A 72,089-nucleotide genomic window follows, 5' to 3' on the forward strand; every position below is an offset into this window, starting at 1 on the left:
CAAACAATGGGTGTTAAAATTCTTTTTTTTTTCTTTTTTTATTAATTTTAATTATCCAAACAAAGGGTATATATATAATTTTCTTTCCTTTAAAAAATTTTCTTTTCCTTTCCTTTTTTTTTCTTTTCCTTTCTTTTATAAATATTTATCTAAATATTACCTTAATGTTAATAAAGGGCTTCAATAGACCATAATTAATTTAAGTTTCTGTATCCATAAATATTCATTGTGAGTTTTTTTGGTGTAAAAGTTTATAGGTTTTTTTTTTCTTTTTTTATGTAAGTTATACATGAATATTTGTGGTGGAGATATTTGTAGTAGAGTTCGGCAAATTCACTCATATTTGATGAGTTACTCATTTTCTATCTCAAAAGGATAAGAATATAAGTAGAATTTTATATCCAATTAAAATAATCAGATAATCAGGTTCAGAGAAGAGGATGGCGAGGTAATACCCCGTCTCGCGGGTTGCCAAATATCGACATATATAAATTATATATTTTTCATTTTTCCTTTTTTTATAATTAAAATATTATATAACTTACAAAAAAATATTTTACATACCACTTTCTCATATGAAATTGGTTTTGTAGATTTTATTGAATTGTTTAGTGTAGGTTTGTGATATATGATTTTATAGGTTATTTTAATATTTTTTTAAAAATTATAGTTGAGTTTTCAAATAAAATTCAGGTTACCTGTTATCTATGAGATATAAAGATGGATATATAAAAATATTACTTAATGGGTACGAAAAAAATATAAATATCATAATTGGTTATGGGGATGGAAAGTGTCAAATTCGCCTCAATAATGACTAGTTAACACTTTTAAATAGAAAGAAACTAAGTTTATAGAGAGAAAATTGAATAAATAAAAAAAATTATATTTTTTTCCTTATATATTAGCACCGAAATGGTGCATATGGAATAAAAAATAAAAAGGGAAAGAAGGAAAATCCATGGGCTAGACTTAATCTGTATAGGTTCGATCATACCTGTTTTAATGTTGGACATTTGACTATTTCTTTTTTTTTTTTTTTTTGTACATAAAATACGTATAACTCATGGGAAAGAGAACGAAAGTTTGGAATTGAAACCAAGATCTTTATATTTTTTTTAAGAGCTTTTTAGCCATTAAATAAAAAAGTAGAGGTTTTTGTTTTTTCGACAATTCTCCTTAATATTATTTGGAGATAAACTCCGAAAGATAACAAAAATTATCCTTAATGTTAATAAAGGGCTTCAACATAACAATTTAAATAAACTTAAATAAATGTCATAAAACTCTAGATACTTATTAATAAAAATTTAAATGATGGTTTTATTTGATAATTACATTATTATCATTAAAAAAATTGATAAAAGGAAAATTAATATATTTTTTATATCATCAATAACAAATATAGACAAATTATATAATAAAATATAAATATTTAAAAAATACATTTATATTATGTTATTTGTAAATAATTAATTTTATATATCTAATCCTCATAATTAAAAATATAATTATATTAAAATTAATATAAATTAAAACTTAGAAAAGTAAATATTATTTAATAAACAAATATTATTTGATATAATTAAATTTAAAATTATTTTTTTATTATTAATTAAACCAACAAATATTAGGAAAAAAAAGTGACCGGTGAAGCGGGGTCAGCATTAGCAGTGGCAACTGCATCCATTCTACAACATCCCTTTTCACATTTTCCATAAGCTGTATTTCTAACGCCCTGTATATGAATTTTGATTTTCTATATTAATCCACATTATCGACCCATATTTATAAAAAAAATCCCTAAAATGATATATAGTTTATCAAAGGAGTAATTAAAAAAAAAAAAAAAAAAACAACTCTGGATAAGACCAACCCTACCCAAAGAAAAAGCTCTCACCAAGTTGGAAGCATTCTGCTTTAATTTTAATCCCCTTTATTGTTGTAACCAAAAAAAAAAAAAAAACCCTCCTTTGTCGTGATTCTCCGCAACCACTTGAGTACGGATTTTGAAAGGAAAACTCATCCATAAGATTAAAACCCTTAATTTGAGTTTTAAGTCCAATTAAAAATAAATTGCATCAATGACTTTCTTATATAATTGGTTTTTTAAATAAAATTACAAGTAAAAAAATTATGCAATCATAATCAAATATTAAATTTATATTCATTAAATTACATTAAATTAATTAAAAAACCGATACATAATCGGATAAATTTAAAATTTATATGATAAAATTTAAATTTAATATCTCAAAATTTTATAATTTATTCCTTGTCGCTGAAACAAGATTTTATTGACCGTTATATTTATGGTTTTGGAGTTGTGATGATTTAAAAAGTATAAATTCTCATCAAGAGAGAGAAAGAGAGAGAGAGAGAGAAAAAAAGGATTACTTGCAATTTAAATGCGTTCCCATTTATTTTGTTGACCGTCTTTCCCATTTTCTCCATTTTCACTTGAAAAATACATAAAAATTTCGCGGCAATGATTTCTCGGACACTTGCCATCAAATTTCTGAACTTTTATGATTTTCATCGTTGAAGATTTTACAGACTGTGTATTTTGTTTTCTGTTAATAATTCTATGTGTTTGATAACTGACATTCGTCTCTACTGTAAATTTCCTCTTATGATTGGTCATTGATTTTCTTCCACATTTTCCTCGTTTTTTTGACATGTACCTAAAATTAGCTGGCTGGAAACAACAAAATTTGGCGAAACCGACTGAACGTGGCTTCCTTCTATAGCCAAAATTTCCAATTCCTGACCGACAAATAAATATTAATAAATCTTTTGTATTTGGAAAACATCTTTAATTATGTTTCCAAGGATAATTTTAGAAATAGAGTGTCGGGTTATTTATTCAAAGTTAAAATCTCTAATTTAAGTAAAAACCCAAAACATATTGCATGTTAAACTCAGAAACACAAAAAAAAAAATAAAAAAAATCACTAGTTTAAAAAAATGTCCGAGCATTTTCGTGCTTTTTCTTGTATTTAATTTTATGTTTGAATTAATATAAATTTATAATGTAAAAAAAAATATTATAATCAGATTCACCGCATCTTGTACTCCATCAATGAACTTGACCGATCTCTTTAGCTTTGTGACTCCACCCCAAGTACTCCTCTATTATTAGAAGAATGCGCTGGAGATAGCGCAATCTTTTTGCAGACATAATTGTTGGAAACTTTAGGTTGCGGTCGACGTCCGCTAGGCTAAACGTGTGGATATTTCAATGGTCCATCACTCTCTATTATCAGCATGAAATGAAAATATAAAAATTAAATTGCTAAACATAAAACATAGACATAATTATTAGGACTTTCTGCATTTCCATTCCATTCCTTTTTGAGTAACAGTGAAGCAAGCCTAGTTATAGTTAGCAAATGCTTTCCAATAATTTCATTACCGAAGAGTGAAGAACCCCCACACCCCCTCTCTAAGATATTCTTGCTTCATTCTCAGCTGGTGTCTTGTAAATTGTAATTCTATTTTTTCTTTTTGTGTTTTAATTTACAATTTTTTTAAAAATTTTAAGTACAAAAAAAGATATAATTATAATTAATATTACGATCATATATAATATATCTTTAAATAATCAACTAACAAATTAAAACATATTTATATAACCAAATCCACAAGCAAACTTCTAAGATATTAAGCTCAAATGTTGCTATGTTATAGTTTAATATTGAAATTTATTATGTAACTACTTTCAATTTTATTAATATTTAATAAAAAAAATAATTAATTATTAAAAATAAAATAAAATAATTAAATTATTTTATAAAATATTTTATTAATACAATTGATAAATTTTCATTTTTTATTTTTATAATTAATCAATGAAATTAAAATATATCAATAAATTTTAATAGAATTAAAGTATAATAAATTTGTAACTTTATTCCGTTAATTCATACAATAATATTTTAAAAATTTCAGCCCTTGAAATTTATTCTATTATCTTTAAATTGCTATATCTTTTGTATAAAAAATTAAAAGTATAGTAACAAAATTAATTATTGGTTCATGGTATAGTAATAAATTTAATCTTAATCCTAGATAATCTAAAACATCAAATTGTTGAAATGCATCATTATAAGATAGCAATCCTCGATTGAACTGACCAAAATGATGAAAATAAGCAAGTTGTTACCATCATTATCATTGGTTTGAAGTTGATGATCATAATGCATCCATGAGGCAACTGCAGCAACATATATCCAACCTTTTTTTCATTTTGACATTCATTTTGACAAAGGCATACGTAAGAATCCTATACAAATTTTTGAAAAAAAAAGAAAAAAAGAAAAGGATTATAGATTTAGGAAGAGGTCGACAACAATGATTACGACATTGATAGTCAAATGTTTGAAGTTGTTATTTGTAAGCCCCTCTAATTACGTTAAATACTTTTTTTTTCTACGACATTAATTCTTCCCAAATCTTTTAATTCTTTCTATATTCTATAGTCTACAATTTTTGGATTTTTTATCTTTTAAAAAATATTGATAATAAATTGATTGGAATATATTTCTTATTCAACAGCATGGAAATTGACTTTGACTGCGTTAATTGAACAAAAAAGAGAAACATTTTATAGCAAAAATTTTCAAAAGCTAAAAAGTATTATTAAATGGAACATTTTTCCAATATTCTTTTTGAAATTTTGAGGGATTCTAGGCAGAAAACAAAAGACAAAAAAAATTAGATGTCGTTTGGTATTATTATGTGTTTTATATTTTATATTTTTATATTTTATTTTTAATTTATTGAATTTAAAAATATGTTTCGATACAATATTTTTGTTTTAGAAATATCAAAACAAAAACATATAAAAGAAAAGTGATTAAAGTTTTTAGGCTCGTTTGTTACTAATAATATAATAATATTTATTAATATAATATATTAATTACTAATATAATTTTATTTATTTATTAATAAAATATTTTTATAATAAAAATATTATTTTATTAATATAATAATTGTAGTGCCACTATAACGGTTTAATTATAATTTTTGTAAACAATATTTGTGTGATAATAATATCAAATTATTTACAAAAAAAATAAAAATACTAATTTTTTGTTTTTAACAATTTTCAAAACTTTCTAAAACTTTATTTTTAATTTTCAAAAGTAAAGAATAAAAAGAACTTATCAAGCATGTTTTTTTTCAATTTAAAAAAACTAAAAATAAAAATAAAAAACAAAAAATGATAATGTTACCAAACGACCCCTTAATAATTCAAAATCTAAATTTAGTATGATGTGTTATGCCCCAATTCACCAACTCAGAAAACCAGCCAATTACTTTAAAAATAAAATCTGCCAAATTAACCTTTGGACCATTTCCACTTAATACTATTAGTAAATGCAATTTGCAATTATAACCCCCATTTTTTTTTTTTTTGTAGCTTGCATTCTTTTTCTTACTATATAGTTTGCGGCAACATAATTTCTTAAATGAGAATAAAAAAATTTTTAAAAATTGTGGAGAAAACAACGAAAAAGAAAAAGAGTCTCGATTTCACACACACGGGCTGCACCGACTCGGAGTCACTTGACCGGCCAAACCGTAAATTGCGCCCCTGTGCGGGGCAAAAGGAATGCCACCATGGCACATTCAAATTTCCACACGTGATGGACAGTATGAACCGACACGCCATCCATGAAAATTTCAAAACAAAGAGAATTGAAAATGCTTTTCATGACCCGTTTCTCCGTCTAAATTATACGTAGACTCTTTTAAAAACAGCCTTAATTATTTGTAACGAAAAAAAGTATAAAAAGAAAAACACAAAATTCAGCAAAAGAAAACTCCACTGAACTCTCCGTCTATTTTAACGGAGAAATTAAACAAATAAATAATACTACTTAACAGCGTTAAAAAAAAATTATTAGCCCCAATTTTTTTTTGTTGCCGCCGATCCAAAAACTACCGAGAAATCAGCAAGCAAACGGGGACGACACTCGTTTCGAAAAGGGACTAAACTTTCTCTCTCATAGTGCCACAAGAGGGTCTGGGAAGAACAAATCGCCGATGTCTTCAAAGTAATCGTCCACTTGATAAATTGAAGGTGATAAGGAGCAGCCAAAATCTTGGGGCGTATCGATTAACATGTCACTAAAATCCTCATTGAACAAGCTGCTGTCCGGCAAAATTGTCGCAGTATCATCAAAAATCGACATTCCTGGAACTGGGATATTGAAAAACTCGTCACGGAAAGGGAAATCGAGTGGCAAATAATCTCCCAAATCATCGGGCAAGTTTGTTGCAGTTTCCACTTGACATTCACTAGGAACCGGCGGCGGCTTACTCTCTTCTTCTTGGAGTTCCTGAACCGGTTTTTCCGGTTCGATTGCTTTTTCTTCACTTGATTGAGTTTGGAAGTTAAGAACTGAAGTTGGAGAAGAAAGATTGTGAGATGATTCGTCCCCTGATTCGTACCATCCAGGAACTGAAGCCACGTTAATGTTTTCTGGCTTTTCATTATTTTCTTTAGCTGGGGGAGTAACGAAGTTGGTCAAAGCGTCAGGCCCTCGAAGTTTGATTGCTGCATTATCATAAACCATGGCTGCTTCTTCAGCAGTGTCATAAGTACCCAACCACAGCCGTACACGTCGAGTAGGATCTCTAATCTCGGCCGCCCATTTTCCCCACGGTCTTTGCCGTACTCCTCTAAACTTCCTACCGTTTCCGTTGGATGAAGAAAGCTTGAGCGGTCTACGACAAGGCGCTGTGACGTCAGAGGCAGGGACTTTCCTTTTGCGGTTGCTGTTGGAAGTAATGGTGGTGGCAGTGTTTTTGCAAGCGGCTTCGATGTTGATCTCGTTGACGTAGCGTTTCACTCTCTGGCGACCAAAGAAGTCAGCTTCCTCGTCGCTGGAAGAGTCTGTTGCGTCAGGGTCCGTAACAGATACACGAACGATTCTCGGACCATCAGGGTTGTTGCTGTTGTGAGTAGGGTCACAATCGGAAGATGGTTTTTTGGTTTTTAAGGATGGTTTTCTGAATTTTTTGGTGACTTTTTTGTGTTCGGTGTATTTGATCGGACATAGGACACTTTGGTCCATTTTTGGCTTAGATGATTTCCCTTTTCTTTTGGAGGCTACGTTGTTTGGATGGTCTCAGATTCTGTCCGTTGGCATGGATAGAAGATAGAAGAGAACAAGGGTCGACGCAGGTAGAAGAATAAAGTGGGGAAAAGGCAAGGAACCGTGAAAGGAAAGCTTAAACCTTGGAAAGAGATAACAAAGACAAGGCTGAATCAGAAATCTGCCAATAGGTATCAAAAGGTTTCAAAAACACTATCAAAAACTTGAACAACCTTGAAAGATTATGTTTTCAGATATAGATTGGAAAAAGGGAAGAAGAGAGGGAAACAGAGAGAGAGACCCTTCAACAAAGAGAACCCTGGCAGAGGCTGAGAAGGGAAAAAGATCTCACAGACCCTAAAGATTTGGTAGAAAGCAACAGATATAAAAGGAGATACTGAACCCAGCAGAAAAGGGAAGTAAACAACTATGGCCTGTACAAAAAAGCTCCAGTAATTCCTTTTTTTTTGCCAACCCAGTACCAGGAAGTTTCTATACTGGTCACTATTCCCTGACGATTCCAGATGGAAAATCTGGAAAAAAAAAAAAACCCACTACGATTAGACTTCACTTCACGACTGAGAATGAAAGCAATCTTATCTGCAAACACCGAAGAAAGAGAAGAAAAAGGCTGCTAGTGTTTCAAAGAAACTATACGGAGAACCAAAATATTTCAATAAGAGTAGGCAAAAGTGTAGTATAGTAGTAGAAGCAGAGTTTTGGTTGCCGTGGAGTCCCAAACACTGAATTTGCCGTTTTATAAGATCCCAACAGAAATCCTGGATATTATTTTTTAAAAATAGTTTTTTTAGGTATATGTCTTTTATAATGATGTGCAATTTGGACGAGTCACGTACCTCTAATCACCAGCATCGGTTAGTCTCACACCGCAGATTCCGATTAGAAACAAGCCGCCACATCCCGATGATGGTGTATGATTTGGACACGTGTAGAATGGATCCCGTTTGGCCTTTTTTGGGAGGAGTTTGGCCTTATGGGAGAGCATATTCAACGTGTGACTCACTTTCGAACGACGCGAAGCATGTCACGTGAGGCTCATGTTACCCGGCCCTGTTATTCCATTTTAGTCGGTCAAATTGTTTGATTTAGGCAAAACTTCTCATCACCTTTGACCACTTGCCTTGCCTCGCTCCCCACAGATAATTACGCTTTCTTCCTCTAATGTGGGAGCTTAATTACTAATTAATTCTATGTAATTAAGTCAATAACTTGAGGGTACTCTGGTAATCTTCCTTGCTTCTTCGGACGTTACTCATGTTAGTTTAATTTCTTTACCATGTAAAGTTTCAACTTTCAATTTCAATTTTTTTATAATAGTAAAAATTTTAATTTTTACAGCCAGAACGAACGTGGCAGGCAACATAGAATTCGCCGCCATTTACATATGGATTTTGTACGTCTCTGGGTTTTTTCTGTTCTCTTTTCTGCTACTATCAAGACATGCATTTCCCACACGTCTTTACGGTGAGTGTCACACACGCTCTAAAATACATTCTCTTTATTTGTGAAAAGGAAAAAGGCGAATTGCAAATAGCCTTGTTGACAATTCAAGGAAGCGTTGACTGAAAAATAGTATTTTTATTAATAATTGGGCCAACATTGCAATAAATCGTTGGTTTCACATTTTGTCTTTTCTTTTTTTTCTAGGAAAAGCTTTCATATTCCCACACGTCTTTACGGTGGGTGTCACACACGCTCTAAAATACATTCTCTTTATTTGTGAAAAGGAAAAAGGCAAATTGCAAATAGCCTTGTTGACAATTCAAGGAGAGCGTTGACTAAAAAATAGTATTTTTATTAATAATTGGGCCAACATTGCAATAAATCGTTGGTTTCACATTTTTAGTCTTTTCTTTTTTTTCTAGGAAAAGCTTTCATATTCTTTTGCCGTAAAAGAAAGTGAGAAACAAGCTCCTCCTCCCGCGGCCGGCGGCGCGTTACTTTTGCATTAGTTCTGACCTAACGGTCGTGTACTTCCCCATTTGGGCTTGAGAGATAAAACTGAAAATGTCCTTTCCCATTTATTTTTTATTTGAAAATTACTGATTTGTGTTTATTAATTCTTATTAATGTGATATTTATAAATATTATAATAGATGTATTAAATCTTTCTAATTTGGGTAAGAAAGAAATATTAAATAATAAATATTTTAAAATATTATTTTAAAAAATTTTAATATATATTTATAAACATTTATTAATAACCCTTCAATTTTTTCACTATAACTCAAAAAATATCAAGTACGTTATTAAAGATGGATTTACACTATACTAAATATTTTCTAGCTTGAAACAAAGTTAAAAAAAAAAAAAAAAAAAAAGAGAGAGAATGTGAACTTTTATTTTTTAACAAAAGGTAAAATTGAAAATTTTAAACTTTGCCAACGAAATTAATAATTATCTCATCTAGTGTATCAAAAACAAATGATTAAAATACAAAAAGAGTTCTCACACTTTAACACTTTATTTGATTAACTCTCTATAATTTTATTTTATTAATATAAATTTTTATTATTTGATTTGTATTCAAATAAATCTTTATTTTAAATAAAAAATTAATTTATGTTACGGATATATTCAAATATAAATTAAGATATAAAAATTTATTTAAATATAAATTAAATTTTAAAAATTTATTTGGATGCAAAATAAAAGTTAAAAACTTATTTCAATGCAATAAAAATATAAAAAATTTATGGAAATAAAATATAAAGTTCAAAAACTTTTTAATCATTCTAACAAAAACAAATTCTTTAATATAAAAGATTACATGTAATACCAGGTACATAATAACTTGCATTTTTATTTTTTATGAAATTGCCTTTTGGAATTTGGGTATTGAAGTGGAGTGAGTTACTTTCCATAATAATTGCTTATTAAACTAATAAAAGTTGGCAAATTGCATGAGCTAGATTGCTAGAATATCTATAGACTTTAATTTCCCATTTTCTTTCTCCCCCTTCCTTTTCCAGAAAAGAAACAGGGTTTCTCATGATTTTTGGGGGTGGGAAGTATGTGTGGGAAACCTTGATAAGAAATCTATTGGCTAATGGCTTGCGTGATTGTTTTCCATCCTTGGAAAAACAGGAAAACTTTAGAACTGGACGTGAAACGTCGCAATTTTAGCCAGAATAATTATACATTACAGTTCTAAAGAATCTAAAATATTCCTTATCCATAAATTAGTTGTTGTAATTAAAAGCTTGATGTATCTCTAAAATCAATTTGCTGTATACAAAAGGATCTAATTTGAATATAAAACTATAAAAAATAAAAAATTTCACAAATGTAAGATAACAATGTCACTTTAACATTTCTGATGTTGCAAATATCCCTAGTAATGTTCCTATAATTTCGGCAATGTGTCACCTTTGATTTTAGATGAATCCAAAGTAAAAGCTCGAAGGATTGAGGAATTAAAATGAGTTAGATTACCAAATGCTAGAAAACATAAGTTTAGAATATTTTCTAACCTTAGACAAGGAAGACATGGATGTTTCACTATTGAATATACTTTTGACTTCAGAATTGTAACAGACTAGCTTCAAATTGAAGCAATAATCAAACATCCCACACCTATACATCGAACAAAAAAGCCGACTGTTTTGTTTTCTTTTATCCAATACTTTTCTCGCATGGCCTCCCCCCTTCTCATTTTCAACATTTAGTTCACGAAAAGAGAGAGAAAAAAAATTAATTGAGGAGAAATGTCCCTCATTGATTATTGGTTGTTAAGAACTCAACATCACTGTTAGACTAACGTATTTCTGAATTCTGAAAATTTGTCGATTTGCTTAGGCACTTTTTGGTTTATGTATCATCTCTTTGTGCTTAGATATATCTAATTTGAAGCATTATAAACAATTAATCATTGCCATGAATTCCTTTTTTTTTTTCTTCTCGCGATCGGTCAATAAAATGAAGATTCACGCGTATAGATGGAAAATTTCAGAAAATATATGGAGGTCATGATATGGGAAGGTGGTGATCATGGTTTTCTGTACAATGTTTTTGTCACATGAAACTCTTGGAACACGACATTAGGACTTTTTTATCGTGGTTTTCAAGAACTCCCACTGCCCCATGCGCCATTGGTAATTCTCAGCTTCCTTTTAATTTTGCATCATCGAAAGTTATAAACCTTAATTTGTTCACATGTCCTGACCATTTTCAAACTCAAATCATTAAGTCCAGCAATTAATTGAACGTACTAAAATGCGATCCTATCTGGTCCTACATCACATGATTTAGCATTTTGTCTTTTATTTTCCTATATACGTGTCCTCATCCGTGTACAGCATTGGTGGGATATACTAAAGTATAACGCCTTAATAATTTCAATCATTTAAGGGGAAAATTATAAAAAAAAAAATGTAGTGGAATGAAAATGATGCTCTCTTTCTTTTCATTTTGGGTTTTGAATATAAATAACAAACCTTGAGCAAGTCTAAGAAAAGTGGTTTTTCCCCTGAAAAGCCGTCCCCTCATAAAAATTATTATCACTGTGATCAAGGGACAGTCAGATACAGAGAGATAGATAGTTGGAGATGTTTAAAAATCCCAAGTTTTAGATGGAATTAATAATCATATGGATTGGCAAAGACAAAATTCAAAGGAAAAAATGGAGCTGTTTCCTTGGAGTCTGGCCCTCTGTTTCCCATCCTTCCATAGAGCCAAGTGAAATCCAATCATAAACAAAAGGAACAAAAAAAAAAAAAAAAGACACCTAAGGAAATACACCAAATTCGACAAATCACCGGTATCAGACCAAATTGGTGTTTGTTTGGGTTCTCTAACAGCGCAAATACCTACTTGGTTTTTTGTTACATCTGTTTGGTTTTTTTTGCTGGGAGACTTATGAGCGGGGGATAGTTAAGTCAACGAGCATCACGTCCAAGACTTAATTTTGTTTGATTCTTTTAATCAGAACTACACTCTAATCATCCGCTTATTATTCATGTTTTTAAGTTATTTAAGCATCAAGCACCAGATGCCTTTGGTTCCTGTGTTACCGGCTACTCATCCTCCTTCATGTTTTCATCAGCAACATTGGAGCAACTACACGTGTAACAGTAGTACACCTTTTTGCTGGTATCCTGCCTGAGCTTACTTACCTTTCTGTATACGTTTGGCTAATGCATATCCGAGTGTAATCCAACTAAATCAAGTTCAAATAACCATGCATTTAAGTACTACACATTAATTTTGTTAATGTATATTGTCTTTGTCATTAATTTTGCCTTTTTATTGAGTGAAATTTCACATGTGAATGTCATCTAGAACTTACCAATATGACGATTGAATGCCATTTAATACTAACTCTAACTAGTGTGACTGTTTTAAATGGTTGGCTGAGATATATGATGAGTTGGGATAAAAATCTCTAGTATTAAGCCCAATAACCAAATAAATACTACAAACTACTATATAAATTTCTTCTGGGGGTAATTAAGGTCATTGATTCTCCATCTTAATTTCTTTAATTAATTTTCTTTCCCTATTTCTTGGCCCTCCCTCCCCTCCTCCCTTAATTTCTTATTCTAGCGAGAAATTACATAAGATTGACTAAAATCAACTTTTAACTGATATAAATTCAGTGCGTTGAACAACGGAGGTAATGCACAAAATGTTAAGATTGCAAAAAATTTTGTTGATATGTTGTTTGACTGCAAGAGATTGCATTAATTGTAAGAGAACTCATATCTTAATTTTAAATGATTGATTGGGTACTAGTATATAAATAAATAAATATATATATATATATATATATATATATATATATATGAAATTACACAAGCCAGACAAATTGTCTTCAACATGTAGAATAAAAATGAATAAAAAATTTAGAATAATATTCTTCTCCCAATTCCTGTAAATTTTGGTCCACAGAACATGATACAAAATGGCAAAGCAAAGATTCTTACGTCCTTCTTTAAAACCACACATTTTTTGAAAAATAAAATATATTATGTTTGAAATATTAAAATTGAGTACGTAACCATTGATAAATAAGTGTCAAGAAATACCTAAACAAATAGTAGCAAATCTCAATAATGAAACAATTGAAAAATTAAATATTTTTTTTCAAGAACATGCATATAAAATATTGCAATTTAATTTAATTTAATGTCTAACTGATTAATTATCAGGAAAACCAAAATAGTACTTATTCACAAATAACAAAGATGAATAGAAGTAAAATGAATTTAACTTAATGTTGGGACCTCTGTTAATAAAAAGTAATTAGAGTAGGAAAATGTGGAAAACAAAGAGGAAAAAAACATGTTTTAATCACTATGTTTCTATAACTAATCCCACAACAAAACAATTAATTTAAATAATAGAGTAGAAGAGATATATTCTAAAAAGAAGGGCCACCTCCACCTTCATAAACATTGAAGCCTTACAACAATATAACCCTATATCGGTCTGAGTTTTAGGGTGTATGTGTTTTATTTTTTAGAACAAACAACTTTGCTCGGATTTTCGTGGAACCAAAATTTAAAGACTGATTAGAACTAGATATCAGATAGATTTAATTAGTCGAGTAGTACAACGAAACAATTCACATACTTCATTTTGAAGCAAGAGATGTTGGTCTCATCCCTCTTCTCTATTCTCTGTCTCTACTTAATCTGTATTTCTAATTTTATTTGTAATTTTTATGGCTCTGTTCTGTGTATATACATATATATATGTCCAGTCTGCGACATGATTAATGGGTGGATTTATCAAAGTTTTTAAATGAAGAGATAAGAAGAGTTTGTTTCCATGGCATGTTATCATGTTAATTCCAATCACATGCGTAAGCTAGGTTTCCCTTTTTTTTTTTTTTCCTTTGGGGTGAAGAAAAATCTACAGCTTTTAACATGCAAAAGCTTTTGGGGCATTAATGTTTATTCATAACAAGATTAATCAGCCAGTGATGAAAGTGCTCAACTTTATATCAAAATTAGACTAACTCGCGCGTTCGTGTGGATGCACGAGTTCAAGCTATTGATAATTAATCTAGCTACGTAATGGCCTATCAGCCAAAAATAAGTAAGTAAAAGGCACATGATATCCAATAAAAAGACAATAATATACAAGTAAATACCACATGGAGATTACCAAAGAGGAAACAATAGGCACAAAAGTTTTTGGCAATCTTTTTATGTCTTTGATTTTCATTTTTCGGGGTTAATTACATATTTGATATTTAATTAAAATATAATAAAATTTTCGATGTGATGTTTAAAATTTAAAAATCGTTATTAAATGTTTAAATTTACTTTCTTCCAATAATATTAGGATAGACAAAACTGTTGGGAAAAACAACAATACCTACGCGCAGCAACCACACACACAAAATAACAAGCTCAAATCAAGAATAAGAACACACAAATATATTTGGTTCGGCCCAACTCAAAATGGCCTACTCCAAACCTAATTCACTATCAAATAAATCTTTACAATTGTGAGACTTTTAGAATGAGAAAAGTCTTCTAAAACTCCTTACTCAAAACTTAACCCAAAACCAATTACACCCTTTTAATAGCCTACTCACTTAGCTATTCTCTTGGTGTCTAACTCTCTGGGGTTACAAACTAAAACCAAAACATCTTATTTATAAGGGTGAAACCCTTTATACCTTTACTAAACTCTCGATGTGGGATACAAGACAAACTCAAACTTACTTAACCACTTTCGATGTGGGATTCTGAGATTCAAGGCAAATCCCAACAAATCCTCCCTTGACTTGAATCTCCAAACACTTCAACAGTATCTGCAAAGCTAACATGCTTACCTTTCTTCTTTTCTTTCATCACAGGCATTCCAGCAACTGAGCCTCCATCAAACATGTACAAGTGATTGACCCTATTCCCTTGTAGGATCACACTATCATTCTTATACACTTTCAACCAATCATTACTACCATAAAATGTGTACCCCCGCGAAGCTAACTCACCTAAAGCAATCAAATTGTAGTGACAATTTGGTACATACCTTACATGACGAAGTGTCCTAATAACACCATTGTGAGATCTAAGGCGAACACTCCCAATGCCTTGAATCTGCACCTTTTCTTTGTTAGCAATCACAATATCTCCATACTTTTCATTCTCATCCAACTCCACAAAGCAACTCCTATCATTGCAAACATGAACTGTAGCAGCTGAATCTAAAACCCAACCTTTATCACTTTTCAAAGTCTGGGTCTCATCCACACAAGTTGTCAAAACAACATCATCATCATCAGACACGACAGCAGTAGTATCACTCTTTTCTTCACCTGATTTCTTCTTATCATTCGCCCTTTTGAAAGCAGCCATATCCCTTCTCAGCTTCCTGCAGCGCACTTGGATATGTCCCTTCTCACCACAATAATAACATTCTACATCACTGTAATCTCTGTCTCTTGACTTAGATCTCCATTTTGATCCATCAATCCTCTTTTGAGTCCTCCCTCGATCAAAACCCTCTACAGCTAGTGTACTCCCCCCAGGTGATGAGTTCTGAGCTCCCATAAACCTTTCATTCTCACGCAATAGAGCAGTCACATCATCCAACTTTAAAGTAGACCTACCTACCAACACAGTCTGAACTAAAGGCCTATAAGACTTGGGCAAAGATGCCAGCAAAATTAAAGCCTTCTCTTCATCTTTTAACTCATCAACAGAAATCGCTAGCAATTGAGAAACCAATCTATTAAACTCATTCAGGTGATTATGAAGACTCATACCTTCTTCCATCTTCAGAGAATACAGATCCATCTTCAAACATAATCTATTAGTCAATGACTTCGAAGCATAAATACCTTCAAGCTTATCCCACAAACTCTTCGGAGTACTCTCAGTCAACACATTGTACTTTACTTCTGGAGCTAACGCCAATCTAATAGTACTAACAGCCTTCTTCTGAATCCTATTCCAATTAGCATCAGACATTCCCTCAGGCTTACTACTCTCTAATGCCTGATCCAACCCTTGTTGTACTAACAGATTTTGAATCGTACTTTGCCATAACATAAAATTACTCTTTCCATCAAATAACGGAATCTCAAACTTAGGCATAGACATACCAGACATACCTTCTTCAGACATCTTCAAACACTGCTTCACGATCTCTTGGACCCACGAACCTCGAACCTCGCTCTGATACCACTTGTTGGGAAAAACAACAATACCTACGCGCAGCAACCACACACACAAAATAACAAGCTCAAATCAAGAATAAGAACACACAAATATATTTGGTTCGGCCCAACTCAAAATGGCCTACTCCAAACCTAATTCACTATCAAATAAATCTTTACAATTGTGAGACTTTTAGAATGAGAAAAGTCTTCTAAAACTCCTTACTCAAAACTTAACCCAAAACCAATTACACCCTTTTAATAGCCTACTCACTTAGCTATTCTCTTGGTGTCTAACTCTCTGGGGTTACAAACTAAAACCAAAACATCTTATTTATAAGGGTGAAACCCTTTATACCTTTACTAAACTCCCGATGTGGGATACAAGACAAACTCAAACTTACTTAACCACTTTCGATGTGGGATTCTGAGATTCAAGGCAAATCCCAACAAAAACTACTTGTTAATCAAATATCTGATATGTTTAAAAACAAGTAATAAAAAATGTCGTATGACACAATTTTATTGAATTTCTTAGCATGTCTTATTTGATTAATTATAATAATTTCATGTGCAAATTAATTGACTGAAAAAATATTTATATTATAAAATAAATAAATAAAAGCTTAAAAATAAGAAGCGAAGATAAAAAAAGATGAGGATCATCTAATTAAGTTGAGATTCACTCATAAATATGAGCTTACCCATAATTTATGATGATAGATACGATATACGAGTGAAGCTTCTTTGTGCACACTTCACTGAAACCCTTGATTTTTTCATTTTTCAAAACTCTTTTTTTTTTTTAATCCTTTTTGGCAATATTACATCTCAAGTGAGCTCACGTGTTTCTCGATTTTGATCAACTCAAAACAAAAAATATTAAAAAGTTTTAGAAAAAAAAATAATTCCAAAATAATATATTGTTCTCTTCTATAAGCGTGCGGGCATCATGTGCTCAAAGTGTTGAAAGAGTAACACATTGTGTAGCATCAGAAAGAAGGTTCACTACCGAACGTTTACCAAATTCAGTTTGACAAATTAATTATTATGGATCTTAGAGTATTTTCAAAGTTTGACAAATTATTCGAAATAAATTGGTTGATTTTAATCCACAAATTATTAAAAATGTTTTAAATTCATTAATTCTGTCAGCTACATGTATGCTGCTAAAATACCATAAAATTGACTATACATTAAGATCGCGTGAACGTATATCCACTTGACAAAAAGAGATGGATTTTTTTTTTAATTTTTGGATTGAAATTTATAATATTGTTATATGTATTTCATTCGTGAGTAATTAAAATTAATGTCTGATTATTGGACAAAATAATATTACTTTATACTTTTAATGTTGTATTTAACCAGTCTTATATTGACTTGTTTACGCATTAATAATCTTATAAGTAAATTACTACTACTATATCTTAATGGGAGAAAAATGAAAGAAAGCCTACGGGACGCAGGGCATGCATTTTTGTCTCGAGACTTGACGACAGTTGGAGACCGGCCTTGGCCCAGGGGGTCCTACTGACACTGCCCTGTTGAAAAACTGGTGACCGGCGCCGTTTACGCCTTCTCTACGACCAAAGAGAGGCACGTGTGCTTTCCACCCCTATGTGGAGATGATGTGGCCTTTGAATGAAACAATAAATTTATTAATATTGTGGAGATTATGGCGAGAGAGGTGGTTTGTTTTTGTATTGGTAATGGAGTTGCTTTAATACCATACACTTTTTGGCCAATGTTGGTTTGGAATCCGAAATTGCTCTGAAAATGAGAGAAATTAAGACCCAATTTTTTAATTTCCAGTTTCCTTTTTGTACCCCAAATTTAGGGTTTTTGTTTAATTTGGTGGACGAAGAACATGCATGTTTCATTGGTTTTTTCTCCTTTTAATTTTATTTTATTCCCACCATTTGATGTTATGAGGTGGGAGAATAAATGGGTTTGGTTAAATGATTGGTTTTATAATTTCAAAAAAAAGAAAAGGAAAGCCGTTAAAAAGGGAGAATATTGAATCCTCCATAGTTGACCACGCTCGAAAAAAATGGTAATTATCAAAGCGATGATCACTTTTTTTTTACCAAAAAACTATGTAGTAATTCATAATTTTTCATTCCCTACTACTTGGCATGACTGGATTGTTCGTGATTTTTATCAAACCAATATCCCGATCCCAATGGTCTGTCTAATAAATTTTTGATACCCTAAATCAAATCGAAGAAGTCTCTCTTAAGCACTCCAATTTCAGTTAGAATGTGGCAGAAATGAATTGATTGGCCATCTGTCAATAATTAGAGTTCAATTTCTTACAATCACAGGTAAAAAAAAGATAGGCCATCTTGTGGGGAAAACGTAATGGCTTCCATGAGAGCTTTTCATAATTTATGGAAAATCAATGTTTAAGGTTAATCATTTATATATAATTAACCAAACTACAACAGTGTACCTAAACTCTTAAAACAGGATTTCTGCAAGCCAACCAGAGAATAAACTATAGATATCAACAATGATTTAATCTATGATTGAGAAATTGATTAACTATATATCTTTCATGGTTCATGGGGCACCCTGCTGCTCAGCTTTTACGTACTTTCCAACCCAATTGGCAAACTTCATTGCTCGACACCTAAACGTTCTCCAAAAAAGAAACTAAAGTTATTCATAGTGGAACTGTGGGTGTGTTTGTTTGGGGAAGTCGCCAGTTTGTGATTCTCAATCTTGTGCCTTGTCTTCGGTGGAGACAACCTTGAGTTTCATTCAAACTGAGATTAGGTTCAGTTATTAAAATTAATTGGACCTGATTTTCGGGGACCATGCTCTCCTCCACTCCTGCCCACGACCCATTTGCTGGAACTATAACTAATTTTTTAATCTTGAGCTACAGAGTTTGGACTCATATTTTTGATGAATTGATGATTTCCATGGTTAAATAATATTAGACAAAAACCGACATGGGTCACTACGTTCTGATTTTTTAATAAAAAAATTTGTATTTTGAGGATAAAAAATTATTGCAGGGGTTGAAATTTAAATTTTAGATTTAATAGATGTTATCTTTAACTATACAAATCACTTTAGTTAAAGTAGATATAATATAAGTTCAATGAATGGGTTTTTTTCCCTTTAAAATAATTTTGAAGTCTGCATTCCTAGACATGGTTCTTCAGTTTCTTACTAGACTTTTATAGGGCTTCTTTCAATCTTTCTGGGTGTTGTGGCTGGTGAGTTGTGATATAGATATATTAAAATATTCACTGTACAGAATAATTTTATGAGCGAAATTACTCAATTGTGATTGCAAGGCATAAAAAAAGCTTCAAGTACATCTGAAACCATTTAATAAGTAGGAAACAGCACTAACAAGTTACAATTGGTATGGTTAAAACAGTTTCAATATTCATTTCATGAAAAAGAGGTTCTGGTAAATGTACTGAATATATCAGAAGAAAAGAGATCAGAAGATCAGAACAACCATATAATTAATCATTCTCTTCATTTATTTTTTCATATGATTTAAGTTGCAGCTTTCCTCTATTGTTTCACTACTATATATGAGCTCAACTTTCAGTAGTAATGAGAAATGCACCAGTAGTGGGCATTAATTAAACAAGTATGTGAATATGATGAGCAGAACTATAGAACTAGAATTGTTTTTCTCAATGCAAAAGCGGCACCCAAATTAAGTTGACTAAAAAAGGATTGGCATGGTGGAATGAATCATGTTCATGCTTGCCGCTGCCCCTGTTGGTGTTGGCTGTTGTTGCCGTTGAGAGGTTTTTCGAGGAAGATGAAGGAAAGCGACTCTTGTGGGGGTTCAATAGACAGGGCGTCATCAATGCTGCCGATATATTTGACTTCTTTGATTCATGAAACAATGGTTAATTACTAGTAATAGTAGCATATATATATGTTTAACTTACTGGTGAAAGTGGGAAGGATCACGAAAGAAGGATCTATGCTAATTTCTAAGTTGTTGGTGTTTGTGAAGTACGATATAATAAAAGAAACTTTTCCTAAACCCTAAAACCCTAAACAGTACGTTTTATTTCTATTTCGATTTATTTATGAGAAACTATTCCTACTTCTGGAGTATTTCTGGTCTATATGTACTTGTTGAACCCTAAACATCTTGTTTGGTGGCTGAATAAATCCTTATTACCACCAAAATACTGGCAAAGCAGGAGTTTGAAAAGATGTGGATCAGTCATCCCAGTAAAATACTTGTAACATACCAAATGATTCAAAATCAGATGTTCATAAACAATCCTGAAATCAGAAAGAAATTGGATGATCGATACAGGCATGATCATACTGAGCGGTAGTCTTCGATTGTAAAATCCATCTGTTTGGTTAGGTTTCGATGATTATGGAACATTGCAATCAAGAAATCTCGTATAAAGCAACAGATATTTTGGAGACAGGAGGTAGGAATTGCCCCTGGAAAGGCCTCGACTGAGCTTCAAGTCCAGTAACCAGCCCCAAATATAGATTTGCTGCTTTGCTATATGTGCACTACTAAACTAATATAAGTATTGAAAGCCTGAAATGAAGAAAATCTTATCAACTGTGAATGATTTGTATGTTGAACAAAGATAAACAACAAAACGAAAAACAAAGCTAATACATATGATATAAGTAAACATGATTACTTTCAAAAACTTGCGTATCACGAAAAGAAAAAAGGGACGCTGGAGTTCGCATCTCCTATCTCCAAACCATTTCTCTAGTTAATGGGCTTAAAAGATAGAAAAACCTGAATCACAAGCCCAAAGATTACAAGAGTAAACAAAGGTTTTTTTAGTAGACTTCAGTGGCCCTTTGCATCCTCCTCTCATGTGTTAATAGAAACAGAGGTTATTTTTATATATTTAAAATTTTCAAAAATTAAAAGCTCACTTCATTTGTATTAATATTTTTAACATGTAACATGTAAACCTAAAATTTAAATCTTAATATCTGAATTTTTTTTTTCAGATTACAACCTAATTTGTTAAAACCAAGAATTGAATAAACTAAAATTTTGTTTGGTAAAAAATGTATAAATCCATTAAATTATGAAATAAAAACTTAATATTTGAATTAACAAATTTAACATTTTTACCTATTTTCATCGTCCCAATCAAACTTTACCTATTTTCATCATTCCTGTCAAATAAATACTTATTCCTACCAAACTTCACCGATTTCCATCATTTCTTACAGCCCTCGTTCGCACTCTAAAAGTGGTTTAACATAATTTATTTATAAGTTATTACTATTCTTCCAACAACAACCAAAAAGAAAGGGGGGTAAAGGGGGTGAAGTTAAAGTTTAACTTGGGGTGAATAGTGAATATTTTCAATTTCAGGGAACAAGTTTCCATCTTCCAAAGTTACCTTTATCCATAGAACAACAGAAAGCAACATTTGCATTTCTTCTTAACTAAGTGCATGTTGTGGACCTCCTTGGTCCATTTTAGGCATTGAAGCAACAGAACAAACATTCATACATAGAACTGAAAAAACCAAAATAATAATAATAAAAAAAAAACATAGGGTCTTCCCCCGCACACACCAAAGCTCGTTTAGCCCATGGCATACTTCTGGGTCCAGCTCCTTGCAGTTGTCTCATACTTGTTCCTGTCTGTCTTGTACATGTGAGCAATCTCCGGCACCAATGGATCATCGGGATTTGGATCCGTCAGCAAAGAACATATCGATAGCAATACCTAAAAGATAAAAATCATTAAGTAAGTTTTAACCAATTAAAAAGATGTAACAGACAAGTTCCAAATGAAAAGGTTGATACTCCCAATTAAACCCAAAAGGCTTAATTACAGATTGAGTTTTCATTTTAGGTATTGGGGGTGGATTCTGCCACTTTTGCTTTGCCTGAGATAGTCATCAGGTTTGGACTCAGGGATTCAAGTTTTAGGTTGATAGGTTTGTGTTCAGGTTGTTGACTTCTCAATTTGATTTGTATTAGGTTTTGGCCATGATGGGGGTTGCTCAATCAGGTTGGATTCATTTTTGAAACCATTGAATATCCAAATATATGAGAGGAGTTTCAAACAGGAATATCAGATATTTAAAGGACAATCACCTTAGAAATCGTTAGTGCAGGACTCCATTGCTCCTTCAAGATGTCTAGGCAAATACTTCCATTGCTGTTAATATTGGGGTGGAATACCTTTGTTCTAAACGCCACCTGCAAAATCCATTATAATATGGAAAACATTAAAGAGAGACAGAAACAGAAGAGACGGAAGCAATACACACTCTATGCCAGTTCTATCTTTAATAATTATGTACTAAGCAACTTAAATTCTTACAAAACCATTAGTCAGAGCCAAATAAAAAAAATTCTACCAACCCGTAGCAACCTAATTTTTCATTTTAGAGGTTTTCTACCATTTCAAGCTTCTGAGTACATTTATATATATTAAAAGGACACCTAGTTTTCATGTAATTTTAATTTTTTAAGCTTTTAAGCCATGAGGTGGACCAGCATTTGGAAAGCAAGAAGCATTTCGAGTAACATGACAATTAAGGCTTCAATTATACTCAACAAAGCATCAGTAACTCTTCAAGAGCAAATATTATCAACTACATCCATATGCAATGGAGTATGAAACAAGTAATCCAAAAAAGAATATCTACTAAAAGCACAATCCTTAATTTCCTCAAGAATTGATCAAAAGCAGTTGAGAGAGAGATGAAGGTTTGGGAGGTCTTTCAAATAATGTAACTATGCCACTGGATTATAGAGGCAGTTGTTTGACACAGAATAAAAGCGAATGTCCAAAGACTTAAAACATTGAACCAAAAGGGAAATTTTGCATGCACACAAATGTCAGAGTAAACAACCTGCCCAAATGGTAAACAGAAATTACATATAAAAAGTACCTTGGGAGGTTTAAAGGGATAATCCGGAGGAAAATGAATGGTCACTAGGAAAACACCCCCAGCATAAGGACTGTCTGGAGGACCCATGATTGTTGCCTGCCAATGAAACATGTCTTCAGCGACAGGACCTGCAACATTGTCAGATAAACAATAGGCAATATGTAAGTAATAAAGTTCAATGATACTCCTCAAGCACTTGTACATACAACCAATTGCCGAAAACATGAGTGAACATAAGAAAACATGTAAGATATTATCTTGCAAAACATAAAAACCATCATGCAGATAAAAGATTCAGTATGCAATATGTAATGACAAGGAAAACATTGAGGTAATCACTATTATTACATTTCTTAGCTACTGCAAAAGGCACATATAACAAAACAAACAGCTAACAAAAGCTTTGGAATCCCTAGAACGGGTAGGCCTAACAACCAGACAACAGAACCAGTTTAGCACTACAGTTCATCAACTTGATAAAAACTCCAGAAATGAAGACACTTGCAATCAACTATGGTCATAAGCTACATAACAATAAGGGTTTCCTTCCTACTTTACCCTACCATACCTATCTTGGACATATCAGATACAGAAACAGCCTGGGGGTCAGCCGACATGACAATGTGAATATCAAAGAATTCATCTTCTTTCCTCTTATTATAAGGCGAAAAGGGGAAAGAAAACATCCGTCATGGGAAAATTTATCTTTTCCTTCCATTTCACTATTCTACCTTTGAAGTAGCAGACTTTGGAACGATAAATTCAGAACCAAACCAAAAGAGTTCAATCAATAAAGCCATCGCATGATGAAATGCTATTGTTATCACCAAAGTCTATGGTGTATTAAACGGTGTTAAACACCTTTGTCACCATCAACTGAAAACATATATACAGGCACAAGTGTCAAACATAACCTATAGTTTAGACATGTTATAGTCTATGACCAAATATGAAAAATGAGGACAACCTCCAGTTCAACAAACATTTGATTCATAAAAGCTTCATTTGAACATACTGAGATGCTAAAAGGTTATTATGTATGCTCTTAATTTTTATAATTATATTGGTGATTTACTTTCGATGCTATAATTATATCAGTCTTTAAAAGAATAAAATTTGCAAAACAAACATGATTATGCAGCAAAGACACCAACTCATGTTTCTTTTCCATATGTCGGCAGCAAACACAAAATTACAATAATTTCTAAATAATTACAAATTAATATTAATATTATTTTAACAATTTCCAAAAATCATTGACAAGTATATTAAGCATATCTTTTTAAATCCTTGATTTAAATCCGAAACATCTATACGAATAAATCTATCGTTTTACAGGAAGGTTAAAAAAAACACATCAAATTTGAAAAAAAATAAAAAACAGCGAAAAAGGTGATCTTATTTATATATATATATATATATATATATATATATATTGCAATACCTGCACTGCAAGATGTCGGGGGATCCTTTTGTAAATCCTTCAATTCCTTCAAGATCCGCTTCGATGCCATCGCGAAACCTACGATGCATATGCCATAGATCAAAAAATTAAAACAAAGCAAATAAAAATAGAAAAAATTTAAATAAAAGAACAATTAAAAGCGATAAGCCGAAGAGATCAAACCTGAAAAGATGTATTTTGAATTTTTCTTTTTTTTGGTTTTGAAAGATCTTTGGGTGCGTAGGAGAGGAAAGACTAGATCGAAGAAAGATAGAAGAACAGAGAAAGAAACAAAAAATGAGGGGCTATTTATGACGGGGCGTGGTGGCGGTATTTTATAAGCGTGTGGACCGACTTCTGCTGAGCGTCTCTGATTGGGTTAATGTCATTCCGTGGTGGGTCCCAAGCTTTAGCGTTCTCTGTACGAAAATCACCCGATTTTCGGCGAAAGTGGCCGCCAGGAAAGCTTATTATTAAGGCTGTTTATTATTCTGATTTTCTGGGTTTTTTTAAATTAATTTTTTATTAAGTGGACTACCTCGTAGTTTTAGTCTTCATAGTTCTTCGAGGAAACGAAATCGAAATCAAAATCGGACCTTCAATCTTCCGACGTCGTTTAAGGCGTGGGTAAGGTGGGGGTGGGGGTGGGCGTGGCTTTCGGGTTCTTGATTCAGTGTTTGTGATTGGGTCCGTTGAAAGAGCGGGATGGTCATAAAATCCCAACGCTCAAACGCGGCTGTTAATGAGTTGGCTTTCTCTGGCCGTCCCGTTTTGGGTCAAAACCCGTGGATTTGTGTGGAAAAGACCCTGGCGGCCGGGCCCAATGATGAATTAACAATTAAGTTGACATATGCCAGTGCAACACAATTTCATCATTAAATAATTTTTTGAGAAAATTTTATTATTTGATAATTAATAATAAATTAGTAAATGATTCCTAATATTTATAACTTAATTATAATAGATAATAGTCTTTAGGTATTATTTATTGGTGTGAAGCTTCGACATGAAGATATTTTTGAAATAATAAAAAACTATAAAAGAGAAGTTAAATGCAAAGGCCAAAAATATTTTTTACATTTGTATTTCAATGCACAAATCATAGGCTTGAATGAGGAAGGTCAAAAAGAAAGAAAAGTAGAAGGTTAAGACAAGATGGAACCTAAGATAATAATGCATAGATGTCTATATTTATAGATGAGAGGCAGGAGACTAATATAGACTAATAATAACGTGGCCAAACTGATGTGACACTAAACGTATCAGATCAACTTGATATGTCAAGTTGACACACATGTTTGAATTACCTCTAGCTATTTACTATAGGCTCCTAATGAGGGAAAATATCATTATACCTTTTGGACCACTAAATGCCTCTAATATTTTATCCCCCCATCAAACAGTTTGAATATCAGACTGTTGGGTGTGCAATTAGTCCATTCCATACAAGTCGATCAGGTGGAGAAAGATGACATCAGATTCGATCTCCTACAGTCGATGTTGGCGTAGAGGTCAGCATCAAGGGACAATTGGTCTTAAATTATGGTTCTACTTAGTGTGAGTCTGATCTTATGTGTATGCTTTAGATTGAATGCATAGCTGACTTGAAAGTTACCGAAGTGTCATTTATTCAGGGTGATCCGAGATCAAGATGGGAGTTTGTCTAGTTGATGTAAGACTTAGATGTTTTCTCTATAAGTTTGAATTTGAATCACTGTTTTGAATTTTAGTGGTGAATCGATCATTTATTCACCAGGTTAGTACGACATGACGAGTTGTTAGGTGTATCAGGTCTGACCTAGGGAGCCGTTCGATCTAGCTAATGTGACTGAGTTGAGCAGTTGAGGTTGCATTAAATGAGGAGAGAGATAGTTTGAATGACAAAGGTCAGAGTGAATAAGGCAAAAAGACATCTTCCACTATCTTTTTGACACGTATACAATTTGGCCTATCTATCTGATCTAAAACACACTATATAAAGGATTGTTGGGGCTTTCATTTTGCACCTTTCTGCTTTCATTACTCTTTATCCAATCTAAATTTTTTTACCTCAAAAGCTTTTTTTCTTTTTGGCCTCATTGTTCTTTTCCTTTCATTCATTCGCTCTATTTTTTTTAGTACATTCTCTTTATTATGTTTTCTAGTTTTAGTTCTAAGGAGGTCAAAAATTTAAGGGCAGAACTTAGGTGAGATCAGCTCAGATGAAATGACAATGACCTAGTCTCACCAATTATAAGAGGTCAGGATTATCTAAAGATGGCATATTGGCTCAACTCCATGTCCAAGGAAAGGTAACAACAAAATGATAAGAATGCTGGAGCAAAAGAAAAACGGATCATGAGCACAGAAAAGCTATGTGCTTAGATAACTTTAAATTAGAGAATCTACCTCTATCTTTTTTTTCTATCTTTCAATTCGATCCATCTTTTATGGTTGACCTTTTTTTATTTTTAGTTGTTCTTTTTTTTAGAGTCCAGTCTCATCAACTTTTATTTTTTATGCTCTTTCATCCATAAATGCTTCGATTATCACTTTTATTCTTTCTTGATCAATTCTTATTGACATCACCTCTTCTTTCGAAGGGTGTCTTCTTCCTTATTTTCCCTTAAGGTTGTGGTACTCTCAACTACTGCTCCATCTTGAAATCTTACTCATACTCAAAAGTTAGAATCTTCTGACAATGAAATCTTTGATGATAAGGAGAGTTTCCAAAAAGAATGGGTACTCTTGCTAGAGAAGGTGATAGTGATGAGGAGAATCTTTTGGAATAGGATGAGTTGACCAAGGTTGTTGTATATACTCTTTGTGACTTCAGTATGATCTCTAAGGATGTGATGAGGGAATTAAAGGGCAAAGCTATTCTTGAAGACTACCTTAATATGTGTTTAGCTTATCACATCCATGCTCTGGTGATGAACTTTCGGATTCCCAAATAGGGGTATAGTATATTAGTGCAAAACTCCTCAAATCGGGTCATCAATAAACTGAAGCCTCATCGACTTTAGGTGTATTGGGATTCATTTATGGCCATTATGAGGTTTTTTTTTTCATTCTCTATTTGTTTCAATTTTTAATTCTTATAATTTGGTAATCATTCAACTTACCCCTAACTCTATATGGTACTTAGTAATTTTATTATTCATTGTCAACACTTACATATTTTTCTCGATCTCCTTCTATTTAAGAAATTTTTTCTATTAAAAGGGACCCTAATAATAGAAAGTGGTAATACACAATAGTTTAGTCCAATAAAAAGCTGTTCATTAATTATTCGAGCTTTATAAAAAATTGAAAATTGCTCTTCCTCTACCTTCAAAAACAAAAACAAAATAAAGATAATGAGATCGAGATTGAGGCATAGGTCAGGGTCGAAGCTTGGGAGATAATAAATGAGCTCGACCAATTTGTAGATGTGTATGTTGCTTTTTCTGTCCTAGCCTATCAGATCAAGATAAAATAATAGAGTACACTCGTAAGGGGAGCTTATCATAGATGCCTATAAGCTGACCTTTCCTGAAACAATAAATAAGTTGAAGTACTGGGATAGGTGTAAAGTAACCTCGTAAGATCTTTTTTTTATTTGATTTTTTATCTAACTCTTAGCTTAATTTTGTAAAGATGTTTTTCAATAAAAATTTCAACTTTTCCATCTTTCAGCAAGAGCCAAGGCCAAAAAAGACCCAAAGTAAAAAATCTAGCTCATTGTCCTTTCTTGAGGGGGAAATAAAGTTATTAACCCTATAGGCCACGAGCTCCCTAGCTTAACATTCTTCAGCCCCTAAGAAACATAAAGTTATAGCACATTGAAATCTCTCTTTGGTAGCTTTTTTTTCTACAAAAAAATTGAAGACTGAGGCTTCTTCCTTTACCTTGAAAAATCTTGAGTCTAGGATACTAAGGCCTAGCTTAAAAAAGATCTATACGAGATTAGAGTACACTTCAACTAATGATCCGATGAAAAACCTCGATGTGGCCAAAAGGTTTTACAAGGTCATAGTCCTTTTCATTAATGAATATTGCTTAACTCTTGTTCAATTTTTTCATTGTTCTTTGTTTTTTGTTTTTTGTTTTTAACTAAGTCTGGGCTCATCTTATGCAATCCATCAAAAGCTCACACCTCAGCCCATTGAGAACAACAACTAGGCCTTTCACCACACTTATCTCATTATAGCTCACCTGTTCAAAACTAAGAATGATATAGCCATCTCAAGTGAAAAGCACCAAAAAAGCTTGGATGCTCTAGGCAATGTGAGGTTTAGCCTCAGTGTGTCCCACAAAAAAGAGGTTGAGTAAAAAAAAAGGATCGACAAGTTGAAAGCCAAGCTAAAGACTGTCCATATTGAGAAGACCTTAGCAGAGTCTATAAAGGAACAAGCTAAGTTGAAACTTAGTGATGTTCAGGCTAAAATAGCCAGGATAAGGTTCAAACTAAAAGCTAAGAAGAAAGAAAAAAAAATCGTCAAAGAGTTTAAAGCCTCTAACAAATTCTTCAAGCTTTTAGTGGAATTTTTTAGGGAGAATGTGCTCAGTGCCTTCGAGCTGGCTAAGGATGAGGTGCAATTCAAATTTATTAACCTCAATCTTAATCTCTCTAATATTAATATAAACAATATCAAATTGAAGCCTCATCAAAATCAGTCTAATGAAGATGAGAAAAAAGGCAAGGATAAAGATAAAGCAATGAACACCAAGCTCGAGGCTACTTTGGGCACTAAGGTTAAAGAAGGTACATTTAAAAAGGGTCAAGCTGATGTTGCTACTGCTGCTGAAAGTGTTGCGACCACCACTACTACTGTTAATGTTGTTGATGTTTAGGATTTTTTTATTAACTTTAGTGAACTTTTATGGATTTTTGTTGAAGTATGAGGTCGAGGTTTTATTGTGACCTTGGAAAAAATTACTCTATACAACTTCTATCAATGACAATTCTTTTGTACTAACCTGATCACTAATGGAAAATTCATTACATTTTGTTTAAGTTTTAGTTCAACTTTGTTCAATTTTGTTTAAGTTTGAGCTCGGATAGCTGCTTACGAGATGACTTTGAGACTTAAGTTTTGTGGAATTAGCTTAGATAATTTAGAATAACTCAGTAAATAGTTAATTTGATTAAAATAATTCAAAGTTTCAGCTTGGTTAGAATGAACTTAAATTCACCTAAGTCTAAGGTTAGATTCCATTAGTTCGGTTAAGGCCTGAATCTAAAGATTAAGATAAACATTATTATGTTTTGACCTTAAATTTCAAGTCAGATATATCAAGTCAAAAACATTATTTTTGGACTGGACAATGGACATGATCGTTGTCAAGTAAACATGATCATCATTACTTTATTGACTTTTGGGTTACAAGTGTAAGCTCTGTTAAATCCAAGCTATTGATAATATATTTTCAAATTGTTCACATTTCATGTCCTCAACAAGCTATTGTCGTTCATGTCATGTAATCTATGAGTCATGTCATGGATGACTTCCTTAACAACATATGCTAGCTTGCCACCTTGACCATTAACTTCTGAAGCTTCAACCTTTCTAAGTACCAAGTATAGGAATTTCTATCGTGATTTTCACATATTCTTTTCCAAATTCTCTCAAAACATAGTTTGCTTCTTCGTCATCCACACATCTCAGATAAGATAAGCTAAAAGATATTCTATATAATTTTTCATTGATTATTATGCACCGATGAGCCTTTCTTGTTAATGTTTTAGCTCAGACCTTTTCTTTGGGTAGCTCTTACGTAGTTAGGTATATCCTGATCAAGGTTATCCAAGTTTTTTTTTCTCGATCTATTGTATGAGCTTTTCCTCGATGCTTTTTTGTACCAATCTTTTACTATGACTTGGTCTGAATTCTCTATCAATATCCTTAAAGCCAACTTAGACAGGGAGTCTGCTAGTGAGTTTTTGAACCTCTATATCTTTTTTACCTTGATTTTTCAAAAATCGATGATTAGAGTTAGTGCTTTATCCAAGTATCTTTGAATTTTTTTTGGGCTTTAAACTCATTGTTTATCTGATCAACCACTAATTAAGAATCGCTATATACTATTATATATTGAACATTTAGCTTGACTATCAATTTTAAATCGACTATCATTACTTTATATTCTATCTCATTATTAGATGCTTTGAATCTAAACCCCAAGGTGTATTGATACTATAGTTTTTTTGAGCTAATTAGAATGAGACCAATTTTGTCACTGTAGCTTATGGTTAATCCATCGACAAAAAATTTTCTCTTTTTTTTTATTAGGGCTTTCTTGATCTCCTCGGCTTGTTCATTAGGATGGGCTGGCGTGAGCTCTACAATAAGGTCTACTAACAATTAGGACTTCAAAGCTGACTTGAAGAGTATATACAAGTCAAATTTGTTAAGTTCTATTGTCCACTTAATTAATCTTTTTTATAGTTCTGGCTTCTGTAAAACCTACCTCATAGGTTGATCAGTCAAAAGGCATCACTTTGTAACAATAAAAGCTCTTTTCAATTATAAAAGTTATATTTTTCTTATCTTTTTTTAACATTTTGATTTGGTTATAACTAGAGTAGGCATCTATAAAGTTGAAGAAGTCATGCTTGACACTATAATGCACTACTTGATCTATGTTAGGGAGAGAAAATCATTTTTTGGGCATGCTTTATTTAGGTCGTTAAAGTCAACACATATCATTTATTTTTTACTATGCTTTTTGACCATGACCACATTGACTATCCACTCAGGGTAATAAACCTCCTTGATGAAGCCCACTTGCAAATAATCTATTAACCTCTTCTTTGATAACCTTTTATTTTTTTAGGGTAAAGGTCTTCTTCTTTTTCAAATTGATTTCACATCAGAGTTAGTTGCAACCTATGGACCATTACCTCGGTATCGATTTCAGGTATATCAGACGATGTCCAAGTGAAAAGGTCAGCATTTTTTTTTTGAAAGTTGAATTAATTGTTCTTTGTACTCAAGTTTAGTTATGATATACATATGTTTTTCAAGGATGTTATCCTAGAACAGTATGGAAATGAGATTTTCTATTGGTTTAGGTCAATTTTCATTCGAGTTAGGTCTTTGGTTAATTATTTCTTTTTGTTCAATTAGATCAAAATTATTTCTTACAAAGACAGACCTAGACATAATGTTAGTATGTTATTGATAACTTAATTAGAATATATGCTAAACAATATATATGTATTTCTTATTTCAATATTTATTTTAGCTAACGTATTTGCTCGGTTCAAATGACATGTAAATACTTATGTTGGCTTAAAAGCTTGGTCACTTTCAAAATCTATTCAGGAGTTCAAAAATGAAATAAAAAGTATTTTCTATTGGAGCCTAAGAATTTAGAGCGACTTAATAGCATGTTTTTGTCAGGCCAATCTTACGTTGTAGGTTCTTGTTCCTATTTTTTTTTAATTTTTTTTGGCTTTTATTGCTTGTCCCTTTTTTTATGTTCTTGGTTTCGATCAAATTGTCAATTTGCTCCCTAATCCTCTCTTTCATTATTGTGATGTAACATTTTCATACCATGGACTGATTTTCCTCACCTCTTTAATCCCTTGAAGTGTTGAAAATTTTACTTTCAAATGATAAGCTGAGCCTATGAGCTTCATAACAAATTAGTTAAGTCAATCCAGTATCATATTGTAGATAGATAGGATGTTTACAATCATGAATTCTGTGACCGAGGTGATTGTTTTTTGTTTCATCCCCAAAGAAATTGATAATTTGATAGTCCCTTTTATTACTACCTGCTCATTCTCAAATCCCACTAAAGTTGTAGTGATCGGTTGCAAATGGTCTTCCTTAATTCTTATTTTCTTCATAATGCTATAATACATGACATCGATCGAGCTTTTGTTATCAAATAGGATTCTTTTGACCACTTAATTATACACTAAAACTGTAATTACTATAGCATCATCATTGGGGTGTTGGATTCCTTCCAAATCTTCTGAGCTAAACAAAATTGATTTGTCTTTCCAATCTTTTTCTTTCTTTGTTGAAAAGCTAACGACCATAATCATACCTAGGTTGGATTTTCTTTTGGTTGAAGTTTAGCTCCCTCCAATAATTATATTGATCACTCTAACAATCGACTTGTTATTATTAGTTCAACCTTTTTTCTATCTTAGCTCATCTCCTTGAACTTTTTCCTTTTTATTTTCTTCTAGCCTACGTTCTCTATTTTTTGTAAGCTTTCTTCGATCCTATCTATAATTCAATTCAATTTGTCTTTGTCTTCATTCATCCATAAACCTCTTCAACTAACCTTTTCTAATCAAAGCTTCAATCTCATTTTTCAAGTCGACACAGTCATCTATGTTGTAGCCTATGTCCCTATGAAAGACACATCTTTTGGTCAGATCTTTTCTCGTATTCTGCCTTAATGGCTAAGAACATCTGAGATCTTAATTTCTCTTAATTTATATTAGAATCATTTTTCAAAATGTATTCAGCATTGTATAGCTTTTTTCTCTACTAGGGCTCATGGCTCTATGTCGTCTCTCTCTTGGAAGAGAATCGTAGAAATCCTTATCTTTTTTATGATCGAGAAGGGAGAATGAGCCTCTCTCACCTTGGCTATTTCTCATTGTAACTTCAGCATTTATATATTTTTCAACTACAAGTAGGATGTCAAGTAAAGTTTTAAGTGGCTCTAATTACAAAGTTAACTTTAGGTGGTACTTTTTATCATTGAGCTCACTTATTAGGGTCGCTACAACGATCATTTGTTTCAGGTCTTTTACTTATAGAGTTTTTGCATTAAAATGTGTGACATAGTTTTTCAAAGATTCATTATGACTTTAGTGGATCGACATCCAGCTTAACATTATCTTTTTTGTTCTTCAACTACCCACAAATTGGGATAGGAAAGAGTCTTTAAATGTTGTAATTGACCTCAATTTTAAACTACTATACCAAGACTGAGCTACACCCTTAAGGGTAGTGTGAGGCCCTTACACATTAAAGCTTCGTTTGCACCTTATATCATCATATTAGTTCTATAGAGTTTCAAATGATCGAAAAGGTTAGAAATACCATCGTAAGTTTATGAGGTTGGCATTTTGAACCCCTTTAGAGGCATAGCTCAATCAATCTCTTCGATAAAGGGTGAGGTCTTTAAAAATTTAAGCTCATCCTCGAAAGCCATCGCCTTCACCTTTAGCTCTTTCTCTATGACTTGTGTAGACACCAATTTTGACTATTGTATTTTTTTATTAATATTAATATTATTATTAATTAATTTTTTTTAAAAGAAAAAAATCAAAAAACAAATCTTTTGGTTTCAACTCTGGTAGCTGAAATCAAGCTGTCAGAGTGACATTTTCTTTCTGACACTACCTAACTTGACAACCTGAAATCCAGTGACCAAAAGTTACCGAATAAACATAAATTTTTCATAAAAAAAGATCCCAGAAGATCTAGGATCTTGAATCCCAAAAGCTCTACAAATAGACTAAGTTCTGCAAAAATAAAAGGACACAGAGAACAAAAAAAATAGAACATACAATCAAAAGAAAAAAAATAGCAAACACAAAAAAAAAAATTTCCGAAAATAAAATTCTCAATCTATGAAGTTTGAGATTTTTTTTTTTTAAATATAGGCTTGGAAAAGTGTTTAGAAAGCAAAAATGATTATTGGGGAAATTTTTGGAAATTTTTTAAAAAATTTTTGGGTCACCGAAAACTGAAAAAGTTTGAATTTTTTTGCCACCGTTGAATTTTTTGGCACCAAAATCTGAAAAAATGTGAATTTTTTTGTGACCGTTGAATTTTTCGTCCACCGAAATCTGGGGATCTTTGAATTTTCCAGCGTCGTTGAAGTTTTCGGCCACTGGTGTATGGCGACGACTGACTAAAAACTGGGTTATCACGACCGTCGACGAGGGGTGCAGGGATTTTATAGAGAAAGGCTCTAGGGTAAAGAGAGAGAGGAAAAAGAAAAAAAATTGAAACATGCCTTTTATAAGCCCCCCAAAACGATGTCGTTTTGGACATTTAGACCGAACCCGACCTACACAGGATCAGCACCGACCCGACCTGTTTCGCAGGTTTTTCCTTTTCTTTTTTTTTTTCGTTTTGATTTTGATTTTGATTTTTTATGTTAATTATTATTATTATTATTATTATTATTATTATTATTATTATTATTATTATTATTATTATTGTTATTTTATATTATTACTGGTAATAATTTTTAAAATAAACAAATAAATAAATAGAATAAAAAATAAAACTGAAATAAAATAAAGACCTAAAAATATATAAATAAAAAAAAATTAATAATAATAACTATTTAAAGCAAATAAATTCTATTACAAGCAAAAATATTATTTAAATTTTATCAAAATGTTGGGATAATTTTAAAAAATAATTTTTGTTAAAAAATAATAAATAATAATAAATAAAATAAAAAATAAATTATTTAAATGAATCTTTTAAATGCAATTTTTAGAGAAAGCTAAAGAGTTTAATTTTCTTTAATTTTTACAAGTAAAAATAATTTTTCGAATTTCACCATAGAGTTGGGATAATCCAAAATTATTTTTACTAAAATAAAAATTGATTTAAACAATGTAAAACAATAATAAAAAATAATAAAGAATGAAATTAATAATAATTGATATGTTAAATTTTTTAAAATATATATATAAAAAATTGAAAGAGTTTAATTTTTTTTAAACAAGAGATTAATATTTAAATTTCACTGGTGAGTCAGAATAATCTAAATTTTCTCTTATAAAAAAATATTAAAGAATAAATAATACAAAATTTTAAAATAACAATAATATTTAGATTCCACCGAAGAGTCGAGATAATCTTAAAATTTGTTATAAATTTTGAGAACTCACCAAAGACGGGATGTTCCTAAAATCTTTTTTCAAATAAATATTTAAAATATCTTATGACGAAATTTCGAGAATTTTGTGAATAGTCAATTTTCTCAAAATATTTTCTAAATAGTGATTTTCTATAAATTCCACCAAAGCGTTAGAGAATTTATAGAATACGAAATAATAATAATATTATTAATTTCGAAACAAAGAAAAATATTTTAAAATAAATTTTAAGAAATTAAACTTAAATAAAAAAGTCCTTGTTATCAAAATTATAGGATTACGTATGTTTAAATGGTACCATTCTTCAAATGAACAACGTGAGGGTGCTAATACCTTCTTCACTCATAATCGTACTCCCGAACCTAGTCCTGATTTCGCAGACCTAAACTTCTTTTAGTAAGTTTTAATTAATTTTAAAATTTTTTTACTAAAAAATGATATTTTGGGTGGCCAATTACACCCTATAAAAAGATTTGTGGTGACTCTGAAAATTTTCACCAGGTCTAGCGATCGAATCCCCCCAGACGAAAAATTGTTATGACAGCTTGACGACTCCGTTGGGAAAATGTGAGAGTCAAGCCAAAAATTAAACATACGTCATCTAAATTTTGATTTTATGGTCTTTTCGATATTTAATTTTAATTTCTTATCTCCGAATATTAAAATTGTTTTTTTTTTGTTTCATTTGGTTTTGATATGTTATTATTTTATATTATTGCTAATTATATTTTTAATTTTATTTGTTACATTCTCTCACACACGTGCACATTTGCATTCGTGCATGAGCTCTATACCCGGGCTCCCAAATTTATCTCTTTTTAGGAAGGAGTAGAGTAGCTACGCTTTTGTGATGTTATAATGCATCCGCATGAGCTAGCGAAATACTTTCACTCAAGTTGAACCCTTTCCGTCGGTAACCCGTTATGGGTGAGGATCGACGACCTTACTAGTCCAAAGTGGACGACAATGAGGATAAATTTGGGGACCTTTTTAACCTATGTTAATTACCAAACCATGCATATAGTGAACCTTAAGAAACCAACCTTAGATAGGGCCATACCATTTTTTATTATACCATAAATTAGGACATATGAGGGAATATTTATTTTAATGCGATTACTAACCCTATTTTGTTTTGCTTTCCTTTTGTTTCATGATCATGCATTATCATAAATACTTGCATATGGGATGTGCTTATCAATATGCCAATATTAGTAAGAAGATTTTCAATATTGCTTCGAAAACACCATCATGATGTTCTCAACTTCGAAGCTCACCGTGTGTGAAGAGACCAATGTGGTGATAGCTTTATCATTATAAGCCCAAAGTAGATGGGAAATTATTTGAAAGAATCTGAACAAGAAATTTTACCTAAAGAAATCAAGTTGGGACTTCAGCAAAATGACATCTCTGAACTGGTCGAGATTTGGCGCTGTGTAATAATTTCTAAGAAAATGGCTTTCAAGGAAAAATATGGTCATATTGCTTCACTGCTTGAGGTGCCTACGAAAAATTAGTTGATAAGAGCTTTAGTTTAATTTTAGGATCTTGCATACAGATGTTTCAAATTCAATGAAATAGATATGACCCCGACGATCGAAGAGTATACTATATTATTATGGTTGCATCTTCACAATCTAGACAAAATCTATTAACGAGGTTAAAAACTTGGATCTTGAAAGAAACTCGCTTGTATGATGAAGGTCCCTACTCAAAATATGAACTCGTATATCCAAACAAAAGGCAAAAGTAATTACATCCCGTGAGAAATCTTACGTGATTACATCATCAAACACTTAGAGAATGAACGAGGCATGAGAATGATAGCTTTGGCAATTTATGGCTTGATCATATTTTCGAAGGTCTTAGGTCACATTGAAGTATCAATGGTTGACTTTCTCGAGTAGGTGGACAATAAAATCAATCATGTTCTTTCTATACTGACAGAAACCTTTAGATCATTGAATCATTATTGAAAAAGAGGATGATGCTTCATAGGGTGTGTACAATTACTCTACATTTGGGTAAAAAGTCATCTTCAACATCTTATGAGTAAATTTTATCCTACTTATAGTAATAAAAATAAGCCAATCGAAGAATGCTACAATGTTGAGTGGCCAGAATCAAAGACCAAGGAAGAGTGGGTATTGATTTTGCAAGATCTCACTAGTGCTCAGGTTATATAGAGAGCTCCATGGATGCCACGAGAAGTTATGTTATACAGGTGTAGTGACAAACCACGGGTTCCACTTTTAGGACTATGGGGAGGTATAGCTATTCTCCAACACTGGTTCATCAACAATTACGGTCAGAGCAATTTGTCCTAATAACTTATGGGCTTCAAAAATTGGAATTCTCTTTTGAAGAATCAAGATTTCTAGCAAAGATAAAAGAGATTATTATCAGAGAGTGAAAGTAGACTCAGAGAGTAGATCGTGGAGGATATACAGATAAAGCCACACCTAAATATCTTATATGGAGAAGTCAATGGGTTATAAGCAAAAACAGACCGTGCCACCAAAAAAACACCCATTGTGAAAAGATTCTTGATTATATGAAGATTATAAAGTTCAAATTTAAAGAAGAAAAAAAAATATTGGAGCTTGAAAAAAAGAGGATTTAGCATGAGATTAATGAATGAAAAGACAATACTGATAAGAGTGAAGTAAACTCTCGAAGGCTTGAAAGAGAATAAGAAAATATTTTTGAAAGCTGGCATAAGTCCATCGCCACAATGACTACAGAGCTTGAAAAATCCAGAAAAAATATAGAACATCTTCGATCTAATTTATTATCTAAGGAAAAAGAGCTTAGTCAATCTGTGAAAGAAAAGAATATACTATAAGGTCTCGTAGATGACTTGAAACAGCAAATACATTATTGACGTGAAGCCATTCAAGTTTTGAAAGAGGAACGAGATCAATTTAAACATAGAGCACAGTATTGGAATGAAGAATATCAGTTGAAAGAATTTCAAGCCATTTGCCTAGTAGAACAGATAAGAGAAGTTAGCTTCAAAGCAAGAGACATGGCCCAAGAGGCTAAACAAGTGAAAGAAAAAGTTTGCCCAAGACAGCATAACCAATGCTTGACCAATTTTTTTAGAAAATGCTTATGAGCAATACAAGCATATAAGGCGCTTCTTTTGAAAATTTTAATATTGTAATGAAAGAGGTATTTAGTAAGGATAACGTGAAGTTATGATATGGTGGTTCAAGTTCAGACTTAAAATCTTTTACAAATATTGGATATAAATAAGCACATCATTTACATTCATGCATTCATGCATCATATGTGTGTTTCATTTTAAAATAAAAAAATGCATCATGATTAAAAGAAAAAGACCTCAAAATAACAAATCTCAAAAAGTTTTCTTTAACTCAATTAGGTGCAAAGATAGTTAGGCCATAAAAAAAATATAGATCAGACCATTCGTCATCGTTACAACACTCGCTCACAAGTCAGAATCATGAAAAGCGAGCAAGTATCTAAAATAAAAAGGATAGAAAAAGTTCAATTTGATATGTAGAAACAAATGATTAGGTCTCAACAAGAGTTGATAGAATAAATGACTAGGACTCAAAAAGAGACTAAAAAAGAAATGGCTGTAATGATGGACATGATGAGGAAAATAACCAAAGAAAAAGAGGTTGTTGAAAAAGTAACTACTGAGAAAGAGCCTCAAGGCCAAAAAAAATACCAGTGATAGAAAAGATCCATTGTATCTACCAGGGTTTATCCCACCCTATGCTCAAACCTCTCATTAAATGTATCCTCAAATGACACAGCCTGAAAAATAACCACACGTTCAGTTTAATTTACTTCCCTTTACGGTTCAACCACGTAGTCAATGACATATCGGTTTAAATATTGAGGCAAGTCATATTGAACCTATTATGATCCCAAATTTAGATGACCCAAAAGAACAGGAGAAACTAAAAAAAGGTATGCCTAAACAATCTAAGGATATAAAGGCACAGCAAAAGTTAGATCTCTTAGAAGAAATGTTACAAGCTATTGAAAGAATAAATATTTTTGGCATAATTGATGCTACTAAACTCAGTTTGGTTCTAGATTTGATAATCTCACTAAAGTTTAAAGTACTAGAAATTAAAAAATATGATAGAACCAAATGTCCTCAAGCATATATCACTATGTTTTGTAGGAAAATAACTGGGCATACAAACAATGACAAGTTACTTATTCATTGTTTTCAGGATAGTCTTACTGGATCAGCTACCGTATAGTATATTCAACTAGACAGGAGTCGTATTCAGTCATGAAAAGATCTGGCCAAAGAATTTATTACTCAATATAAGCATGTCACAGACATGGCTCCAAATAGACTATCATTGCAAAATATAAAACAAAACTAATGAAAATTTTAAAGAATATGTCCAAAGATGGCAATATGTTGTTGTTCAGGTTCAACCTCCTCTCACCGAGAAAAAAATAACTATTCTGTTCATCAATACTCTTCGAGCACCATACTATGACAAACTCATTGGTTATGCCACGAAAAATTTTACTGATATGGTGATTACAGGTAAGATAATAGAAAATGCCATTAAAAATAGAAAGATTGATGGAGATGATATTTTTGGATCAAAAAAATGAAGACCATCCAAGAAGAAAGATGTAAAAGTTCAAGCTGTCACTATTGAAAAACCAAAATCAAGACCTTTTATCTCATACCACTCATATCCTGTATACTAACCTTCTTACCCAATCATTTTTAATATTTTTCAAAACCTAAACCAACCAATGCAAACCCAGATACCTATTTTTCAAGCTAATACTCATCCCTGAGCACCTTCACCATGATCTTTCCTTCAGGAAAATACCGTAGATTTTAATCGAAGAAAATCTCAAAATAATTGAAAGCAACAATGATTTGATCCAATTCCTATGACATACACAAAATTGTTCCCTTAATTTTTTTAAAAACATTTGGTGGCTCGATAGCCCATAGAGCTTTTGAAACCTCTATATCCGAAGTGGTATGATCCTAAAGCTTTCTACGACTATCATTATGGAATTCAAGGCCACTTCTTAGAAAATTATATGGCTTTCAAATGTAGGGTGCAAAGCTTGATTGATAACATAATTTTAAATTTCACAACTAAGGCCAGACTAAGTGTAGAGGCCAATCTGTTACCTAATCATGGTGAAAGATCAATAAATGCTTTAAATAGTAAGATAACTCAAAATATTAAAAAAAAAGTAAGCGAGATCATAACCTCTGTGGATGAAATATTTACTACCCTTGTGAAAGCAAATATGATTCATCTAATACTTAAAAACTCATATGATGAAAATTTTTTATATAATTCAGATCACACTTGTGAATTTCATATAGGGATGGTTGGTCATTCGCTTCAAATTTGTAAAGCATTTCAACAGGAGTTGTAGAAAATGATGGATTCTTTCTTGGTTGAATTTTATGAAGAACATGAAGAAAGTTCAATGAATGTTGTGACAGAAGACTCGTCCAAAAATAGGCCTTATCGAATGAATTTTGAGCCTATTACCATCTTCTATAAAGAGAAACCAAGTGTTAAGGTTAATAAGCCAATTCATATGAATTTGGAGCCTACCACGATCTTTTATAATGAAAAATTGAGTGCTAAACTAGTTTGTACAACTATGCCAAAAGTGACATTTGAGGTCTCTAGCCTATTCTCGTACAAATCAGATAAGGCAGTCCATTAAAAATATGACTGTAATATCATATCACAAGGTGTGGATAATGGTTCTCTTCAATATGGCTCATGTGATGTAAGTACAGCAAATATAACTGGTATTGAGGGTATAACTTGAAGTGGGCAATGCTATGCCCTAAAAGCACTTGAGAGAGCACGAAAAGAAAAAGCAAAAAAAGGGGAAAAAAGCTTAGAAAAAAAAAGATAAAGCACCCAACGATTAAGAGACTCACCCAGCCTTAGTCTTAAATCGAGAATGTAAAAATTTGGTTACAAAAAAATAGGCTTGTGAGTTTTTAAAACTTATTAAGTACGATAAATATAGTGTGGTGGAGCAATTAAATCGCTTACTAGCTCAGATTTTTATGCTCTCGTTATTGTCAAATTTTGAATCTTATAGAAATGCTTTGCTCAAAGTACTCAATGAGGCTTATGTAGCTCATAATATATCTATAGAGAAACGTAATCGTATAATGGGAAATATCACAGTGAAAAATTATATATCATTTAGTGATGATGAAATTTCACCTAGTGGTAGAGGTGATGCTAAGGCCTTACATATCTTCACAAAATACAAGGATCATACACATACAAAGTTGTTCATTAATAATGGATCTTCTTTGAATGTCATGCCGATGACTACACTATCTAGATTGTCAGTTGACATGTCTTACATGAAAATAAGTCATATGATAGTGAGGGCTTTTGATGGGACTCATCGTGAAGTGATAGGTGATATTGAGCTACCAATCCAAATTGGGCCATGTACTTTTGATATAATCTTTCAAATCATGGATATCTCTCATTCCTATAGTTGTCTTTTGGGAAAACCATAGATTCACATGACAAAAATTGTTTCCTCAATTCTGCATCAAAAGGTAAAATTTATAATTGATGAAAAGATGATTATTGTTGCTGGTGAAGAAAACTTATTGGTGACTAAACCCTCTACCGCATTATATGTTGAAGCAGCTGAGGAAGTCTCAGAATGTTTTTTTAGATTCTTTGAATTTGTTAATGCAACTTATGTGAGTGAATGAGTAAAAGTGCTATTTCATGTCTATCCAAAGCTTTCAAGATGGTACTTAAAGAAGTGGTAGGGAAAGGATATCAAGTGTGGGTTGACTTAGAAAGGATATAACGACCATGGATGATGCCTAAAAAAGATGATAGTTTTAGGTTGAGGTACAAGCCAACTCGAAAAAAAAGAATGAAGTTCGTAAAAGAAAAAAGAGAAAAAAGATTGGCTTATTTTTTAGGATAAAAAGTAAAAATTGAAAGCCTATCTTTTTTTCTCCTTTACGAGACTTTCATCTCAGTCGGTTATATCTATCTAGATGTAGCAGGCAACGTAGAAAAAGAGTTTACACCATCATTGGAAGATATCTTCATTAAATTTTTTATACAAATGGTAGGTGAAGAAAAGAAGAACGAAGATCCAAGCTGTCTATGGGTTTATCTTGCTCTTCTTGGTATAGAACTAAAAAATTGGCATGTTGAGGAGCTACTATTATTTTTAAATTTTCTCCAAAGTAATGTATTAAACCTAATCTAAATGCTTTTGTTAAAAGCATTAAATGTCTTATGTGTGTTTGTTTCTTCATTTTCAATTGAATAAATGACAAGTGTAGTATATTTGTCCATTTCTTTTGCCTTTTTCATTTCAATTCCTTGCATTAATATACATCCTTCTACATTTCATCTATTTCACTTATTTTCAAGTATCTAAATAGTGAATATGAAGATCATCATGATAATATTCTAAGATTTGATTTTGAAAATTTTATTTATATTTGTGAACTCGATGATGAAAAAAATGTGGAAGATCATGCCATATCCCTAAAATTATTGAGATTAGTGGAACAAAAAGAGAAGCAAATCATGCCTCATCAAGAAGCCACTAAAGTTGTCAATTTAGGGGATGAAGAAACTAAAAAAGAGGTTAAGATTGGTACTTCAATGTCATCACCAATAAAGTAGAAGTTGATAAAGTTACTACATGAATATGTAAATTTATTTGCTTGGTCGTATCAAGATATATCTGGGCTAGACACTAAAATTGTAATGCATAAGCTACCACTGAAGCTTGAGTGCAAACCAATTAAATAGAAGCTGAGAATGATGAAACCTAAAATGTTGTTGAAAATAAAAGAAGATGTGAAAAAGTAATTTGATGCGGGATTCTTAGAAATGGTCAAATATCCCAAATAGGTGGCAAATATAGTCTCAGTACCCAAGAAAGATGACAAAATGAGAATGTGTGTTGATTATCAAGATCTAAATAGAGCAATTCTAAAAGATAATTTTTCATTACCTCACATTGACACTTTAATGGACAATACCGCTAGGCACTCTCTATTTTCATTCATGGATGGATTTTTAGGCTATAATCAAATTAAGATGGCATAAAAATATATGAAAAAGATTACTTTTGTGACAGTATGAGAAACATTTGCTATAAAGTCATGCCTTTCGGTTTGAAAAATGCTGGGACAACATATCAAATAGCCATGATAACTTTATTCCATGATATGATACACAAAGAAATAGAGGTGTATGTAGATGACATGATTGTCAAATCTCATAAAAAAGAAAATCATGTGACTAATCTCAGAAAACTATTTAAGAGATTAAGAAAGTTTCAACTCAAGCTCAATGCAACTAAATGCACTTTTGGTGTAACCTCAAAAAAATTACTAGGATTTATTATCAGTAAAAAAAACTAGAGGTAGATCTAGATAAGATACATGTCATCCAAGAGCTACCACCTTTGTACATATAAAAAAAAGTAAGGAAATTTTTAGAGAGATTAAATTATACTGCTGTTTCATTTCTCAACTTATAGTCAAATGTGATCATATATTTAAGATTCTTCAAAAACACATGTCAGGAGAATGGGATGAAGATTGTCAAATGGCATTTGAAAATGTTAAAGAATACTTATCAAACTCGTTAGTATTAATGTCGTCTATCCCTGGAAGACCTCTTATCATGTATTAACGGTACATGAAAAATCAATAGGATGTGTTTTAGGGCAACATGATGAAACATGAAAGAAAGAACAGGCCATTTATTACCTAAGTAAAAAGTTTATTGATTATAAGTCAAAGTATTCACCATTGGAAAAGATGTGTTATGCATTAGCTTGGACGGCACGTCGGCTCAGACAATACACGTTGTATCATACTAGTTGACTAATTACCAAATTAGACCCAATAAAGTACACCTTTGAAAACCTTTCATTGTCAGAAAGAATAGCAAGATGATAAGTGTTACTTTCTGAATATGACATTTTATATGTGTCCCAAAGGGCAAACAAAGGAAGTGTTATTGCTGAATTTCTTACAAAACACGCTCATGAAGAATATGTACCTATGACATTTGATTTTTTAGATGAAGACTTAATGTCTACAATGCACATAGATAAAGAAGAGCATAATAAAGGTATATGAAAGATGCATTTTGATAGTATATCAAATGCTTTGAGGCATGGTATTAGAGTAGTTTTGATATCTCTAGAAGAGGATTACTACCCAATCACTACAAAACTAAATTTTAATTGCATCAATAATGTGACAGAATATGAAGCATGTCTTCTGAGTCTTCAAGCTGTTCTTGAAATGAAGGCTTATGCTTTAAAAGTTTATGGAGACTCTACCTTGGTCATATACCAATTGCGAAGAGAATGGGAAACCAGAGACTCAAAGTTGATTTTATACCAAAAGTATATATTAAAAATGATCAAAAAATTTGAGAATATTTGGTTTCATCATTTACTCCGAGAAGAGAATCAGATGGTTAATGCTTTGGCTACATTGGCAGCAATGTTCAATTAAATGAAAATGCTAAAATCCAACCCATCAAATTGAGCTTACGAGAAAAACCAACTCACTGTTCAAATTTTGAAGAAGGAGTTGATGGAAAACCATAGTATTTTGACATATTACAATATGTTAAATATCAATAGTACCCAGAGCATATATCAGAGAATGATAAGAGAACGTTGATAAGGTTGGCAATGTGTTTCTTTCTAGATGGAAAAATTTTTTATAAGAGAAATCGAGACCAAACACTATTGAGATGTGTGAATGTTGTTGAAGTCAAAAAATTACTAGAGGAAATTCATGGAGGTGTTTGTAAAACTCATACAAACGATCATATGATGACTAAGTAAATAATGAGAGTAAGATACTATTGGTTGACAATAGAAAAAGATTGCATTGACTATGCTAAAAAATACCATAAATGTCAAATTTATACAAACAAGATTCAAGTTCCTCCAACGTCATTACATATTATGTTAACACCTTGGCCTTTCTCTATGTGGGGAATGGATGTGATAGGGCCCATTACACCAAAAGCCTCAAATGGCTATCAATTCATTTAGTGATAATTGACTACTTCACAAAGTGGGTAGAGGCAGCTTTATATGCCAATGTGACAAGAATGGTGGTTTGCAAGTTCATCAAGAAAGAGATCATATGTCGATATGGCCTTCCAAAAATGATCATCTCGAATAATGCTCTTAATTTGAATAATAAAATGATGATTGAGATCTATGCTCAATTTAAAATCAAACATCATAAATCAGCGCCTTATTGTCTAAAGATGAATGGGACAGTTGAAACAGCCAATAAAAACATAAAGAAAATTATTGAAAAGATGACATATGTGTATAAAGATTGGCATGAAAAGCTACCATTTGCATTACATGCTTATCAAACTTCAATTCGCACATCTACAGGAGCTACACCATTTTTATTGGTATATGGAATGGAACAGTGTTGCCCATTGAAGTTAAAATTCTTTTTTTGTGGGTTCTCATGGAAGTTAAGTTAGAAGAAGCTGAGTGCGTTTGCGTTCGATATGAAAAATTGAATCTCATTGAAGAAAAGAGATTAGCTGCACTTTACCATAGTCAACTGTATCAAAGAAGAATGATGTGAGCTCATGACAATAAAGTTCACCTACGACAATTTTGAGAGGGAGAATTAGTATAGAAAAAGATTCTTCCTAACCAGCAGGATCTTTGAAAAAAATGGACTCATAATTAGGAAGGCCCATATATGGTGAAAAAAGCTTTTTCTGGTGTGGCACTGATCTTGGCAAGAATGGATGGAGATGATCTGTTAAATCCAATCAATGTCGATGCAGTAAAAAAGTATTATGCTTAAAAAAATAAAAAAGAAAAATGAGTTGAAAAGATATCTGAGTTGAAAACCTGAAAGGGCAATCTAGATAAAAAAAAAAGGGGGATAATGAATTGAGTGGCTCAATTCTCAATATATGCCAAAAGATCTCATTGGTTTTGGGTTAATTTGGTCTACTGTATTTTTGAAAAGTCGAAGGCACCAATCAAGAATTTTCATAAAAGAAGCCATGAAGAATTAGTTCATAATGATCTAAATATTTGTTATATGATTACTTATTTTCCTTGTTATATCCTTTTTTATAATGCATGAAATACTTCTCTATTTTACCGAAATAAAATACCTCTTTATTTGTCCTTCCTTTTGTCTGTCTTATTAAAAAAAGAGAAATGTGCAATATATTATAATTTTTTAAAATTCAAAAGATGATGAAGGAATAACAATGACCATAAAAGACACACACATTATTTTGAAGGAGATTTAAAATGATAAGTAAAATAGTAAGGAATAAAGGTCAATGAGAAGAGTGGCCTATGAGTCATAAAGTGGTCGAAATGAAATTTGAGATATGAAAAGAAATCTTTTTTATCTGAACTTAATTAACTGCTGGAATGCATAGGATTCAAGAGAAGAAGAAAGGAAACAAACTTTGAAAAATTTTGAAGATTAAAAGAAAATGACAATGAAAGAAAGAGAAAAAAGATGGCTTTTCATTTGCATACTAAATGCATTTACATCATGATCATCATTTATTACATGGCATTACAAAATATATGAAAATGTCATTCACGCATTCATGTGACATGACAGATGTATGGGTTTAGGATAATTCAAGACCAACAAAAGAAAAGTCAAAAGCAAGAAAGATGTGAACCATCTATTTAGAGAAATCTTTTGAATACCATTATCTCTCAAATTTTTAACATTTAAAGTTTGTTACGTCTAGTGATAGGAGCTTTTTAACATTTAAAGTTCGTTGCCTCTGGTCAGAGGAGTTTTTTTTTAATTTAAGAGCTTTTGGTCAAAGGACTCTATCAAAATTAGGCATGATTTGTAAGACCAAATAGCATAATCTATAAGTCCTCTCATAAGAGCTTTTATCATTTAAAGTTTGTTACCTTTGGTGAGAAGAGCCTTTTAACATTTAAAGTTTGTTACCTCTGGTGAGATGAGCCTTTTGAATTTAAAGTTTGTTACCTCTAATGAGAGAAGCTTTTTGGATTTAAAGTTTGTTGTCTCTGGTGAAATGAGCTTTTTTAATTTAAAGTTTCATAGCTTTTGTTAAGATGAGCCTTTCAAATTTTTTTTCAAAAAAAAACTTTATGTTCAATGTTTCATTTTTTGTATGTGTTACTTAAATAAAATCAGTGTCTTTTTATCTTTGCTTTCTTCCTGATTCTCAAAAATAAGCAAAAAGGGGTAACTATAGACACCAATTTTGACTATTATTTTTTTTATTAATATTATTATTATTAATTAATTAATTAATTAATTTTTTAAAAAAAGAAAAAAATCAAAAAACAAATCTTTTGGTTTCAACTCTAGCAGCTAATCAAGCTACAAGAGTGACATTATCTTTCTGACACTCCCTAACTTGGCAGCCTAAAATTCGGTAACCAAAAGTCACCGGATAGACACAAATTTTCCATAAAAAAAGATCCCAGAAGATCTAGGATCTTGAATCCCAAAAGCTCAATAAATAGAGCTAAGTTCTACAAAAACACAAGGACACAGAACAAAAAAAGGGGGAACACACAATAAAAAAAAATAGCAAACATAAAAAAAAAAGATTTTTCGAGAATGAAATTCTCAATCTAGGAAGTTTGAGATTTTTTTTAAAAAATCTAAGCTTGGAAAAGTGCTTAGAAAGCAAAAAGGATTATTGGAAGATTTTTGAAAATTTTTGAAAAATTTTTTAGGTCGTCGAAAATTGGAAAATTTTGAATTTTTTTACGACCGTTGAATTTTTTGGCACCAAAATCTGAAAATGTTTGAATTTTTCGGTCATCGTTGAATTTTTTGACCATCGAAATATGGGGATCTTTAAATTTTTCGAAGCCATTGAAGTTTTCAACCACCAATGCACAGGGACAATCGGTCGAAAATTAGGTTATCACAGCGACCGATGAAGGGTGTCAGGATTTTAGAGAGAGGGGCTTTGGGGTAGCAAGAAAGGGGAAAGAAAAAATTAAAAAAAATTGAAATAGGCCTTTTATAGGCCCTCCAAAACGACGTTATTTTGGACATCTGGATCGAACCCGACCCGCGTAGGATTCGCGTGTCGACCCAACCCATTTCGTAAGTTTTTTTTTTCTTTTTATTTTTTGTTTTGGTTTTGATTTTGATTTTTATGTTATTTTTTTTATGATGTTATTATGATTATTGTTGTTGTTGTTATTTTATATTATTACTGGTAATAATTTTTTAAAAAAACTAAATAAATAAATAGAATAAAAAATGAAAACTGAAATAAAATAAAGACCTAAAAAATATAAATAAAAAATTTAATAATAATAACTATTTAAAGGAAATAAATTCTATTACAAGCAAAAATATTATTTAAATTTCACCAAAATGTTGGGATAATTTAAAAAAATAATTTTTGTTAAAAAATAAAAAATTATAAAATAAAATAAATAAAATAAAAAATAAATTGTTTAAATGAATCTTTTAAATGCAAATTTTAGGGAAAGCTAAAAGAGTTTAATTTTCTTTAATTATTGAAAGTAAAAATAATTTTTTGGATTTCACCATAGAGTTGGGACAATCCAAAATTATTTTTACTAAAATAAAGATTGATTTAAACAATGTAAAACAATAATAAAAAATAATAAAGAATGAAATTAATAATAATTGATATCTTGAATTTTTTAATATATATATATATAATTGAAAAAGTTTGATTTTCTTTAAACAAGACATTAATATTTAGATTTTACCGGTGAGTCGGGATAATCTGAATTTTCTCTTATAAAAAAATATTAAAGAATAAATAATAAAAAATTTTAAAATAACCATAATATTTAGATTCCACTGAAGAGTCGGGATAATCTTAAAATTTATTATAAATTTTGAGAACTCACCAAAGAGTCGAGATGTTCCTAAAATCTTTTTTCAAATAAATAATTAAAATATCTTATGATGAAGTTTCAAGAATTTTGTGAATGATCAATTTTCTCGAAATATTTTTTAAATAATGATTTTCTATAAATTTCACCAAAGCATTGGAGAATTTATAGAATACGAAATAATAATAATAATGTTAATTTCAAAACAGAAAAAAAATATTTTAAAATAAATTTTAGGAAATTAAACTTAAATAAAAAGGACCTCGTTATCAAAATTATAAGATTATGAACGTTTAAATGGTACCATTCTCCAAACGGGCGACGTGGAGGTGCTAATACATTTCTCACTCGTAACTGTACTCTCGGACCTAGTCCTGATTTTATAGACCTAAACTTCTTTTTGTAAGTTTTAATTAATTTTAAAATTTTTTTACTAAAAGATGATATTTTGAGTGGCCAATCACACCCTATAAAAAGATTGGTGGCGACTCTGAAAATTTTCACCAAGTCTAGCGATCGAGTCCCTCTAGACGAAAAATCGTTATGACAACTTGCATCCAAGCTTTTAAGTTTTTATTTAGCTAGGTTCTAGGTTGGTTCATTTTGATTTTTGAGTCATGACGTGTGTTGACTTGTGATTGAAATAGTGGTGAGCTGAGTTATTATGGTCTTTTTCTCTAGAGACCAATGAGGCTTTCACCTCTTCGTAGCTTGGTTACCTTTCAATAGCTTGCTGCCCATGGGTGATTAAGTTAGGTACTTTTAAGGCTTGCTGTGGGTTTATAGTCTATAACATCTATTTAAAGACCTATATCTGCTCGATCAAAACTTAAAGTTGTTCCATGGTAAGACCAACTTATTGTGGTGCAGGTTGGTCTAAATGTTGGCTATTGTATATTTTTTATTCTGGCTAAAATGGTGGTTTTTCCTTCTTCCAAAGTTCTCTTCTTAGGTGACATTATTTTGTGCTTGGCTAATGAATAAAAAAGGCACTTACCTGGCACATCAAATGTTGGTGTCAAGCTCCAATGTGAGGATACTCCTAAAAGAACAAAAAATAAAAAAAAATGATTAGATGCAAAGGCAGAGAACGTATCTGCATTTATACTTATACACGCAAGTCAAAAGTCTGATTGAGAAAGGTTGGAATGAGAGAAAAGTAAAAAGTTAAGATAAGATGGAACCTGGGATAATAAGGCATATATGTTTATATTTATAGATGAAAGGTAGGGGACCAATGGAGGACAATAATGATGTAGCTGAGCTAATTTGAAACTGATCGTGTCAAGTTGATCTGACATGTCAAGTCAATACAAATGTCTGAATTACCTTTGGCCATCTGTTAGGGACTCATAATGAGGAAAAAAACTACTATACCTTTTGAACCACTAAATCCCTTAATAGTATTCATCGAGACTTTGAATTTAATGATATTTGTTATTTTGTTATTGGTTATTTAATAATTTTTTATTATTGATAATAGAGATGACAAAATGAATTGTTTAGAATTTTTTTAAAAATGAAGTTAAAAAGGTTACACACAAAAAAGTTTCTAAGAAAAAAATAGTAGCCTTTATGAAGGATAAAGAAAAAACGGACAGTATTTCCTTAAATATTATTGGGACTAGAGGTATAAATGATATATTAGTACTCGCAAGCTACTCGGGTTCGATTCGAATAAAACTCAAATTCGGTTTAATTATTATCGAGTCATGCTCGAGCTCGAGTAGCTCGACTTATCGATCGAGCCGAGTTCGAGTATTCTTATATCCGGCTCGAGTAGCTCGCGAGCCTAATCGAGCTTTTATATTTAAATTTTTTTATTAATTTAATCAATAAAATATCTCGAATTCGAGTTCAAGCTCGAGCACAAATAATCGAGCTCTTGTTGAGTATAAGAATCGAGCTTATTTTAACATATTAATCGAGTTTAATCGAGCGAGTTCAAGTAACTCGATTTCGATCACGAATCGAGCTTAAACTAAGAAAATGAAATTCGATTGAGTTCGAGCCGAATATCGAGCCTCGAGTTAGGAGCCGAGCTCGAGCTCGAACTTCTCACTGTATCCACTCAACTCGGCTCGATTACACCCCTAATCGAGACTCCTTAATTATTATTAACTATTATGCTCTATTAATATTATCTTTTATATTTTTTAATTTTTGAGAATTTTTTATGTTATGTAATAATAAATCCTATTATAATTATATATAGTAGTAGTTTATGTATATATGTATATCTTCAATTTTATTTTTTATTATTTTAGTATTTAATTTTTAAGTGATTTCATGAATCGGTTGGTGTCTCATAAATTCTGACTACTTAATCTACATCTTATTATTATTATGGTTTTAGAATAAATAAAATGACATTTGATCAATTAAGTTGTTTAATTAAATGACATGTGCATTTAATCGTGTGACTTTGATTGATTTGAGTTGAAATAATTTTAAGAAATAAATTGTATATTTTATAATTAATTTGATTCATGTATACTATTTACTATTGTTCTTGTTTTTTATTTTAAATTATATGAATTTAATTATTTATGCATCTAATTATTCATGAACTTAAAAATTAATGAATTCATTGTATCCATAAACATAATTAATTGTGGAAGAATATATTTCGTGTTTAAAATGATTTAAATTTAATATTTTGATTCTAGATTTATATCTACAATTCATTAATATAAATATCCATTAATCAAATTCAAAATGTATGAATCTAATTATTTATGAATTTAACCATTTCTGAATTTATGATATCTATAAATCCATTTAATTGTATATGATTTTAATTACTGATTACTTGTAATTTAAGTTTAACATATATATTAAATAGTATAAATATCTATGAATCAAATTCATATTGTTATATTTTTTTTTTCATGTTTTAATATGTTGTAAAAGTATAATTCTAGGTTTGTATGATTATAGATTAAATTTTAATAGTTAGTTTTTACATAAATAGAGTTCCATTAAATGAATTAATTGAATTGTTTACATTAAATATTATTTTATAAATATCTATTATTTGTTCATATTAAATAAAATTATAACTCAAGCAAAACTGGGTAAATATTTCTAGTAATTACAATTACAAAGTTTTTCACATGTGAATTATGGGTTTGGGTCCAGATTTATTTTGTAAAAGCATTCACATGTGAGTTTGATATGATATAATTTCATTGGATTGAATAAAAGTGCATATTTAATAAATCTAATAATTATGTATTGAACTATAAATATTTTTGGAAAGAAATATAAAATTTTATTTTTAAATATTAAATGTTATAATTTTTTATTGAATAAAAAGTATATATTTAACAAATTTAATTATAATTTCAATTAGCTTAATAATTACATCCTCTTAGAAATTGTTTAGAACGGGGTGATCCATTTAAAAATTACGATGAGCTATATTCAAAAATTATATTATTTTATTTGATAGTAATTTAAAAATTTTATGTGCCAATGATCTTAAATCATTGAAGTGATAAAAATCACTATCTTGGAGAATGATTTAATTTACATTTTGAAGGATGAGAAAGTTTTATTACTATAAGAAAGTAATTTTTAATATTTTTTTTGACTAATTTACTTTCACAAAAAATAGAATTAACATTATCCTAGGAAGCTGGCTACTAAAAATATTAAAAATTTTGTTTTTTAATCAGTTATTCCAAAAAGATTTTATGTTATAAATTTGAGTTAAATATAAAAATAAGTCGAAATTGTACACTTTTTGCCAGTTTAGTATCTAAAGAAATAAAGCTGTCAAATTTGTACTCCAACATTCATTTCATCATTTAATTAGCATCTGAACGAACGCCATCAATCAACTTATCGACATGACATAAACATTTATGATTTTAACATATGTCAAAACGTATAATCAGCATCACATCATCAATATCACGTGTGCATTAAAATAAAATTTCAAAAATTTTATTAAAAGTTTTAAAAAAATTTTAAAAAGTCTAAAATATTTTTTAAAAATTATAAAAATTTATTAAAAAATCCTAAAATTCCAAAAGGTTTCTTAAATTTTTTTAAATTTCTTTAAAAATTTTTAAAAATTCAAAAAAGATTTTAATAAATTCAAAAAAATAATTCTTAAAAAATTTATAAAATTCTAAAAATTTTTAAAAACTTTTTAACAACTCTAAAAAATTTTTAAAAGTTCTAAAAAATTTAAGAAAAGTTAAAAAATTCCAAATATCTCAAAATTCAAAATTTGAAAAAAATAAAAAAAAATGAAGATTTTAACAAAAATAAAATTTTCTTAAAATTAAAAAAAATCATAAAATCATAAAAATATTTAAAATAAAAAATCTAGTTTTTTTGGAAAAAAATATAAAGTTTATAAAAAATTGTAAATTTTTTTTAAAAATTCTAAAAATTTTTCATTTTTATGAATCTTACATTTTTTATTTTTTCTATTTTTTTGAATTTTTCAAAAAGTTTTTGAATTTTTTTGGATTTTAAATTTTTAAGTTTTTCTATTGCTTATTTTTAAAAAATTTTTTTTAATATTTTATAATGTTTCAAATTTTTTAAATTATTTAATTTTCCAAAAATTTTTAGAATTTTATAAAAATTTTATAGATTTTTTCAAAAAATTTTTATATTTTTTAAATTTTCAAAAATTTTCCAAAAATTTTAGAATTTTTTAGATTTTTTGAAAAATTTTTAGATGTTTTAAAATTTTTATTATTTTTTGAGAATTTTTGGAATTTAAAATTTTTTTGTTGAATTTTTAATAATTTTTAGAATTTTTTAGAATTATTTTAAAATTTTTTTTAGAATTTTTTAGAAATTTTTTTTTTATGCATATATAGCATTAATGATGTAACACTAATTAGACTTTTTTTATACATATTAGCATCTTATTAAATATTCATATCACATTACCTTTTTGCACTAATGGTATTAGTTTAAGGTAACAACGTGATAATGGAATAAAAGTTTAAGTACCAATTTGACAGTTTTATTTTTTAAGTATCAAACTAACAGAAAGTGTATTGTTCATGAGCCATTTTTATATTTAATTTTATAAATTTATATTAGCTAGAAAAATTATAATGAATTTATTTAATAATTTTTATAAAAAAATTTTATCAAAATTTATTTGAATTTATAGTTTTTTTATAAATAATGTTTACCTATTTTATAAATTGTTGATTTAATAAAATTACATATTCTTTTTTCAAGGTTATTTCGGATATTTTGTACTATATGATTTATTTTTTCATACAATTCCAAACATAATGATTTAAAAGTACTAGTGATTTATAATATTATACCAAACATGCTAATCTAAGATCATTGGTGATCAAATCACCTTGATGATTTTATCACCATAATAATTAAATTATCACAATAATCTTGAAAATGATATCAAACACTACTTTGATGTCCATATGCATACTTATTTGTCAATTTTTATTAACAAATTTACAATTTTATGTAATTTTTCTAAATAAAAAAAAAAGGGATGCGAAGAATTTTTTATAACAAAAATTACCTTTGAGCTTAAAATTTTAAAATAAAAGATATTGGAGTATTAGGATTTTTTTTATAAGACCACGGAGATTCTTTACAAAGTTATTAGTCTCGTTTTGGCATTGACCATATTGATCATTACACTTCATTTATATTAGAACATGATATATTTAAAAGTAGCTTTTTCGTACCAAACTTGACAATGGGTAAAATAATTTGTTTTCGTTGATTATGGCTGGTTTTGTTAAATTTCAATAGATTAATTATACGCAGCTGTGAACATGATTTGTAATTTTGTGATTCATCTTTTGTTTATTTGATTATTTTTTAACTTAATAAAAAAATAAAATCCTTAAAAGTTGAAACTTGAGTCACATCCCTCTATTTTTTTAGAGTAATTGCTTTTTAGCATTTTGTTTTTTCAAATTAAAGGTTTATATCTACTTCAATCTTTTTTCAAAAAAAGTGATAGTGGTCCCTCTCTAAGGTTTAAGACTCTCATAATCATTTTTTTTCATCTTTTTATTTTTATCTTAAAATATTTTTACATAAAAAAAATTCATTTAAATATTATGTTATTAGCTTAAGAATTTAAAAATATCATGCTAATTTGATGATATTATTTTTTATACTTTTAAATTTCTTTATTTGATATTTGAAGATATTATATATTTATTTTACGTATTGTTAGTAACATTATTATGTAAAAGTCTAAGTATATTTAATTATTTATAAATATATTTGTACTAAATAGAAAAACTTGAAATAATATATTGAAACAACTGGTAATGGCGTTTACCATTTTTTTTGAAAAATAAAAGTATTGTTTGGTACGATATTAATAACCTTATTTTTTAAGCTCTAAATAATTTAATTTAATCTTATTAGGTTTTGATAAATCCAATAAATAAGAAATTGCAAATCTAACAATTGAGGTTCAATGCAATTTTTGTTTAAAATTGTTTTATCATAGACACTCTCAGTAAACTTGACAATTTAAATATAATATAATGACACAACATGAAAACAATATCAAAAAAAATTGTATATGAGTTTTATAAAAACGTATTTCTTGTATATTCATATTAGCATAAATTTTGACACAATATTATTCGTGTTTTACACATGGCGACACAATTAAATACGAGTAAGACACGAAAAATATATTTTTAAATAAAATGTATCATACAAATATACGTTTAACACGTGACATAACACAAAAAATATATTTAATTAAATTGTGTTACATGGGTTTTAGTTTACATATTTTTATGTTTATTTTAATTTAATATAAACATATAAAGAGTATTTTAATTTTTAATCTTTTAATTATGATATCTAATTACCTATTCAATATAATTATATAAAGATTATTTAAAGCATTTAATTATGATACTCATTTAATAATTAATATGAAATTATTTTTATATTAATAATATAAGTACAATATAAATAATAATATTTGTATAATAGGTCATTATTTAGTAATTTATTATTTAATCTTGCTCATTATTTTGGATTTGTTAGTGTTAAAAATAGATATAATTATGTATACAATTATGATTTTTAATTAGTAATGTATATATTAAATATATATGTTAAATGCATATTAAATGGGTATAAATTTTTAGGCTTTTAACAAGCAAGAAATTTTTATAGTTGTAATGTATATATTAAATATGTATAAATATTAACATATTAAATATATATTGTGCTCTGTAACTTGTTATAATAAAATTAAAAAAATTATTTAAAAAAATTGAGAAGGATAATATACACTTAATAATTAATAGTATGTAACATCTAACATTATTATCATTAATCAAACTAATTAAAATCACATGAATATACAATAAGAAATTATACTAATAAATTATTCTAAATAATATGTTAATTATAAAAAATTATATAATAATCTTAATAACATGAATCATGATAAGAGATTATTTTAAATCATATATAAAAGTCAAGCTAAGATATTATACATTTAAAATTAAAAACAACACATATTCTAAATAATTGTAATTATTATTTTACTATTTTAAATTCAATCGAAAATTTTGATCACATTTATTATATTGGGTTCAAATACTTATTATTATATATTAATATTATTTTACTTATTAATCATATATAAAAAATATTACAAAATTCAAAATCAATAAAAAAAATGTTGAAGAAATTATTTGGAACTAAAATCAAGTTCCAGCTACTTGCCACCCCAAATTTACATCTACTAACGCAAATTTTGTCAAAATTTTTTGTCAAAAAGCTATAGCAAAACTTTTGGTGGCATGACTTTGAAAAAACATCCTTTAATCCCAGATTTTTTAGGATTTGATTTTCTATGCAAATTCTATGTATCCAATACACATAAAATAGAGAATGAGGAGGCCAGAAAGGGTTTTGAAAAATTGACATTGCCTCTATGTCGATTCACTGGTCACAAAAAAAAACCCACGACAACATAATCACACTAACCGAGTAAAAGAAAACCAAACAACTAACAAAAGCAACCAAAAAAAAAAGAAAGAGTTTTCAATTGAAGGTAAAAACCTCAATTTAGGAAGATTGGGATTTTTTTCTTGAGAAACAGTTTTAGGAAAAGTACAAAAGATGACAAAAGGGTCATTTTAGAAAATTTTGGGATTTTTACAAAAAATTTTGGCCTCATAAAAAATTGAAAAATTTTGTATTTTTTGGTGATCATTGAATTTTTTTGTAACCAAAATTTGGGTTTCAGGTCGGAATTTGAGTTTATTTGAATTTTTCGACAACCTTGAATTTTTCAATCGTTGGCTTTTAGAAAAGTCATCGGAAATTGGGTTTTGTTAAATTTCCAATTGTCATAACGTCTAGATCCGGGGATCTATCGCTAGACATTGACTTTTGGGAGTCGCCACCAATCTTTTTTATCTAGGTGTGATTGACCACCTAAGGAATCTGTCCTTTCAGGGAACACCTAAGCTTAAGGGTCCCTAAAAGAATAGGTTCAGGTCTACTAACCAGAACAGGGTTCGGGAGTTCGGTTACGTGTGAGGAAGGTTATAGCACCCTCACAACGCCCATCAAAAGATGGTACCAGCTTAAATTTGTGTTATCCAAAAGCTTTAAAATTTTACCAAGTAATTAGTTATTGGAAATTATTCTCAATTGACTCTAATACTTTTAGCAGAAAATTGAGAAAATTTCCTCACCTCAGGAGTATGCAAGAAAACTACTGTTTCACTTACAGAGGCTCCGTCGTCGGATTATTTAAAGAAAAAAACAAAATCAAAATTAAGATAGAAAGGAAGGATTTTTTTTTGTTAAGGGAAAATTGATACTTTCAACTTTTCCCCAAAAATATTTTCTTGAAATTTTAATTTCGAGAAAAATTGATACTTTCAACTTTTCCTCAAAAATTTATTTTTTTTTTTTGAAAATTTATTTCTAAGGAAAATTGATACTTTCAACTTTTCCCCAAAAATATTTTTTTTGAAAATTTATTTCCAAGGAAAATTGATACTTTCAACTTTTCCCTAAAAATATTTTTTGGAAATTTGGATTTTCAAGGAAAATTGATACTTTCAACTTTTCCTCAAAAACCCTTTTTTGAAATTTATTTTTAAGGAAAATTGATACTTTCGACTTTTCCCCAAAAATATTTTTTGGAAATTTTGATTTTCAAGGAAAATTGGTACTTTCAACTTTTCCCTAAAAATATTTTTTTTTTGAAATTTTGTTTTTAAGGAAAATTGATACTTTCAACTTTTCCCCAAAAATGTTTTTTTGGAATTTATTTTTAAGGAAAATTGATACTCTCAACTTTTCCCTAAAAATATTTTTTTTGAAAATTTTAATTTTCAAGGAAAATTGATACTTTCAACTTTTCCCCAAAAATATTTTTTGGAAATTTATTTCTAAGGAAAATTGATACTTTCAACTTTTCCCTAAAAATATTTTTTTTTGAAAATTTTTATTTTTATTTAAAGAAAATAAATAAAAAGAATATTACATAAACCTAATCTAATAAATAAAAAAATAAAATAAACAAATAAACAAAGAAAAAAAAAAAAAAAAAAAAAACCAGAAGCGGCTCGGATCGCGGCTCGGCTCGGCTCGGCTCAAGGAAGAGAAAACGGCTCGGGGGAAGCGGCTTGGTGGCTTGGCTCGGCTCGGCTCGGCTCGGAGGGGCTGCACGCGCGGGTCAGAAAAGCGGGTCGACGCCAGGGTCGGGTCGGGTTTTCGGCAAAACGCGCGGATCCTCTGATTAACTTAAAGCCAAAACGACGTCGTTTTGGGAGGGTATAAAAGGCACTACCCTCTGTTTTTCGGCAGACCGCCCCTCCTCTCTCTTTCTCTTCTTCCTTCTTTCCTCTGCCTTCTCTCTAAAGACTGAAGAACACCGGTGGGATTTCGCCGGATTCTGGAAATTCTCGCCGGAATCTGGAAAATTTCGCCGGAAGTTCGCCGGAAGTTGCCGAAAGATCGCCGGTTTCTGGGATTCTTCGCCGAAAACTGGGATTGTTGCCGGAAACTTCAAGTTTGGCCGGAACTATCGCCGAAAAATTCAAACTTCGCCGGAATTTTTTTGCCGGAATCTGGAAATTTCCCAGAAATTTCCAGAAAATTTTTTCGCCAAAAATTTCTAGAAATTTTTTCTCACTCCCAGACCACTCCTAAACTTTTCCTAGCTTCCTATACGCCTCCTTTTCTCTCAAATCAGTAGCTTTGCTTACTGTTTTCTGTGTGTTCTTGAACTGTTCTAGGAGGTGCTTTATATAGGGATTGATCAGGAGTTTCTGATCAATCCCAATTCCTCCTTGGACGGGAATTCAGTCTTTGAATCCAATTGGACTCTCTTGATTGAATTCCCATTCCCGGTAGGATTCTTCAGCTTCAATCTTAGCCCTCCAAAATCAAAAATAAAAAATACTAGATAATAATCAGATAAATCAAAAGATATTTAAAAAAAATAATCTGATAATCAGGAAAAATCAGAACAGATAATTAAAAATAATAATAATAATAATAATAATAAAATAAGATAAACCCAAGTATATATTACAAAAATAATAATAATAATAATAATAATAATAATAAATATATAACTATATACATATAAATCTAATCTAAAAAATAAATAAATAAATATATACATAATAATAATAATAATAATAAAATACATAAAATACAAAAGAAGAAAAAGAAAAAAAAAATACAGGATTGAATTGGGCCTTACCCGTTTGGGCTAGGCCCAATTGATCTGGGCCCGGACCCAATTGGGTGTCTACAGCTGCCCCTCTTTGCACATTTTCTGTGAAACAGAAATTGTGCAAAGACGTAGACACCCAATCAAAATTCAACTCAACATTTTTATTTTTTGATTTTTTTTTTTTTTTAATTTTTGTTTTTTTGTTTTTTGTTTTTTTTTGTTTTTTTGTTTTTTTTTTTGTTTTTTTTTTGTTTTTTTTTTTTTTTTTTTTGCCGAAGCTCCTCTAAACAGAGACTCAACGACTTTTGAAAGTAAATTGCTCCTCTAAACAGAGGCAACGGACTTTGAAAAGTAAATTGCTCCTCTCAACAGAGGCACCACGACTTTGGAAAAGTAAATTGCTCCTCTCAACAGAGGTACCACGACTTTGAAAAAGTAAATTGCTCCTCTAAACAGAGGCAACGGACTTTGGAAAGTAAATTGCTCCTCTCAACAGAGGCACCACGACTTTGGAAAGTAAATTGCTCCTCTCAACAGAGGCAACGGAACTTTGAAAAATAAATTGCTCCTCTAAACAGAGGCAACGGAACTTTGAAAAATAAATTGCTCCTCTAAACAGAGGCAACGAACTTTGAAAAAGTAAATTGCTCCTCTCAACAGAGGCACCACGACTTTTGAAAAGTAAATTGCTCCTCTAAACAGAGGCAACACGACTTTGGAAAAATAAATTGCTCCTCTAAACAGAGGCAACACGACTTTGGAAAAATAAATTGCTCCTCTAAACAGAGGTACCACGACTTTGAAAAATAAATTGCTCCTCTAAACAGAGGCAACGGAACTTTGGAAAAGTAAATACTCCTAGTCAATCATGTCCGAAGGAGTTGAAAGTTGTGTTTGAAAGGATTTCAGGAGATTATGCCCAAAGGTCTTATAAATCAACCCTGATACCAAAAGACATCCTATTTCAAGGATTAGGAACTTACCTGACAAGTTTCTTCTCAAACTTGCAAAGTCTTTTCATATCTGTCTTTTTCATGTGGGATGTTGGAGCACCCTTGCTTCTTGAATTTGTACACTATATTCTCCTGAAAGTAGTGTATGCTGTGCAATGCATATGAATTTTAATGCATGCCATGCAAATGTTGGCCAATTAATTCCTGTTCAATGTATGGTACTCAAGTTTCTCAAGCTCTTTTTTTCTTGGGTGTCAAGCCCTTTGATTCCTCAAGGATCCAATTGCACTGCTCTTCTAAGATCGAACCAGTGTAGCTCTCAATTGTCTCTTCCACTCACATTCTTCTTGTAAGAAATCTCTTCCTAGATTCAATTTCCTAATTAGGAACTGAACATGTCGATTCTGCCTTTCTCACTCTTGACTCATTCAATGTAATGTAAAAATCTTTCCTGTGGTTATTCATTCATCAATCATTATTTCAAATTCAAAAAGTAAGAATGCATTTGCACATTTCTTCAATGGTGGGGTATTAAGAAGAAAAGAATCTGAATGTTGAGAAACAGTCATAAGAAAAAAGACACAAAGAATGGAATAGAATGTCTCTTATTAGCAAAATGTTGGCAAACTTTGGTCAAGAAAGAATTACAAGGATAGGTATGGGGACAAAGCCCAAAATGAACAATCAGATAATCATGATAACACATCTCAAAGTCTTTTCTGAAAACTCAACCCTCTGATGTATTTAACAACTTGGAACTCTTCCGAACTTGCTAGCCCCTATATCAGCAGACTTTTAAATTCGATGCCGTATCCTCCTTATCTAAGCTGCCTTTTCAGGTTTTCAACTTAGACAACCCCCTATGACTCAAACCGCCCTTTTTGGGTTTTCGCCTTGAGTCCTCCTTTTTCATTCACTTTTTCTTTTTTTCCATTTTTTCCATTTTTTTTTCATTTTTCATCATTTTTCATTTTTTCCATTTTTTCATTTTTTTTATTTTTTTATTTTTTTTGTATTTTTTTCAAGCATAGTATTTCTTCACAGCATCAGAATTTACAGGATGGGGTAAATCGTTTCCATCCATCTCAGTCAGTATCAATGCTCCACCCGAAAAAGCCCGTTTCACCACATACGGCCCTTCCCAATTCGGAGTCCATTTTCCTCTACTATCGTGCTGGATTGGGAGAATTCTTTTCAAAACCAACTCTCCTTCTCGAAAGCAACGAGGCCGAGTCTTCTTATCATGAGCCCTCATCATTCTTCTTTGGTATAACTGACCATGGCACAGTGCAGTCAATCTCTTCTCTTCTATGAAATTTAACTGCTCATAACGTTCACGAATCCATTCGGCTTCTTCTAACTCAACTTCTTTTAAAACTCTCAAAGAGGGGATCTCTACTTCCACTGGTAGTACAGCTTCCATCCCATAAACCAAAGAAAATGGGGTTGCCCCAGTAGAGGTACGAACTGACGTTCGGTATGCATGCAATGCGAATGGTAACTTCTCATGCCAATCTTTGTAAGTCTCGGTCATTTTTTCCAAAATCCTCTTTATGTTCTTATTGGCTGCCTCAACTGCCCCATTCATTTTTGGACGGTATGGTGCCGAGTTATGATGCTTGATCTTATATTGAGCACATATTTCTTGCATCATCTTGCTATTTAGATTCTTGGCATTGTCTGAAATAATTTTCTCCGGAAGTCCATATCTACAGATAATCTCCTTTTTTATGAACTTGCAAACCACGGAGTGTGTCACGTTTGCATATGAAGCTGCTTCTACCCATTTTGTGAAGTAATCTATCATCACAAAAATGAATCTGTGCCTGTTAGAAGCCTTTGGGGTGATTGGACCAATGACATCCATGCCCCACATTGAAAATGGCCATGGTGGTGCCATAACATGTAAAGCAGACGGCGGAGCATGAATCTTATCAGCATATATCTGGCATTTATGGCATTTACGAGCATAATCAATGCAATCATTCTCCATCGTCAACCAGTAATATCCCGCTCTCATAATCTGTCTTGCCATCATATGTCCACTAGTATGTGCCCCACATATTCCATCATGCACCTCTTCAATGATTTTTTTTCGCTTCAGTCTCATTTACACACCTCAATAGTACTTGATCCTTGCTTCTTTTGTAAAGGATATCCCCATCCAGGAAAAAGCTCATAGCCAATCTTCGGATGACCCTTTTATCATTTTCTGTTGCATGAACTGGATACTGCTGATCCTTGACATATTGTAAGATGTCATAATACCAGGGTTTTCCATCTTCTTCCCCCTCTACATTAGAACAATACGCTGGTATATCCTTAACATCTAACTTGATGGGCTGAATGTCGGTGTCATCATTAATTCGAATCATTGCAGCCAGAGTAGCCAATGCATCAGCAATCACATTTTCTTCTCGAGGTAAGTGATCGAACTGGACATCTTCAAATTGTTTCGTCAACTCTAGAATATACTTATGATACGGAACGAGTTTTGAATCTCTCGTCTCCCATTCTCGTTTCAACTGGTATATAACTAGAGCTGAGTCTCCGAACACTTTCAGTGCTTTTACTCTTCTTTCTATAGCAACTTGCAAACCCATAACACATGCCTCATACTCAGCGATGTTATTTGTGCAATTAAAATTTAACCTCGCTGTTACAGGATAATATCGTTCTTCTGGAGAAATCAGAATTGCCCCAATTCCATGTCCCAAGGCATTAGCAGCTCCATCAAAGTACATTCTCCAACATTTTTCTACATGCCCCCCTTCCTCCAGTTGAGAAATAGTCATTAAGTCTTCATCAGGAAATTCTAGCTTCATCGGCTCATACTCTTCAGTAGCACGATCTGCAAGAAATTCTGCTATAGCGCTCCCTTTTATTGCTTTTTGGCTCATATATATAATATCATATTCCGAGAGCATTACTTGCCATCTAGCAATTCTTCCAGACAAAGAAGGCTTCTCAAAGATATACTTAATGGGATCCAGTTTTGCTATGAGCCACGTAGTGTGATAAAGCATATACTGTCTGAGTCTTTTGGCAGTCCACGCTAATGCACAACACATTTTCTCTAGTGAAGAATACTTGGATTCATATTCTGTGAACTTTTTACTCAGGTAGTAAATAGCTCTCTCCTTTCGGCTAGCTTCGTCTTGCAGCCCCAGCACACATCCCATTGAACTTTCACATACAGTTAAGTATAAGATTAAAGGTTTCCCTGGAACAGGTGGCACCAACACTGGAGGGTTCGATAAATATTGCTTAATTTTATCAAACGCCTCCTGACATTCTTCGCTCTATTTCCCAGGATTATTCTTACGGAGAAGCTTAAATATGGGATCACATTTGTAAGTAAGCTGAGAGATAAACCGAGAAATGTAGTTCAATCTCCCCAAAAAACCTCGAACTTCTCTTGGTGTGCTGGGAGGCGATAAATTCTGGATGGCCTGTATCTTATCGGGATCAACTTCAATTCCTCTTTCACTGACCACGAAACCTAGCAACTTCCCTGACCTTACCCCAAAGGTGCACTTGGCTGGGTTTAATTTTAACTGAAATTTTCTCAACCTCTCAAATAACTTTCTGAGGCTGGTGACATGATCTTCATCCCCACAAGACTTTGCAATCATATCATCTACATACACTTCGATTTCTTTGTGCATCATATCATGGAAGAGTGTTACCATGGCCCTTTGATATGTTGTCCCAGCATTCTTTAATCCAAAAGGCATGACTTTGTAGCAGAAAGTTCCCCACATGGTCACAAAAGTAGTCTTTTCCATATCATCTGCAGCCATCTTTATCTGATTATACCCTGAGAAACCATCCATAAAGGAGAAAATTGAATGCTTAGCTGTGTTATCTACCAGTGTGTCAATATGAGGCAAAGGAAAGTTATCCTTTGGGCTAGCCTTATTCAAGTCCCGATAATCCACACACATTCGTACTTTTCCATCTTTCTTAGGAACTGGGACTATATTGGCTACCCATTCTGGATACTTGGCCACTTGTAGAAAACCTGCATCAAATTGTTTCTTCACCTCCTCTTTAATCTTTAGCAGCATTTCGGGCTTCATCCGTCTCAGTTTTTGCTGAACTGGCTTACATTCTGGCTTTAGGGGCAATCTGTGCTCCACTATCTCTGTGCTCAGTCCTGGCATATCCTGGTAAGACCAAGCGAATATATCTACAAATTCACGAAGTAGATCTGCCAACCGTCGCCTATCTTCAGATGTAAGTGAAGTACCTATTCTGACCTCTTTCTTATTCTCTTCATCTCCTAGATTCACTAAGTCCACTACCTCCTGATGAGGCTCAATTGGCTTATTCTCTTGTTCAACCATCCTCATTAGGTCCGGAGGCATAACATATTCTTCAAAATTCTCTTCATTATCAAGTTCATCAGTATTGATTGAATTCTCAAAGCTAACCTCTTGATTGTTATCATGATTATCTTCATGTTCATTTAAAGACCTGCAATTGAATGAAATGGGGATATGTTGGCAAGATGTGCTTGGAGAGATGAAAAAAATGAAGACACAAGAAGAAATGAATGAAAATGCATACTTCCTAATTTTTATTAAAAATAATAAATGATGAATGGCCCAAACAAAAAAGATCACCCCATAGCCTTGGGCAAAAGCTATTGAGATGTTACTATTACATTGAATCAAAATCAAAAGTCAGAGGCATTTCAATGGCACTCCAATTGTTCAGCTCATAGTCTTGTGGACAAAGGCGAACCCACTCCTCTTGATTAGCTCCCATTTCATCTTCAACAACATTAATGGCTAACTGGGCAAAATCGTCTTCCACACTTTCCTTTGCAACTGGGTACATGAATCCTCCAGGTCTGAAGGTTTCATACAAGTGTGGGATAAACATCAGTCTAGCTATTTTTCTTGATGGCCTTCTTTTGACTTCCCACTCTGCCATCTCATAGCCTAGGCCCACCCTGTCGCTATTGTCTGCTATTGTTGGAGGTTCTTTGATTCCTTGTAAATTTTTGCCTAGCCCTAGTCCTGGACACCAGCCTTTGTTGATGACTTGGCTCACCACTATCTTTGAAAAAGGCTGACTTTGAAATCCTTCACCTACAGTATTGACCAATTCAAAAGATCGATAGGAGCATTCCAATGCTTCTTCGGCAGCCTCTACATATGGAGTGTTCAATGGTTAGGTCACTAGCATGTCTTCCTCCCCAACTACCACTACTAATTGACCTTTCACATTGAATTTGATCTTCTGATGCAAAGTAGAGGGTACAGCTCCTGCCATGTGAATCCATGGCCTTCCTAACAGACAGCTGTAGGATGGAGAGATATCCATCACTTGAAATTTTATATTGAAGGTGCACGGCCCAATTTGTAAGGGCATCTCAATATCCCCCAGGACTTCTTTTCTGGTTCCATCAAAGGCTCTCACAATCATCTGACTATCTCGCATATGAGAATAATCGATGGGTAGCCTTGCCAAAGTTGACATAGGCATGACATTAATGGCAGAACCATTATCGATAAGGACTTTAGCTATGATATGGCTCTGGCACTTTACTGTGATATGCAAGGCCTTAGCATTTCTCTTTCCCTCTAAAGAAATCTCATCATCACTGAATGAAATGTGATTTGGCATGACTAAGTTTCCAGCCAAGTGATTCACATATTCGACAGACACGTTATGTGCCACGTATGCCTGATTCAACACTTTCAGCAAGGCATTTCGATGTGGCTCTGAATTCAGCAACAGTGATAACAATGAGATTCGAGCTGGCATTTTATTCAACTGTTCCACAACTGAATATTCACTATGTTTTACCAGCTTCAGGAATTCACAAACCTCCCTTTCTGATACTGGCTTTGGCTGATCTTCTTCAGGCTCTATCTCTGGATTATTTCGTCTTTCTCCTTCTTTAGCCTTCTCTCTTCTAGCCTTTTCTAGCATTTCTGGGGTGTAACATCTCCCACTTCGAGTAATGCCTCCTACACCAGTAATGTTAGAAGCATCGGCTTTGGAGACCTCTTCTTTTTGCCCCTGCACTACAGCGTCACATCCATATCTCCAGGGTACAGCTTTATCATCTTTGTATGGGAAAGGAGTCGGGACTTTAAAAGTTACCGGCCTAGGGAGGAGCTTGTCTATGATTGATTTTGGTTTGTTTCCACACCGAATTGTCACTGGTTTGGGAAACAGCTTTTCAGGCCTATCATTCATGCACACCTCAGCATTCTTCAAGCTTTCTTTTTCTTCGTAGACCTCTATCTGATGTGAATTCAGGAGTTTTTGCACCTCTTGGTGAAATTGTTTACAGGTCTCAATGGAGTGGCCTCTTGCCCCACTATGATACTTACAACTAGTACCAGCTATATATGCTCCATGATAGCTGTGTGGACTTACCAGTTGCATCATGTCTGCCTTTCGTAAGACATCAAACAATTGATCGAGAGGTGTCTTAATATCTACCACTTCTTTCTTCACATGGCGCTCATGCTCTTCACCTATAGCATTCACATTATGATTTGGTAAAGGATTGCCACTAACATTTGGTGCAGTCATCCCTCCAGTGTCAAAGCAGATCATCCCATCCTTAATCAATCGTTGCACTTTATATTTCAGGGTAGTGCAATTTTCGGTGGAGTGACCAGCAATCCCATAATGGTAGTCACAGTGGGCGGTGGGATCATACCACTTTGGGTAAGGCGGCTTGAGGGGTTCCAATTTACTTGGAGCAATCAAATGATTGTTGTAGAGCTCCTTGTATAATTTCGTATAGGTCATGGGAATAGGGTCAAAAACAGGTCTTTCACGAGTGGTTCGTTGCTCCCGCGAGCCACCAGCAGCGTTAGTTGGGCGAATTTGTGGTTTTGGGGTGGGTTGAATGTTAGAACTGTACATGGTGTTTTGGGGTCTATGAGAGGTTTGATAGGTTTGGGGGTATGGTGGTTGGTATGAGTGAAAAGAAGTGTTATTTACAGTGGGGTGATAGGGCAGATATTCTGGTGGGGGGTAGGGCGAATAACCCCTAAGTTGCTGTCTATCAAAGCTCACAGCCTGAGCTTCAGTTTCTTTTTTCTTTGGGATTCTTTTGCTAGATGCTTCATTCCCTTCTAGCTTACCATTCTTGATGGCACTCTCAATGATTTCTCCTGAAATTACCATATCGGCAAAATTCTTTGTTGCATTCCCTATCATCTTTTCATAATAGGGAGGTTTTAAAGTGCTAACAAATAGCACTGTAGTTTCTTTCTCGGTCAGAGGAGGCTGTACCTGAGAAGCAATATCTCTCCACCTCTGGGCATACTCTTTAAAAGATTCGTTTGTCTTTTTCTCCAGATTCTGTAAAGACAAACGATCTGGAGCCAAATCGATGATATGTCGGTATTGACTGATAAAGTCATGCGCCATATCGCTCCAAGAGCGAATGCGAGTCCTGTCCAGTTGAACATACCATCTGGCCGCAGAACCAGTAAGACTGTCTTGAAAAACATGCATCAAGAGTTTTTCATCCTGTGCATGAGCTGCCATCTTCCTGCAATACATGGTGATATGGGTTTTGGGGCACTTTGTACCATCATATTTTTCAAATTTTGGTACCTTGAACTTATGGGGGATAACCACATCAGGAACTAGGCAGAGCCCCGCAGCATCAACTGACCCATAGAAGCTAAATCCTTCCACGGCCCTTAGCCTTTGCTCTAGCATGCTAATCTTGGAACTCTCCTCAGCTTCCACCCTCATCTTTTCCCTTTCCTTCTCTTTTAAATCATCTAAATCAGGAATTGGTTCTGCTGCCTTTTCATTGAAGACAGGATTTAGATAGCTATTATACTGCCCGGGGTTGAAAGTCGATGGCATTCTAGGATATGTTGGATATGCGAAGTGTTGTGGTGGGACCTCTTGGGCAGACTGAGCTTGAGGTGGGCCAAAACCTGGAGGGTACAGGGGGTCAGCTATTTCTTGTAATGGGGGAATTTGTTGGCTTGTACTTCCTTCAACTCTTTTTCCTTTATTCATGTTATTAAGAGCCTCCAGAATCTTGCTTAGCTCGCCCTCAATCTTCTCCTGGGCTTTCTCTATCTTTTCAAATCTTTGGGAATTTTCCTGCTCCATTTGCCTTACTCTGAATCTTGTGTTGAATCGATGGGTTGGATTTTCGCTAGACGGAGCTATCCTGGAACCTTGAGTACCATATCTTAGAATCAGTAAATTGGCATGATCATCACATGGTTATTTTGTAAGTGTAATGAATGAGAATGCAATGAATAAGAATGTAATGAATGAGAAATGCATGTATGCAAAGAACATTTGCCTCAAAACGGTATTCAACTAAAAAAATTTCATATATTCCAAAAAACTTTGGTCTACATTAAGTTTATCATCCTAGCATTATAGCCATAAAATTGTTTAATCTGTTCATACTGAGCTTTGACTTCTTCTATGAAGTTCAAGAGACGCTGTCCATGTTCTCCTACTGGGGCCACCACTTGTCTTAATGCCTCTGCCTCTTCCACCATCTCTCTTGCCTTACGCACCCCTTTATGGATTTGGGCTGTTAAGTGCTCAATGTATTTCTGCCTCCCTAGGTTCTCTCTTTTACCACACCAGACTTGGTATGATAATTCTCTATGTTCTCTAACCAATGCAGCAATGTGGTCTCCTTGTTCATCCAACCTTTGACTTAGCCCGCTCAAATAACTGTTTAGCATGTTAATTTCTGCCTGTGCTTCAGTACTTTCTTCTTCTAATTCGGCATACTCTTGCTTCAGTCTTGTGTTTTCCTCAGTCAGCTCGACAATGGTTATCCCTTTGGCCCTTTCTCTCACACATAGCCTCTTATGCTCCTGGTGTAACCTTGCTAGATCTTCAGTAGCTGCATCACGTTCTCTAGCAATCTTATGAACTTTAACTTCATAATTTTCAGCTCTACCTTTCCACTGAGCTTTTTCTTCTTGAAGTTCTTGAATCTCTTTCTTTAACTTGATCTTTTCAAATTCAAACTCTTTTGTTGCCAGCTCTAACTCTGATGGTATCTCTTCAAGCTTTTCTTCTGTCGGTGGTTGAGAGACTTCATAAGTGAATACCATTTCCTGTCTTCTCTTTGTTCTCCAAACCAAGTAACCTGGAGTGACTTTTTCAGTGAATGGTCCAGGACTCACTCTTTGGGGATTTTTCCATGCTTTGATCATCCCATTCATCCTCTGAAATGCTTTAGGCTCACTATAAGAGAAATCTAACTGATGAAGCCCATAAGTCATACGAATAAACTGTTCTCCCCCTAATTGTCTCTTCACTAAGAGCGGTGCATAATTCGTCACTCCCCATAAACCCAGAAGTGGAACCACTGTACTATCTCCACATTGGTATAACATAGGCTCTCGATTCATCCATGGGACTAACCATCTCACTCTGACACCTTCCAACTTTTGCAAGAAAGTTATCCATTCTTGTTTAGACTTCTGCTTTGACCACCCACTTTCACAGAACTCTTTGATCGGAAAGCGATTACGGATATAAATCTTCGAGAAAGCCCCATTTTCTTGTTCAAAATGGCTTTTCATCCATACGTACAATAGCTGTATGCATCCTATGAAGCGCCCTCCATTCTGACAACAATAACTCAAAGATCTGATAGTCTCTGCTAATATTACCGTTGAAGGATTACAGCCATTGATCACACTCTCAAAGAAATCAACCACTGCTATCTCAATATGTCCCAAAACCTTTGAAAAGATTACCAGTCCGTATATAACCAAGGCAAATATGTCTAACCCTCGTTCTTCATTGATGTGTTGCATCAGAAACTCATGAAAGAACTTCCAAGGTAAGCAAACCTGTTCTTGTTTCTTCTTTGTATGAGAATCCACAACTTCCTTGTCTATCCCCATGAGTTGAGCCAGACTTTTACGAAATCCTGACTTATGTTTTTTGACATATATCTTGTCAGGAGTCTTTAGATGCAAACCCAATAAGACCGAATATTCTTCTATGGTGGGAGTCATATCAGCTTCGTTAAAGATAAAACACCTGTATGCAGGATCCCAGAATTGTGTTGCAGCTCTAATTAGTTGATCATCAACAGCCACTGCTAGAAGGTGTGCTATATGCCCATGTTTCTGACAAAACTGCTCTTGTCTTGACGGACTCATCTTCTTCCAGATATCAACCAAATCTTCTAAATTATTCTGTTTGAGGAGGATAGATGTTTCTTGAGACAAAGTAGACTCATACCCAATTGGCAAGCAATCTCCCATCTTCAGTTGGGTCTTTTCTGACAGGGCCCTTACTTCGTTAGGTGTCCCACAGGGTGCTAATACTGATGAAGAACAAACTAGCCGTTCATTGGTATCCATAAAAAAATTTGTTGAAGATCGTTTTTCAGGCAAATGTTCTTTATGCAACTTTATGATATGCACATGAACCAATGCAAAAGAAAAAAAAAAGGTTAGTATACCCAGAAAAAGAATAAATAACAAAATAAATTTAAACATCACACAAAAGTAAAAGGATGGATCTTAGCTTTTGGTCAATTCTAACAGGGAAGAATGATGGCTCTATCTATGGGTTAGGCACTCTTAAGGTTCACTATATGTGGTTTTAGGGTTAAAGTCTAAAGGTCCTCAAATTGTTCCTTACATCCTTGTCCATCACAGACTAGTAAGGCACCCTAATCCTCACCCATTACAGGCTACAAGCGGAAAAGGTTCAATTTGAGTGGGAGTATTTCGCTAGCCACTGCGGAGGCATTAGACCTCACGAAAGCAATAGGTACTTTACTCCCTCCAAGAGGGACGGAGCTCGGGTGTAGAGCTCATGTTATGCACATGCACATAAATGACATAATTAGCAAAGTAAATAAACATGAATGAATAACAACACATATATACAACAAGGTTCAATTTCATTTGGCTTTTGGATAACACAAATTATTTACTGGCCTGACTCTCAAAGTCCCCAGTGGAGTCGCCAAGCTGTCATAACGTCTAGATCCGGGGATCTATCGCTAGACATTGACTTTTGGGAGTCGCCACCAATCTTTTTTATCTAGGTGTGATTGGCCACCTAAGGAATCTGTCCTTTCAGGGAACACCTAAGC

General features: G+C 32.0%; 1 protein-coding gene and 1 pseudogene across 2 annotated transcripts; both read right to left on the bottom strand.

The window, feature by feature from the left end:
- Positions 1-5,813: 5,813 nt before the first annotated feature.
- Positions 5,814-8,369, bottom strand: LOC111309418 (ethylene-responsive transcription factor CRF4 pseudogene; annotated as a pseudogene). Its single transcript, XR_016345103.1, has one exon. The product of XR_016345103.1 is annotated as an ethylene-responsive transcription factor CRF4 pseudogene (transcript).
- Positions 8,370-21,566: 13,197 nt separating this feature from the next.
- On the bottom strand, positions 21,567-25,022 carry LOC111309429 (ubiquitin-conjugating enzyme E2 10). Its single transcript, XM_022908494.2, has 5 exons — positions 24,763-25,022; positions 24,580-24,657; positions 23,136-23,263; positions 22,333-22,437; positions 21,567-21,958 (listed from the first exon to the last, which is right to left on the bottom strand). The coding sequence occupies exons 2-5, from the start codon at positions 24,647-24,649 to the stop codon at positions 21,815-21,817; spliced, it is 447 nt and encodes a 148-aa protein (XP_022764229.1). The 5' UTR covers positions 24,650-24,657; positions 24,763-25,022; the 3' UTR covers positions 21,567-21,814.
- Positions 25,023-72,089: the final 47,067 nt, after the last annotated feature.

This window comes from Durio zibethinus, chromosome 9, assembly GCF_047325235.1.
Source record: "Durio zibethinus cultivar Kanyao isolate XHJ-2024 chromosome 9, ASM4732523v1, whole genome shotgun sequence".
Taxonomy (NCBI): domain Eukaryota; kingdom Viridiplantae; phylum Streptophyta; class Magnoliopsida; order Malvales; family Malvaceae; genus Durio; species Durio zibethinus.

Bases quoted from the DNA above. Each gene is read 5' to 3' on its own strand.
- LOC111309429 (XM_022908494.2), bottom strand. From the start codon at position 24,649: ATGGCATCGAAGCGGATCTTGAAGGAATTGAAGGATTTACAAAAGGAT. The intron at 23,264-24,579 runs GTATTGCAATAT...ACAATGTTGCAG, and splicing joins CCCGACATCTTGCAGTGCAG to GTCCTGTCGCTGAAGACATG. The intron at 22,438-23,135 runs GTACTTTTTATA...TGGATTTTGCAG, and splicing joins ATCCCTTTAAACCTCCCAAG to GTGGCGTTTAGAACAAAGGT.